Source organism: Lactuca virosa, chromosome 6 (assembly GCF_052849685.1).
Source record: "Lactuca virosa cultivar CGN04683 chromosome 6, Lactuca_virosa_CGN04683_v6, whole genome shotgun sequence".
In the NCBI taxonomy this organism is placed as follows: Eukaryota; Viridiplantae; Streptophyta; class Magnoliopsida; order Asterales; family Asteraceae; genus Lactuca; species Lactuca virosa.
The window spans coordinates 72,990,786-73,062,874 of NC_136431.1; the positions used below are offsets into that span (position 1 = coordinate 72,990,786).

The 72,089-nt window shown below is 37.9% G+C and overlaps 2 protein-coding genes across 2 annotated transcripts; both read right to left on the bottom strand.

The window, feature by feature from the left end:
- Positions 1 to 24,781: 24,781 nt before the first annotated feature.
- On the bottom strand, positions 24,782 to 25,805 carry LOC145120272 (casparian strip membrane protein 1-like). Its single transcript, XM_079056088.1, has 3 exons — positions 25,462 to 25,805; positions 25,255 to 25,378; positions 24,782 to 25,144 (listed from the first exon to the last, which is right to left on the bottom strand). The coding sequence occupies exons 1-3, from the start codon at positions 25,776 to 25,778 to the stop codon at positions 24,929 to 24,931; spliced, it is 657 nt and encodes a 218-aa protein (XP_078912214.1). The 5' UTR covers positions 25,779 to 25,805; the 3' UTR covers positions 24,782 to 24,928.
- A 565-nt stretch (positions 25,806 to 26,370) lies between these two features.
- On the bottom strand, positions 26,371 to 28,069 carry LOC145120293 (capsanthin/capsorubin synthase, chromoplastic-like). Its single transcript, XM_079056117.1, has one exon. It carries the CDS (start codon positions 27,927 to 27,929, stop codon positions 26,442 to 26,444), a length of 1,488 nt encoding a protein of 495 aa, XP_078912243.1. The 5' UTR covers positions 27,930 to 28,069; the 3' UTR covers positions 26,371 to 26,441.
- Positions 28,070 to 72,089: the final 44,020 nt, after the last annotated feature.

The following is a 72,089-nucleotide window of genomic DNA, read 5'->3' on the forward strand; positions in this document are numbered from 1 at the left end:
CAGCATCACAACAACCTCTCACTGACTGGTGAATACTATGGCTCCCTGTAGCATCACAACAACTTCTCGCTGACTGGTGAATACTACGGCTCCCCGTAGCATCACAACAACCTCTCGCTGACTGGTGAATACTACAACTCCCCGCAACATCATAACAACCTTTCACTTGTGAGTACTACGGCTCCCCGCAGCATCACAACAACCTCTCGCTGACTGGTGAATACTACGGCTCCCCGCAGCATCACAACAACCTTTCAGTAGTGAGTACTATGGCTCCCAGCAGCATCACAACAACCTCTCGCTAACTGGTGAATACTACGGCTCCCTGCAGCATCACAATAACCTTTCACTAGTGAGTACTACAGCTCCCCGCAACATCACAACAACCTCTCGCTGACTAGTGAATACTACAGCTCCCTGTAGTATCACCACACCCCTTTGCTAACTCATGGATGCTGCAGCTCCCTGCAGCCTTACAGCACCTTCTCTTACCACTCACAGTCTCATACTCAAGTCGACGCCACACACTGCATCCATTAATCCACGTTCCACGACCCACATAGATAGATGCACACATACCCATCCAAAAATAAGTGTTATTACTCCTGACGGCAACCATCATGACAAACTCCTTTTCTCACTGCAATCCTCATTCTTAATAAGGACATCATACCCGGATACCTCGGTACACTAATCCAGAATCTCACGATGTTTTGCCCAATCCACTGATCTCATACTCACGACTAGGGATGAGATTTAGAACCGGAAAACCGGACCGGAACCGGAATCGGACCAGAACCGGAACCGTTAGAACCGGAATATATAGAACCGGTTCCGGTTCCGGGTTTAAAATTTGTCTTTATCCGGGTTCCGGGTAATCCGGGTTTGGGACCATCGGGTCCGGGTAAATCGGGTCTAAAAACCGGAACCGATGTTAGGAACCGGAAACACTTTTAGGGCTAAACCAGTTTTTGTAAAACGTTTAAAAGATGCATATCTCATTCGTTTCAACTCCGATTGACATGAGGTTTTTTCCAACATGTAGTTTAGAGTTTGTACATGATTTTAGACTATAAATTTGTCATTTTTAGTTTTATATTCATCGATTTACAGTCCCCCAAAGTCGAGATATCAAAGCTGGAAGTTTTTAGTTTTTCAATTTTTTTGTATTCGGTGAAAGTTTTAAAACATGCATATCTAATTCGTTTGAAGTCGGATTGACATGTGATTTTTTCCAACTTGTATTTTACATTTGTACATGAGTTTAGACTATAATTTTGTCATTTTTGGTTAAATATTCAATGATTTACCGTCCTCCGAAGTCGGGATATCAAAACTGGAATTTTTTAACTTTTTAGCTATTTGTTTTTGTACTTTGTATTCTGTGAAAATGTTAACACATACATATCTCATTTGTTTAAATTCGGATTGACATGCGGTTTTTTCCAGAGTGTATTTTAGAGTTTGTACATGATTTTAGACTATAGTTTTGTTAATTTTGGTTTCATATTCAATGAGTTACAGTCCCCCAAAGTCGGGATATCAATATGAAAATTTTCAAAGTTCAACCCACGAAGTAGTAAGTAGTTACCAAAAAATTCCGGTTTTTCCGAGTTTTCCGGTTGTAAACCCACTTTATCCGGTTGCAAACTACCCATTTTGATGTTTCCGGGTTTTCCGGTTCTAGACCCACTTTACCCGGTACCGTACCCGGAACCAAACCGGAACCGGTTCCTATATACCGGTCCGGTTTCCGGTTCTAAAAAATCCTGTTAACCGGTTCCGGGTTTTCTGGGTCCGGGTCCATCCGGTCCGGGTTTGGACCCACTTTCATCCCTAATCACGACACCATGCTTGGATACCTCATTGCTCTTTCAGAATCTCTCACCTGATCTTCCTCTCGCACCACTTGTAACCTCATAGTATTCCATCTCCCAATTTGAAATACCGAGGCATCGTCAATGGCCCAGAGCATGTTGTCAAAAACTCGAAATTCCCCCTCTACTGGTCACTACCCTTACGGAACTACTCATATCGACCCTGAAGTTGGTTGACGAATCAACTGCTGCCCTTCCAGGGGTATAGATTACAATCTATACCCTCACTTGCAAATCTCAGCTATTGCATCCGCAATCCAGCGACCCGGTCGCACTCAAACTCGACATATGTTAACCCCGAAAATCACAGACCACAATGAATTTTCCAATCCACGGCCACCTGCCATGGATCCACTTATCTTTTCTTAAACACAAACTCATACATCTTCCCATCTGGCACCTCGCCTCCTCCTCGGGCTCATGCGTCCGCACCGTAAATTCCCATAACCATTTCTCTGACCGCACATGGATGGATTACTGGTCCCCTAACTGGAAAACCAGTCCTCCCCCACTCAGGGTTCGAACAATCACCAATTGGCACATCCACAACCTACTCAGAAGATTGTCTCACCAGTCATGACATACTTGACTCTTAAAAGTATTACGCAATCATCCTAGGGCCTTCCCAAAGGAAACCAAACACTCTCCAAATTTCCGTCCCTGACAAAATCTTGGAATCCTCCCCACATGAATGCATCTAGTCACCTTGAAGACTTAGAATGACACACCGCCAGAAACCCCACTGTTCCGAATCCAATCTGTCTCTAATCCAGAAATAGTGTCCTATCGCGCACTTCGACTCTATCTCCTCGACCCGCCTCCCAAATCGGGAATAATCATAAAAGCACAGACCTTATTCTCACTGTTGATACACAATGTAGGCCACGAGGGCCACTGCCTCGATATACTCCTTTTTAACCAACGGAAACTACTAATAACAATACCTTTTCCCCAACAAGGCACCTCTTTGTTCTTATCCGTCTTAGTCCCACTAATGACTCTTTCCTGGTATAAGAATATCTCGCAGCCAACATACTGCCCAAACATTCTGGTGAAAAGGTCACCATGCTTGCTACCCCACAAGGTTTACCTTCAACTCTGAACCAAAAACTCAGTATCTCTCCTACTTCCCGCAGAAAACTGAAGTAGCACCACTCAGGTCACAGAAAGTGACATCTCCACTATCGGTCGGTCGCTCAGCCCATACCGTATTCTCCCATAACGCACCATGTAACGCCCGTGTTTCGGGGCTAAGCATTTTTAGACGATGTAATAGTCTAGGTAAACTATTGTAACACTTTTTGAGATAATAGAGATGAAATATTTGACTATTATGTGAATTATGTGAATTTATATGCTTATTACTTATTTATAAATGTGTAATAAATAAAGAATAAAAATAAGCGTCAAAATTAAAGTGTGAGATAAACCTGATATCTTTACATAAAGTTGTAGTGGTCGAAACAGGGATTCCGGGGATATAAAGAACGCCGAAATCCGAGTTATAACGAAGAAGTTATGACCCGTCGAAGTTTCGCGACAGAACCGACACGATACCAGGAAGCGTAAATAGTGAATTTACGATAGAGCGAGTTTTAGCCTTAGCGATCTAAACGAAAGTCGTAGAATATGTTAAACCGAGAGTGTCCATAAAAAGAACGACCACATTTGGCTTCGTATGAGGAAGTTATGATTTTTCGAAGTTTCGGCTTAGCGGTGTACAACCCAAAGTTCGAGTATTAGATCGAGCGGTTTTTAGCCGACACAACCTAAACAAGAATCGAAGATCTCGTTATTAGTAGCGTAACGATAAAAAGACAGACGGAAACGGAAATCGGATGAAGAAGTTATGAGATTTTAACGGACCAATCCTGTCCCGGCCTATTAAAAATATAACTTTAAAAATAAAGTCAAAATTAGCCGACGGAGTCTAAACGAAAGTTGTAGAGTTCTTTCGACATTAGTTTAGTACAAATATCGTTAGAAAGGTATCGATGATGCGGTCATTATAAGACTAATGTTGAGTTCTTTCGACATTAGTTTAGTACAAATATCGTTAAATCTATTTAAAATAGTATTATAAAGGGGCGTTAGTTGTTTATATAACTATAAGGTCATTAAGTAATTATGGAGGATAGTTTTTGAAAATTCAATTAGTATAAATAAGAGCCTCTAGCTCTCATATTTCTTGCATCATTCTCTTGATTCAAGAGTCTTTCTCTTCTTATCCCCCGAGCATTTCGGTCCCTCGTGATTCGACTTCTCTTTCTGTAGTTTTAGTATAGTAAGGTGAGCGCTGAAGCGCTGCACGAATCTTTCTTAGAAAGATTCAGCGACGAAGTTCTGCCCCTGCAGAGCTCGGCTCCTAGCTAAAACCCCCTTGTTTTGTCAAGGGAAAAATTGTTTTGAGGTAACGAAGCGCTGTCCGAGTACCGAGTCACCACACTAACAAGTGAGTGCATAGTCCCTTTCATCTTACACATAGATATGAAGTATTTATTATAAACTACGTGCTATGTGTGCATATTATCTGAATACTTGCTGTCTATGCTGATGAAAGATTTTTTATACATGTTTTAAATGATTTAAACTGTATATGTATTTTATATCTACAAAAATGTTGGGGTAAAACATGGGTAGATGTAATAAGACGATGTGTGATAAAATGATGAGAGGCCTCGATGTTGTTGGTGATCCAGTCATCTAGCGGAGTATAGATGACGACCACAGACTCTTCTAGACAGTCCAGTGGAACGCTAGCAGGCTTGCTACCTGTAGGTGTTTGTGAACGATGTGTTCACCGGTGTACTCCATCCCTCTCATGGTTGCCTTTAGAACATTTATTGCTGAGGAACCCCCTTAGCAGTAGTGTCCATCCCGAGAATGATCCCTAGGCTAGGTCCCTTATGATAGGTGTTTTAGGGACGTAAAGTGAGGATAACGGGAAGGGGTAATCGGGTTATTGTTGGTTGATGAAATTAAATAACTTATTTATTGTGGGATGAAAACCCTATGTGCTCACCAGGCTCCCAAGCCTGACCCACTCAGTTTCATGTATTACAGGTAGTGGCGGTCGATCATAGATGTGATGTTTTGGATGAGGGATTACGGATATAGGCCTGTAGATACGAAATAATGTAGTAAGGCTAATGTTGTACTGTTTATGCTTTTGATCTATATCGAACATGACATACCGAGTCTTTTAATGAAATACATTTTTTTGGAAATGCTTTTGATAAATCTTTATCATATTTTGTTTTGGGACAAATTCCGCAACACTTTTATTTAAAACGTTACTCTGATTTTCAAACAAGCATAAACAAAATCGGTCTTTTCTGGCCGTGAAAATGGGGATGTCACACACCATCCTTATGATGGGTTTTGAGCATTCTAACACTCCTATGGTGTACATGCAACCCTAGAAACCTTGGATCTATGTTTGACTAAGATACATGCAAATAATTATTTTTCCAAGGTTCTTATCCTAACTAGCATGGCATGGGATACTTGAATCAAATAAAACTAGTAGAATTACTTACCTTGTAGTAGTAGTTGATTGCTTGGAGTTTGAGAGCCTAGCACCAATAATGTGGATGCCTCAAATGGAAGTCATAAATCACCATAAGCTTGGAAACTTGAGAGAATAGTCACAAACTTCTTGAAATCGGCCCTCTTGGTTTACACACATCAACTGGTGTAATTTCAAGAACCAAAGCCTCCTTTATATAGTGTGGTGGATTAGGGTTACATCCATGTAAACCCTAATACCCATGTCTTTTCATTTCCATGAGATGCATGGGTTAAAGCTCCATGGAGTATCCATGGACTTTCCATGCAAGCCTAGCCCATTCCAAATAAGCATTAGCCCACACTATATAAATACAAGAGCCCATATTTAATTAGTCATACTTTTGATCTCTAAATTAATTCTAGATTAATTATAGATCAATACTAATTAAATAATATGATTTTATATTAATATATTAGGACTTATAATATATTAATAAATCATAACTTATACTATTCTCAAACGATTATCCATAAATTGTTCGGGTGAAGTGCAACCCAAATGGACCATGCCGGGTCGGGTCAAGTACATACCAAATATAGTTATGGACTTAGACACTATATCCAACACCTTAATCATCCCTGAGTCTTGCGACTCCAACTGGCACCTCACCAACAATCCCTCGGAGCTAACTCGATTTCCCTCCCAAGGGATGCTCCACTAAAACTCATTCATCATGGCCCTCTGGCCCCATACTCTTTCACATCTGATCTCAGTCTAGACAAGCACCACGGAATAACCGGTAAAACCAGAAGCACTAACCGCCATGCGTCATGGTACTCAAACCATGTGACCACCTCTCGATCTGCTATGAATCATGGTACCCGAACCATGTTATCTCCTCTTAATCTGCTACAAATCATGGTACTCGAACCATGTTCTTTCTTCTCAATCCACCTTAAATCTTGGTACTCGAACCATGACATCACTTCTCGATCTGCTACTTAGATCCTCCGGAATACTCCCTGCATCAAGTATGGGTCCTCTGATTTCAGTAGTACGGGCCCATACAACCTGCCACATCTACCCATACTCTTTACACAGACCATCCCAGAGTCCCTAAGTAGCTGCTCAACCTTCTCAATTCCTAATCTCGTCACGCGTGCTTGCTTCCCAGCAAAATGCTCTACTCTGTTAGCGTACTCATCTGACTAATGTCACTTCCTAGGCTCTTCCTAGGTTCTCACACTTCTCCACCATCAGCTGTTGAGAAACTCTTTATGATGCCAGTCATCTACCTACTGAATATCGTCGCATTCACTTGGTAGCTGACTCCCATCATCGGGAGTTCCACAAAGCACGAAGCAAGCAGCATTCGGGTATTGAATAAACACGTAAAACCCACTCCAGATGGTAACTCCAATTGCTCTACTCATACTCAAAGGATATCACCGAACTCAGCAACTCTACCCCTCGCGGGTATCTAACTACTCTCTCAATAGGCTCCATAAATGATCATCTAGGTATCTCCCCTAGATTACTCCTCTACTCAATTCCTTCTTTAAAAGGATTCCTGCTGGATACTCTTACTCAGCACATACTCGGAAACAAATCACAGATAACAGCAACTCTTAGGCTAAGGCATCCAAATCAGACCACTCTAGTCCTAAAATATGAAATACCTAGCCTGCCTCTATCATGCATAATATCTCATAACATATCTCATAAATATCTCATAATACAAAAGTAAGGGTATTTTGGGAAATCACCGTTCGGGCTCTGGCTGATTGTACACACTGCTCTTCCTTGTTTTCTCTTAGAAACTCTTTCTCGCTTTAGAAAAAAAATCAATTCTCTGAATTTTTTTCACAAATCCTCTGTTTGAGTCCAGATTTACCCGAAGGTGCATCTGAATCCCTCAAACCAAGGCTCAAATACCAACTTGTAACGACGTAAATTTTTAAACAAATTTTCATTTTTCAAACACAATAAAACTCATATAATATTCTCAAAATTTCATGTGTATCAAATGTCATCACAATAAAACATATCCCAGAATCTCAAAAAAAAAACATAATCCTCTACCAGTGTGTACAAATCATGCCGGCGCCTTCCCGTGATCGTTGGTAGTACCTGAAACACATATCACATAACACGGTAAGCATAAATGCTTAGTGAGTTCCCCAAAATACCACATACAGCACAAAAGCCACTCGAGGCTATAACTCGGTAAGACCCTCTGGTCAATGTGTCTCAGCGGGACCCTCCGGTCCGGTCTAGCTCGTTGGACCCTCTGGTCCGGTCTAAATCGTTGGACCCTCCGGTCCGGTCTGGTTGAGGACCCTCTGGCCTCGTAAGTCGTTGGACCCTCCGGTCCGGTCTGAATATCACATAGCATACATAAATCACAATGCACATAATCTCAAGTAATCACATAACACATAAGACCCTACGGTCTGCACATAGATACCACTCTAGGTAATGTATAGTGAGAAGACTCACCTCGTAAGATGTCTAGTAAACTCTCGTGCTCGATACCCTCGATCTAGCCTCCGCCTAGCACAATGATAATAATTCTAATCAATACTCTCTTTACATCCTCATCTCTAGAGAAGGGGTAAGAGACCATTCTACCCCTCCCTGACCCCTCTTAATAAGTTTGACCAAACCCTAAGGTCAACTGAAGTCAACCCCGGTCAACGGTCCAATTTTGACCAGACTCGCAGAGTGCACCCTTGTGACTCGTCGAGTCCACTTATTTCCTCAGAAGTCTCGTGAAAGTCCAGCTCAGCTCGTCGAGTTGACCCCTAACTCGTCGAGCTATCGCATGATTCAGCTCTTCGGGACAAACCCTAACCAACTCGTCTAGTCGGCTCATTGACTCGGCGAGTTCATCAAGACCAAATGTTCATTCAGACGATTTCAATCAGATCTATCACTCCAAACACTAGATCTATCATCTCAAGGCTCAATAATCACGTAAAGCTTCGATCTTTACGTTCATACATGAGGTTATTGCTCCAAAATGCTAATACATGCCTTTCATGAATGATTAAGCCCAAAAACCTTCATATGGATGAATAAAGCTGGGACATCTAAACTCTAAGGACCTCACAAGGTCCAGATCTGAGGTCTAGACTTCTGGATAACACATGCTACTCAAAAACCCAACCAAAATGACAAAAACCCTAATTTTTCATAGATATGAGATCCAACTAAATAGATGAGAAAGGTGTGGGCTTTTTACCTTCCAGAGAAGCTCTTTGAGAAGAAATGCTAGATCCCACAGCCTCATCCCACTCCTTGCTTGAAGCTCACTCCTCTTCTTCCAAAAAGGTCCATCAAAACACTTGATACAAGCTCAAGGACTCTCTCTTAGCTTCCATGGCCGCCTAGGGTTTCACACAGGAGAGTTGATCAGAAGATGAGCCGCAAATGAGGCTAAAAGTGTCTTTAAATAGGTCACGAGCCTGAAAGTTTAGGGTTTCCTTCACCAGCACTGACTCGGCGAGTCGCAACACAGACTCGTCGAGTAAGCTCATTAATCCTCGTCACCCAACGCGACCGTACTCGACGAGTTGAGGCACCAACTCGTCGAGTTGCCTATGAAACTCATTATTACCCTAGAAATGTTATACCCCAGAACCAGGATGTTACAGGATGGTGTCATGTTAGCATATAGCATGATATTCACTTAGAGTACAAGTCTTACAGTAGTTGTGACATCATCCCCCGTTAGAGGGAATTTCGTCCCGAAATTCTTTCGAAAGGTAGGATCATGAATGAGAGAATAAGTGAGGGTACTTCTGCTTCATCTGGTCTTCGCGTTCCCATGTGAATTCCGGTCCACGCTTGGAGTTCCATCGAACCTTCACAATCGGAATGCGGCTCTGCTTCATACGCTTCACTTCCCTATCCATTATCTCGACTAGTTCTTCGACGAACAGGAGATTCTCGTCTATTTCGATCTCTTCTAAAGGAATGACAAGAGTTTCATCTGATAAGCACTTTTTCAAATTCGAGACGTGGAACACGGGGTGTACGTTGCTGAGCTCTAAAGGTAGCTGCAACTTATAAGCTACCGGACCAATTTGGGAAAGAATCTCGAACGGTCTGATGTATCGCGGGTTCAGTTTTCCCCGTTTACCAAAACGGATCATTCCTTTCCAGGGAGAGACTTTAAATAGCACCCGATCTCCGACTTGGAATTCCAGAGGTTTTCGCCGTTTGTCAGCATAGCTCTTTTGTCGGTCTCGCGATGCTTGAAGTTGGGCTTTGATTTGGATTATCTTTTCGGTCATTTTTCGAATGATTTCTGGCCCTGTGAGAGTGCTGTCTGGTGATTGTCCTTTTGCTAGTTGGGTATTACCCACCTCAGCCCAGCATAGAGGCGATATGCATTTGCGACCATATAAAGCCTCAAAAGGAGCAACCTTGATGCTCGTGTGATAACTGTTGTTGTATGAGAATTCAACCAAAGGCAAGTGGGTATCCCATGACTTGCCGAAATCAATCACACAGGCTCGGAGCATGTCTTCAAGTGTTTGGATGGTTCATTCGCTTTGGCCATCGTTCTGAGGGTGGTAAGCAGTGCTCATGTCTAGTTGTGTTCCCATTGCCTTCTGAAGTTACTGCCAAAATCGTGAGGTAAATCTACTATCTCGATCCGAGATAATAGACACTGGCACCCCATGAAGTCTTACGATCTCTTTGATGTAGATTCGTGTCAACCTTTCCATCTTGTAAGATTCTTTTATTGGCAGGAAATGAGCGGATTTAGTTAACCTATCGACGATTACCCAGATAGCATCCAATCCGTTTGTCATCTTAGGTAATTTGGTCATGAAGTCCATAGTAATCCTTTCCCATTTCCACTCGGGTATTACTGGTTGTTGTAATAGTCCCGCGGGCTTTTGGTATTCCACTTTCACCTTGGTGCCAGTGAGACACTTGCCTACGTAAGTGGCAATCTTTGCCTTCATATTTGGCCACCAATAATGTTGCTTAATGTCCAGGTACATCTTATCCGAACCCGGATGGATGGAATATCGCGTCTTGTGGGCTTCGTTCATAATCTTTTCTCTGAATCCCCCAAATTTAGGGACCCAGATTATGTTCATGAAATAATAAGCTCCGTCCTCTTTGGCTTCAAAATATTTATCTATCCCACATAGTGTCTCATTCGCGACGTTCTCCGGTTTCAATGCATCTGTTTGGGCTTCCTTGATTTGTGAGGTTAGGTGGGATTGGATGGTTATTGATAAGGTTTTCACCCGGCGACCTGAGTATTCTTTTCTACTCAGGGCATCGGCTACCACGTTAGCCTTGCCTTGGTGGTACTTGATCTCACACTCGTAATCATTTAGGAGCTCAACCCATCTTCGTTGCCTCATGTTTAACTCCTTTTGGTTTAGAATGTGCTGGAGGCTTTTGTGATCGGTGAAGATGGTGCACTTTGTACTGTAGAGGTAATGCCTCCAAATCTTTAGGGTGAAGATCACATCTCCCAGCTGGAGATCATGAGTGGTGTAATTTACTTCATGCGTCTTTAATTGTCTGTATGCGTAAGCTATCACCTTTCCATGCTGCATAAGGACACATCCTAACCCTTGATTTGAAGCATCGCAGTAGAATACGAAGTTTTCGGTTCCCTCCGGTAAGGATAGCACTGGTAAGGGGTTTGGCTATCTTGGAAAAATTCTGGATAAACCTTCGGTAGTAACCTGCGAGACCCTGCGAGACCCAAGAATTGACGGATTTCTGTTGGTGTTTTCGGAATCACCCAGCCTTCAATGGCTTTGATGTTGGAAGGATCTACATGAATCCCTTCCTTGCTGACTACATGACCCAAAAAGTTTACACTGCGGAGCCAGAACTCGCATTTGGAGAGCTTCGCATACAATCGTTCATCTCTCAGGGTTTCCAAGATTTGACGGAGGTGTTGACCATGCTCTTCTTTGCTTCGAGAGTAGATAAGAATATCGTCGATGAAGACAATCATGAATTTATCAAGGAATGGGCGGCAGACTCGATTCATGAGGTCTATAAATGCAGCGGGGGCATTTGTTAGACCGAAGGGCATCACAACAAATTCGTAATGACCGTATCGAGTTCGAAAGACATTTTTTGGAATGTCCTCTTCCCGAACTTGGAGTTGATGATAACCGGATCTCAGATCTATTTTTGAAAAATAACTAGCTCCTTGAAGCTGGTCAAATAGATCGTAAATCCGAGGAAGTGGGTATCGGTTTTTGACAGTGAGCTTGTTTAATTCTCTATAGTCGATGCACATTCTGAAAGATCCGTCTTTTTTCTTGACAAACAAGACCAGAGCTCCCCAGGGTGAGAAGCTTGGTCGGATGAATCCTTTGCTCAACAGCTCACTTAATTGGCTGGATAACTCCTGTATTTCGGCGGGAGCTAACCTGTAGGGTGATTTGGCAATTGATGTGGCTCCTGGTATTAGGTCGATTCAGAATTCGATCTGTCTTTCTGGGGGTATTCCCGGAAGATCTTCTGGAAATACATCCGGGAAGTCACATGCCACTGGAATGTCTTGAATGTTTACTTCTTCTTTGGCCTTATCCACAACATGAGCGATGAATGCGTAGTTCTTCTTGTGTAGGCACTTTGTGCCTTGATGCACGAGATAAGGCGAAGATTGGCGCCAAATTTATCACCATAGATTATTAGGGTTTCGTGATTGGGAAGATGAAGGCGAACGACCTTCTCGCTGTTGGATTAGGTGTCTAAGCCCATAACTATAGTTGGTATGTACTTGAATTGATAGCAGCACAGTCCTTTTGGGTTGCCCTCAAACCTAGCAACTAGACAAGGAAATTATGAAAGGGGAGATATTGATTTATTATAAGATTAATAAATTAATATAAATGATTTATTAATATGTTAAAAGATTAATATATTAATTAGAAATCATAAGGTTTAATTAATAGTTAGCCAGAAATTAATTAGAATTAATTTTGGGGTTAATTGTATTAATTATAAAGTGCAGGGACTAGTTTGCAATTATCTAATAGTTGAGTGGAAGGCTCCAGAACCTCCTTCGAAGGGGGTGGACGAAATCCATAGGGGAAACCCTAATGATTTCGTCCAAGGGGGCTTGGATAAGGCATTGGATTAACTTAGGCCCCAAGCAAAGGAGTATTAGGGTTTTCCCTAAACCCTAGATCCCTTAGCTATATAAGGAGGCTCCTGGCTCCCAAAATTGGCCAGTCTTACTTTCGTGAAACCCTAGGGCCGAAATTGCATACCCTACTTTCTCTCTCTCTTTCTCTCTCTCTCTCTCTCTCTCTCTCTCTCTCTCTCTCTTTCTAGTTTCCTTCTTGCTAGTTCTTGGGTGTGATTCCATTAGAGGCATTACATTTGTGGTGCTAGGCTTCCAAGAAGATCAAGTTCAAGAGGATTATCAATTGTTTACTATAACAATTGAAAGGTATGTAACTCTTAAACCCTAATTAGTTATTTTCGAAAATAGCCTCCTCCTCTAGGGTTCTTGTTTTGCAATTCAAAGTTATATGTTCAATAGTTAAAACATAGATCCAAAGTAGGTTGCATGTGAACTTAGGAATTGTTTTCTAGTTTATTTGTTTTACCTAAAACCCATCAGTGGTATCAGAGCCATTGTTTGTTTTAAATTGAATTGCTATAATAGTTGAATTGCAAATTAGGGTTTATAGCCATTAAACCCTAAAGGCCAAATTTTTCGATTTTTAAGGTTTTGGTTTAAAGGTTTTTCGAAAAACCCTAGCCTCCATGAACCCTAATCAAAATTAGGGTTAGGATTTTGGAAACCCTAGCCTCCTCCCTTGATTTTTGAAATATGCTAGTCTTTATAGGGTTTCTTTGTTTTGGATAATAGTTGCCTTATTGGATAATTGAGAAAAATAAGGAAATTATCCTATTCCCTAATTTTCGAAATCTAGAAGGGATATGGATTAGGATTAAGTTAATTGTTTAATTTAATTAGATAATCCTTACAAGATTTAATAAATTAATTAAAAGTTAATTAATAGATAAATATTAAATCTAGTTATTTGGTTTATTTTAAATTTAAAATTAATGGCTTAATTTTCGAAAATTATATATAAACCTCAAAGTTTTAAAAAGTTTAAAACACACCTTATATATGTATTATAATCAAAAGTTTAATATTATATATATGAAAGAATATGGTCAGTCAAATCACTAGTATGCCTCATTCACGAAGCTAGTCTATAAGGGGGGTATAAGGAAACTGCCTATAAAATGGTAGTTGAATGGGTGTCCACTCTCACCCACCGCTTCCTTGATTAGTGGAGGGTCGTTAGCAGAACGGGTTTGATAGGACAACTACATCTCATTAAAAGTATAATGTTATTAAAGAAAGTACTAGAACATTATTTTTACAAAATCCCAACTCTAGTTACTTTAGGAAAAATGTGAAAAGTATGCTAATCCATGAAATTGCACATTATGCTTTATTGGTCGTTAGTGGAGCGTGTGTGGTTAACCAGCACACTAAAAGGCACTAATAAAGAGTAGTAATGGGTATCTCATAATTGTCATTTTGATGGAGCGTGTGTGGTTTACCAGCACATCAACAGTTAATGATAAAGACAATGAGGTTACCAAGCACATTTGCATGGTTATTCACATCTTGTTTATGATCCTCGGCATCCCAGTCACAAATAGAAGAGCATATTCCGAGATTAAAACATGCCATTGAATATTTTCAATGTATCTCAAAAGAATTAGGAATTTCACTTCGTTTATTTCGTCTAATAGTGGAATTGGTGAATCGTCATTCACCTACATTTATGAATTTTACACTTGGATCTCGGCATCCCGTTTCTAAGTTGTGAATATTCATAGTTGGATCCTAACCTTGATATTATATCTTTGGGTTATTATATTGAGGTATCTTGAAATCTAACTGAAACTTTCTTTCTTTTCAGATGTCTACTCCTAGAAACACTTCTGCTTCAACATCCTCCAACCACAACTTCTCCTTGCTCAACATTTGCTCCAAAGTTGTTATGGATGGTTCTAACTATAATGATTGGATGCGTAACATCAAGATTGTGCTTCGATTTGAGGACAAAGAATATGTCCTTGAAAAGGAGCTCAAAGAGCTTGATGAGTCTAAAGCTACTCCTGAAGAATATGCTGCCTACAAGAAACACTATGATGATGCTACCAAAGTGGCATGCATCATGGTCGCAACCATGTCCCCAGAACTGAAAAGGTACTATGAGGAGTACTGGCCCTTTGAGATGAACAAGGACCTTATGGAAAAGTACCATAAGCGAGCTCGTCAAGAAAATTTTGAAGTAGTCAAGTCACTCATGGCTTGCAAGATGAAAGAATGGGAGTCGGTTGTATCTCATGTGCAAAGAATGCAACGCTACATAGAGCGTTTGGTCAAGCTCAACATTCACTTTGATGAGGAATTGGCCATTGACATGGTCGTGAACTCATTACCTAATTGTTATGGTCAGTTTATCCTAACTTACCATTTGAACAACACTGAGCAGACACTGGCCCAATTGCACAACTTGTTGCAGACAGCTGAAGCAGGGATGAAGGGTAAAAGTATAACCTCCACTCCTGCAAGTGCCTCTGTCTTGGCTATTGGACAGGGAAAGGGGAAAAAGAGGAAAGGTCCTCCTAAGCAAAACTGGAAGAACAAGGCTCAAGCTGGGTCATCTGGTAATGGCCCAAAGGCTAAGCCCAATGCTACCATTCCCCATGTTTCTGATCCAAAGGATGCCGATTGCTTTTAATGCAATGATAAAGGGCACTGGAAGAGAAGCTGCCCAAAATATCTGCAGGACATCAAAAATGGCAAAGTGAAGCCATCTTCAGCAGGTATTTACACTATTTCTTCTAATAACTCATTATCTTCTCGTTCATGGGTCCTTGATACAGGATGTGGTTTTCACATCTGTTCTGATTTGCAGGGGCTAAAAGAAAGTGAGGAGATAGAGCGAGGAAGGATAAACTTGATCATGGGAAACAAGAAGTCTTCACCAGTTACCAAGATCAGAGTTTATCAACTTTTGCTTAGTAATGATGTTAGATTAGATTTATTGAATTGTTGCTATTCGTCTGAGATGACGAGAAACATTATTTCATTTCATGCATTGTTCAGACAAGGTTTTAAATATTCTTTTAATGATTTGAATGGTTCAATTTCTGTTTATAAGAATGGTGTTTTTGTGTTTGAAGCTTTGCCTTGTGATGGTGTGTATGAAACAGTGACTTGTGTTGATAGCTTAGGAAACAGTGTGTTTAATATTGACTTGTCTAATAGTGTAGACAAGGCATGCTTGTGGCATTGTCGTCTTGGACACATTAATAAGAAACGCATAGCCCAACTTCAAAAGGATGGAGTGTTGGAATCATTTGACCTAAAATCAGATGATATGTGTGAATCTTGTCTTTTGGGAAAGATGACAAAATCACCATTCACAGGGTCTTGTGAAAGAGGTGAAGGTCTGTTGGACCTCATACATACATATGTATGTGGGCCCTTCAGATCAACTACAAGGGATGCTAATCGATTCTATGTGACTTTCACTGATGATTATAGCAGATATGGTTATATCTACTTAATCAAACATAAGTCAGTAACCTTTGAAAAGTTCAAAGAGTTTAAGCATGAGGTTGAAAATCAATTAGGCAAGAAGATAAAGGTACTCAGATCCGATAGAGGCGGGGAGTATCTTAGTATCGAGTTCAACGACTATCTGAAAGAATGTGGAATAGTCTCACAATTAACTCCTCTTAGGACACCACAGTTAAATGGTGTAGCTGAGAGGCGTAATCGAACCTTGTTAGACATGGTTCGTTCTATGATGAGTCGTGCTTCGCTTCCTATTCACTTCTGGGGGTATGCCTCAGAGACAACCGACCACATCCTTAATCTTGTCCCTACAAAGAAGGTTGCCAAAACACCTTACGAAATGTGGACGGGGAAAGTTCCCTCGTTAGCACATATTAAAGTCTGGGGTTTTGAAGCTTTCGTAAGACGAGAGACTCACGACAAGCTAGCAGCTAGAAGTGAGAAATGTGTTTTCATTGGTTACCCAAAACAATCTTTTGGATATTTGTTCTACAGACCTAGTGAAAACGTGGTCTTTGTAGCACGAAGAGGAGTCTTTCTAGAAAGAGAGCTCATATTCAAAGAGGACAGTGGGATCACCATTGACCTTGAAGAAATTCAAGAGTTAGCCAATGAAGGAACCTTAGATGACACTAGCACTCAACCAGAGGAAACAGTTCCTGTTGAACCAGTTGATAACTCATTACCTCTTCGAAGATCCACTAGGGTGGGTGTGCCACCTGAGTTGTATGGTTTTCATATTACTTCATATGGTGACACATTCATCAGTGATAGGACACTGGTAAATTTAGATGAACCGGTTACTTACAAGGAAGCAATGGCAGGCCCAGAGGCTTCCAAGTGGAAAGAGGCAATGGACAACGAGATTAAGTCCATGTATGACAACCAAGTTTGGAATTTGGTTGATAGTGCACCAGGTCGTAAGACAGTTGGGTGCAAATGGATCTTCAAGAAGAAGACAGACATGGATGGAAACGTGCACACATTCAAGGCTCGACTGGTTGCAAAAGGTTTCACTCAAAACCCAGGGGTTGATTATGATGAGACCTTCTCTCCAATAGCTAAGATTAAATCTATTAGGATATTGCTCGCCATAGCTGCCTTTCATGACTATGAAATCTGGCAGATGGATGTCAAGACTGTCTTCCTTAACGGGAAGTTGGCTGAGGATGTTTACATGAATCAGCCAGAGGGTTTTGTTGATGCAAAGTTTCCCAATAGAGTGTGCAAGCTTGAGAAATCCATTTATTGATTGAAACAAGCATCTCGCAGCTGGAATCTTTGCTTCCATGAGAAAGTCAAAGAGTTTGGTTTCTCTAGAAGTGAAGATGAGTTTTGTGTGTATATCAAGAAGTGAAGTCTTGGCTTGGAAAGTGTTTTGCCATGAAAGACCTTGGAGAAGCTGCCTATATTCTTGGGATTAGAATATTGAGAGATAGAAATAAGAGACTGATTGATCTCAGTCAAAGTACATACTTGGATAAGGTACTAAAGAGGTTTAGTATGGAAAATTCCAAGAATGGAGAGCTACCTATCCAAAGCAATATCAAATTGAGTAAGACTCAATGCCCGAGTACAGATGAGGAAATAGCTGACATGAGTCGTGTACCTTATGCTTCCACTGTCGGATCGATCATGTACGCTATGACATGTACTCGCCATGACGTAGCCTTTGCTTTGAGCATGGTTAGTCGCTATCAGGGAAACCCGGGTAGAGCTCATTGGATAGCAGTTAAGAATATACTCAAGTATTTGCGAAGGAGAAAGGACTGGGTCCTTGTACTTGGTGGCAAAGATACTTTGAGAATAGATGGTTACATTGATGCCAACTTTCAAACGGATAGAGATAACTTTCGTTCTCAATCAGGCTGGGTATTTTTACTGAATGGAGGAGCAGTTACTTGGAAAATTTCCAAGCAAGATACGGTGGCTGATTCTACTTGTGAATCAGAGTACATAGCAGCGAGTGAAGCGTCGAAAGAATCAGCTTGGTTGAGGAACTTCATCAGAGATCTCGGAGTTGTTCCAACCATCCAGGAGCCTATGGAACTGTTCTGCGATAATGAAGGAGCGGTTGCCTTGACAAAGGAACCAAGAGATCATGGTAAAACCAGACATATCGACAGAAAGTACCATTTTATCAGACATAGAGTAGAAGAAGGCCATCTTGTAGTAAAGAGGGTGTCATCTGAAGATAATCCAGCATACCCCCTCACAAAGGGTCTGAGTAGGGCTAAGCATATTGAGCATGCTCGGAGCATAGGACTGAAAGATGATATTAGTTTTAGTAGTTAAATTAGTTTTGTTCTGAAACTTGTAACAAAGTAAATGTAATTAACTTTTGGTGATTAAATAATAAAGTATTATTTATAAGTTTGGTTACTGCCTTTTGTCGATTGTTTGTTATTGTGTTTCATATTTTGCATGTTTTACTTCCCTAATAATTTAATTATTCAAACTCCACAGTCGCTCGTACTTTTGGAAGTAAGTAGTGAATTAAGACTGTCATGAATTGGATTGCAGATTGTCTAAGGATAGACATGGCAATATAATTGCTGCAATGTTCATGAGTACTCAGAAATTGAGATTTGAGTATTGGATAAACCCTCGCTCAGAGTATCACTTCATGGAATTCATCACGAGTAATACTGAGACGATAATATCTTATAATCTTGAAACGAAGATATATGAGTTGTAATTTACAAAGTCGGTTATACATTGGTGATACGAAAACGCATCAGTAACTTGGTGTTATAAAACGTATTGTCATGTATAATTTGATGAGTAAAAGATACAAGCATATGATTCAACGTTTATTCGTTCCTTTTGCCCTAACCGGAAAAGCGATATTTGTGGGCCCCTCGATGATTTGGTGTTAACTTATGTGCTGGGCCCAGCCAGGACTAAATTGATGTGTTCAATTAGAAGTCCTATATCATCACAAATCAGAAATTGGGAAACATAGATTCTGGACAAAGAGATTGATTACATTCCATGTCTTATGTCTGGGGATATCTTGCAGAACGATGGATTATATGATCACTTATCTTAGGACATGTAACTGACTGGGTCAGAGTTCAGCAACGACTTTTGGAAGCTACAATTTGCTGGTCAAATTTATAAGTCATACTAGCAATTATAGTTACAGACTTATCCAAGTGGGAGACTGTTGGATTAGGTGTCTAAGCCCATAAATATAATTGGTATGTACTTGAATTGATAGCAGCACAGTCCTTTTGGGTTGCCCTCAAACCTAGGAACTGGACAAGGAAATTATGAAAGGAGAGATATTGATTTATTATAAGATTAATAAATTAATATAAATGATTTATTAATATGTTAAAAGATTAATATATTAATTAGAAATCATAAGGTTTAATTAATAGTTAGCCAGAAATTAATTAGAACTAATTTTGGGGTTAATTGTATTAATTATAAAGTGCAGGGACTAGTTTGCAATTATCTAATAGTTGAGTGGAAGGCTCCAAAACCTCCTTGGAAGGGGGTGGATGAAATCTATAGGGGAAACCCTAATGATTTCGTCCAAGGGGGCTTGGATAAGGCATTGGATTAACTTAGGCCCCAAGCAAAGGAGTATTAGGGTTTTCCCTAAACCCTAGATCCCTTAGCTATATAAGGAGGCTCCTGGCTCCCAAAATTGGCCAGTCTTACTTTGGTGAAACCCTAGGGCCGAAATTGCATACCCTACTCTCTTTCTCTCCTTCTAGTTTCTTCTTGCTACTTCTTGGGTGTGATTCCATTAGAGGCATTACATTTGTGGTGCTAGACTTCCAAGAAGATCAAGTTCAAGAGGATTATCAATTGTTTACTATAACAATTGAAAGGTATGTAACTCTTAAACCCTAATTAGTTATTTTCGAAAATAGCCTCCTCCTCTAGGGTTCTTGTTTTGCAATTCAAAGTTATATGTTCAATAGTTAAAACATAGATCCAAAGTAGGTTGCATGTGAACTTAGGAATTGTTTTCTAGTTTATTTGTTTTACCTAAAACCCATCACTCGCGACACATAATATTAGCATAATGGGGGCTTAACCAATCCATGCCGATTATCACATCAAAACTCCTAATATTTACTGACATCAAATCTATTTGAAAAGAGTGATTGTTTAGTGTTAATGTGCACCCTACATAGACATCTTTGGTTGTTTCAGTTTTCCCATTAGCCATTTCCACTGTGAAGGCTTCGTTGAGCTGTTGGGGTTGTTGATTTAGTAAATGTTTGAATTTGTTACTAACGAAGCTTCGCTCGGCTCCGCTATCGAATAAAATGCATGCGTATGTGTTTTTAAGTAGGAACGTACCAGTAACAACTGTTGGGTCCTGAACCGCTTCACCTTGACCCAATGCCAATACCCTTCCCGATGTTCCTGCCCCCTGGTTGTTGGCTTTGGGGCAATCGCGCTTGAAATGACCGGTTCCTCCACACCCATAGCAGGTGTAACTGGCCCCAACATTGTTGTTGTTGTTCCTGTTGTTGCGATTGTTGTTGTTGTTGTTGTGGTTTGACTGTTGGTTCTGTTGAGGCTGAGTTCTACAGTATCTTGCAGTGTGACCCTTTCGGTTGCAACTTGTGCAATGCATCTCCCTACATTCCCCGTGATGGTGGAAATTGCATTTGTTGCACTTAGGTAGGGTCCCTGAGTATTGTTTGGGAGCATTTGGTGTGGATGAGGCTGGAGCATGTGGTGTTGTGGTAGATTGAGTAGTAGCATGAACATCCACTGTTTGTTGCTTCTTTGATGACTCTGTGTTTTGTCGCCCCTTTCGCTTGTTGTTCTTACCCTTCTTGTTATCACCTTCCTTTTTAACTTCCGCTTCCCCTACTTTGGCACCCTTTTTGTTGCCATGGTCGTATAATTTCTTTGCTAGTCTTTTTGCACTATCATACGTGGTCGGGTTTGCTGCTATCACATTCCCTTGGATTGGCGTGGTCAATCACCAAATAAATCTTTCAATCTTCTTCCTTTCAGATGTGATCATTCCTAGACACAAGAGAGACAGCTCACTAAACCTTGATATGTAAGCATCGATGTCAGAGTTTTGAACTGTGAGGTTCCACAACTCTTGCTCCAATTTTTGGATTTCTCCCCTTGGACAGTACTCGGCCAAAAACATTTCCTTAAGCTCCTCCCATGGCATAGCGTTCGCCACTGGGAGTGTCATGGCCTCCACGTGACCATTCCACCAAGAGAGAGCTTGATCGACGGATGTGCAGACCGCAAACTTGACCTTGCACCCCTCCAGACATCCGCAGATCTCAAACACTGATTCCACTTTTTCTATCCATCTTTTCAGGGTTATTATGCCTCCTGTCCCGTTGAAGGTTTGAGGCTTGGCTTTTGTGAAGTCCTTGTAGGTACAGGTTCTTGTGGGTCCGTGATTTGTTCCCTGATTTGTGCTTCCGGTTCCCTGCCCGCTACCTCCACCGTTGTTTCCGTTGTGAATCTGTGCCAGTGCTGCAGTGACCGCAGCTGACACTGCCGCTTGGAATGTGGCTGAGTTTATTTCTGGTGGCGTCGGTGCCGTGTTGTTTCCGCGGTTTGGTCTTTGAGGCATCTTTCTGTCATGGAACGGAAAGATGTTGAGTATCCAATGTATTTAGTTTCACGATTTCTTGGTTATAGCACAATGTCAGTGATTCGGTTGTGTATGCATATAATCAACATGTAGTAAAAGTAATAGAACACATAGCAGATAACAACATCATGATAAAATATATAGCCGTTTTCATTAATGATAATCTTTTGAGTACATGAAAATTTTCCTACATAAGGCATACAATAAACGTAGTGGAATAAAATTCGACAGAGTAACGACTCCATGAGTAGTGTAGTCACTTAATCATGTAGTCGATATACATAAGGTAATACATAAAAGAAAACCATAACGGTGGTACGTGAATGGGTACTAGTTGAGACGGGATGAGTCTGGTAGTGCTGACGAGGTAGATGCGCCCTGAAGTCTAGCCAGGTGGTGCTCGGCGGCCCGAAGTCGGGCTTCCAATGCTGTCTGGCGTGCCTGGTAGTCCCTGACTACTTCATGTGTCATCCTCTCCGCGCGCTCAACTGCGACTCTCATGGCGACCATCTTACCAGCGGTTGCCTGCGCCTGCTCGCCGATATCGCGGGTCCTCCTTACTATCACAGGCAAGGCTCGGTCGGCGGGTTCACCGTGACTCAAGTCGTAGTAGTCCCGGTTCATACCAAATGGGGGTCGCACCCCTTGCTGACGGCTCTATCTCCAGATGTCGTGTGCCCATGGGGGTGTAGGACCATTGGGGCCCATCCTGTATGGGGGCACCCTGGCCATATACGGCGGATTGATGACTTCGGACCCCGTGTCCGAGTCATCAGCGTCGCTGCCATCAACCTCCTGCTCGTCCGAGTCAGCTACCGGTTCTGTCGGTCCTCCTATAGGCTCTTCCTCAGGCTCTTCCTCTGGTTCTTCCTCTGGTTCTTCCTCTGGTTCTTCCTCTGGCTCCAACCATCCAGGATGATGAAATCCGGCCATAGTGTCTGCACGAGGGGTGGGAGACTTAGTACATATATAGCATTTTAAAATACTCCTATAGTACTTTAATTATTTAAGTTTGATTTCCTTAAAAGTTTTGGATACGAGGTAAGCTTCTAGATCCATTTCCCGCCATGATTACTCCCATGCACATGTCGGTCATATTTTGAATAAATATAGTTGATCAGGCTATATTTATCTCCAATATAACTACATAACTGTCCGGGTTTAATCACAGTGTTCAATTTCCTCCAGAGACTTTTAGTGTTATTGTTTTATGCCAGAGTGTTTTAGTCTCATTGTATTTATAGTTGCATATCAAGTATGATTAGATATGCCAGTTCACTATAAACAATGCTCTGATACCAATCTGTCACACCCCCGAACCAGATGGCGGAAACGTCCGAGGGCTTGGGTGACTTCATCTTGTAATATCATCACAATGTATATAATTGAAACAAGACAACACCATCATCATACATATCAAAATACAACCAACATTCTTTACATCAAGTATAGTATCATAATTTACATGCCATAATATTCAATATATGATGGTAACAAAATACGACAAATTCCACATGTTCTTGTTGACCTTTCTGCTTAACGATTCCATGAGAATACAAGTTATTTTGAAAATGTCAACATATATAATGTTGGTGAGTTCATAAGCATGTTTGAATGAAAAGTTTTGTATTGTTCGTAAAACACCAGAAAATCCGATATTTTCTGAAAAATGGTTTAAAAGTGATGTGTCAAAATCAAGTACTAATGCATGTGTGTTTTCTGTTTTTGGAATGTATATAAAAATGTAATCCGAAAAAAAAAAGATCATGTATTTTCTGTTGTAAGTAGAAGGTATTGTTTAACTGTATATTTCCCCAGAAAATCTGATATTTTCTGTTTATAAAAGTGTCGTGGTCTCAAAACCTTAAGACCGATTATCAGTGTATGTATGATTTCGTATCAACAAGATTTTATATGTATTCCGTAAAATTATGATGGAGAGAATTTCTATATGAGCCGTTTTAACCATACTTGATTATGACGAATTCGTCTGTCATGGCGTTTTCAGGCGCCGACTTGTTTAAGGTAAGGTTTGTCACCCTAGACTGGCCTAGTCTAACTGTAGCGAACAACTCAGGTGTGGGGTGTCACCCTGTATAGATCTATACACAAACTCTCGCTCTCCCTCCAGGAGACTCTGGTTATAACTACAGGCTATGATTGTACACTCGAGAGGTGTCAACCGACATGTCTCACTAGAATCCTTAACTGAGTTTACGCGAATATTGTATTATGTTGTATATATTGTTTCCGTGTACGTTTTATGTTTGAAAGGTCCAACGAGTATGTATGTGAATGTACGAGGCCCAACAGACATGTAGAAGGACCACTAAGACCCAATAAACATGTAATGTATAGTCCAGACCTAATAAGCATGTAAATGGACCACTAAGGCCCAATAAACATGTAATGTATAATCCAGGCCTAATAAACATGTAAATGGGCTACTAAGGCCCAATAACATGGATTGTAAGTATTAGGCCTAATAAACATGTAATCGATGAATTTAGTTCGTTTGTTATTACATTGTTTGTTTTAGCTTGATTGTTTTCTAAAATGGCATAAAAAGCCCACTTTTTGTCATGATGACATTTTTGGCCCATTAAGCCGAAAATTTACAATTTAGACGTATTTTTGATAAAATTGACACTTTAGGTCCTTAAGACCAAAAGTTTACATTTATGGGCTTATTTCAAATGAAAGGACATTTTTAGCCCACTATTGTTAAAAATAGCATTTTCGACCCAAAAGTTTACATTTATGAAAATTGACATTTTTAGCCCACCAAAAGTTTACATTTATCTGCTTCCTTCGACGCCCTTTTAACTCTATACCGAGGACATGTCGTTGGTATAGATGACACAGTGCCGCCGACGACTTAAGTCGTCTGTACAGATGTCGACTTAATTCTTGTAGTGATGGTTTTTTAATATTTTTTTTCTATTTTATTTACATTTTTATAAGTTTTTTGGGTCCGAAATATTTGACCGGAATCGCAACTCCATGTCTTATAAAAGTAGCAACCGTTGTTATATGATCATAGTTAAACATGTTTATTAAATTATTGATCATGTTGAATTTCAAAGTCTTCTTTAAATGAATAGAAACAATCACCACTAATGTAAATTTACGATGGCAATTTACGAAAGAATAAATATTTGTAGAGGTGATCATGACAACTTAAATTAAACAGATTCATATACTGTACCAAACATCAAATTACAGAACCACCCTTTCAATTATTGATCACAAGAACACAACATAAAGAAACACAATCAAAGTACGTATGTAACTATGTAAGTAGTCCACACAGTCTTCACTTACTTCCTCCTTAGAGCCACCGCAGAAACAATCACCAAAAATATGAAAATCAATGCTGCAATGTAAGAAGCCACCACAGCTCCGCTGACTCGCTGACAGAAATCATCAAATTGTTGACAAATCGCCACCCAGTTTGCATCCGAGTTACCATTGTGTGCCAAGTAGACTATGGAAGCAGCCGCAGATGCAGCAGCAGTGACCAAAGACACCGCTATCTGACAATTTTGACAAATTGAAAACGTTCAAAGAAAAACAAACCCAACAATTTTAGAACATTTAGAGGATTTATCTAGAACTGAATAAGAAAAAAAGACTGTTTTAATACCGTGTCAAAAACGAGGAGCATCAACCTGGCTCCTATAATATGTGGACGAACGATGCAGACTATAGAGAATGGCAATGAGAGAACTAAGTAGGCGCCAGCCATGGCGTTTCCAATCACAAAAAACCTGTGAATCACACAAGATGATTGTCAAGAGATAAGAAACAAGACGTGAAATTACTGAATTACCCATTGGATAAAAAAGGTTACGTGAAAGCGGGGAGGTCAGTGTAGTCGGCTTTGAACTGGAAGAATTGGGTGAAAAACGGAAGCTGTTGGTTGGTGGTGCCCATGGCGGTTGCCGCCGCTAGAGTGGTGGCAATGGCACATATCCTTAGAATGAAGTCAAGAATGCCAAGAGCTCTTTTCCACCTTGACACCGGCGGCTGGTGGGCGGTTTTCTTGGCCGCAAAAGCTCTTTTCCACCTTGACACTGCCGCCACCGGAGGGGTTTTCTTTGATGACTTTGACTCGGTGATTGGGATTGGGATATCGCCGGTTTCTTTGGTTGAATGACTTGAATCCATAGTGAAAGGTTTTTTGGAAATTGGGTAATGGAGTTGGGGTGTATATATATGCATATAAAGAGATGATGGATTTGTTAAAGATTCAATGAGTAGTTGTTGCCAACTTGCTCCACTTCAATCTGATGACTAATAAGTTTGGAAATTAAAATAGTAAGTGTTTGGATGTGTTTTAAAATTGTTATTTCAAGAGTCATTAATCAAAATAAGATAATTAGTTGTAAGAAAATGGTTTAGTTGTGTAACTTTGAAGTAAAAACACAATGTTTAATATATGTCATGGGTGAAATTAGTAATCTTATTCAAAGTCTTTGAAACTTACAAGAAAAGATGTTTGGTAACTTATAATCATTTGCAATTAGAAAGTTTTCATGATTATATGCAAATAGATTTATGTTATAATTTTTGGCTCATAAGATTCTTTTATTTCTTTTTTCTTTGCTGAATGATTTAACCATCTTCATATACAAAACATATCAAGGTTAGGCTTATGGAGTATGAAACTTGTACAATCTAAATCAAGAAAGAACAAAAGGTATCAATTTGAGGTGCTCTCGAGCCCATTCATGGCTCCAGTCAATAAAGATAAAAAGTATTATTTTGAAAACATAAAACCCACTTTTCTAGCAATTTTATTATAATCATTTGATTAACAATGGTCCCAAATCAAATGGAATCAAGTACTACATTGCCCATCATTTTGACCAAAGGAGCCGGACACTTTGTAACAATATCAAATTTCGATGAATTCGATGAGTGTCCAAACAATGACAAACTTAACATAGCAAGTTCCGTAATCGACAATCTTGATGACAAAAACCCATGCCAATATTCCGGATTCATATCGAAAAAAGCATCAAAAAAGCTTCTTGTCCCTTCCAAATCAAGTTTCAAAAGTGTCTCCATTCCAAATGTATAAAACTCCCTTGTTAATCTCCTCTCAATAGGCCACAACCCATTCCACACTCTATGATAAAGCGGTTGACCTCTAATCATCCGTGTCGAACCAAGACACTCAACAATGGACTCAGCCAGAATTGGGGCCAGAGCCAGCGTCCTGGCCACCATATATCCTGTAGATGGATGGGCCAGTCCAGCAGTTCCCCCAATCCCCATCACAGATTGGGGAATCTTTGGAAGTGGCCCACCCATTGGAATCAAACATTTTTCACTCTCGATCACTCTTTTTACTCTAATACCCATATGCCTTAACCTTGCCGCCATTCTTGTTTTGACCTCTTTGTAAGATAAAACCGGCCGGCTAACCAAGGAAGTTTCTTCTAGAAAGACTAGATTCGAATCGAATGGCATCGCGTATAAAAATGTGGGGAATCTAGAATTGCTTACGCGTAAATTAGGCTCATTTCCTAAGTGAGAATCTCTCCAATCCATGAGTAACATCTTGTCTAAATCAAACGGGTGTTCTTCAACTTCTGCTAAAATCCCATGAGCAATTTGGTAACCATGGTTTCTTGGCTTATCGTATTCCACAAAAGAACTTGCAAAACCACTTGCGTCCACAATCAAACTTGCTTTCAACTCACTACCATCATCACAAACAATGGAGGATTCAAATTCTTGATGATTAACTTTCCATGCTTTAGCTTTATGGAATTTAACCCCATTTGATAAACACCCTGAAAGCAACTTCATCTTCAACGTCTTTCTGTTAATTCTACCATAAGGCCGATCGAGATACTTGGTTTTATGATCGTCGATATGAACAGAAGCCATGGGCCATGTTTTATCAAAACAATCGTCAAGTCCTAAGCTTGATAGCTCATCGACCCAAGCCCCGTAATTGTTAGGCCACATGGAAAGTGGGTCCGGGTCAACACAACAAACCCGGATCCCATATCGAGCGACACGTTCAGCCAAACAAAGCCCAGCTGGACCAGCTCCGATTACGATGAGGTCGAGTCGTAGTTTTTGAGATGGATCGAGCCAATTGATGTCGAATTTAATCGGGTCGGATTTGTTTTCCGGGATTAAATCAAGGAAGTTGCCGTACTTGCTGTTTTGGATTCTGTGACGGAGATGTTTGTGGGGTTTAGGGAAGAAGAGAGGGGAGGTTGTTAATGGCGAGAATGAAGAAGAAGGTTTTTGGTAAAGTGAAAGCGGAGGGGATGATAATGGAGTGATGAGAGCTTCCATGGGAGATCGGAGATGACTGTGAATGGGTTAATTCTTGTTGCGGAAAGAGAGAGATGGGTTAGAATGTTTATAAAGAAATTAAACATGGATCTTGTTGAATACTAAAAAATGATGCTCTTTTAACCTTATGCTATGTTGGGTTTATTAAATTCAGGGAAAGATAGGATTGTTCCTTGTCATAAGAATCGAAAATAGTTAAATATACAACAGAAACCAACACTAACAACAAGAGCACTCATGCTTCCGTAGATAAAAGAGCATTCCTCAAATATATGAAAAACACAAATCTAAAATAGCATTCATATATAGTATAAAAATTGAAATGTTTTAAATAAAAGAGAAATCTTAAAAAAAAGTACTAAAATTTTGGATTAACGATTAAGTTCCATTTTTTTTAATTAGAAAAATCCAAGAAACTTGCAATTATAACCTTTAAAAAATGACCATATTTTTCAGAAAAAAAGGGATAAACGGCTCGAACTCGTGATCTCTATCTCTCCAAACACACCTTTTACCATATAGAGGTCGTGAGTTCGGGCCCTCTATCACTCTTTTATTTGAAAAATGTGTTTTTTTAAAGATTAAAAATTGGTCTGACATGACATCCTACATCAACTGCTATGTCATGACACACCAACATCCCTTCCAGCTTGGCACACCACATGAGCAGATAACCTGCTGAACATGTTAACAAAGACTAAATTAAATTGATATATTATGTGGATTCCCACGTGTTGCACATGTTAATATTATATAGTTACAATTTTAAAAATTGTATGTTGAAAATGATTATGTTATTAATATTAATTATGAGATAATATTTCTTATATTAAGTTGGCATGAAATTATAAATATTTTTAAAAATAGTGTTACTTTTAACTATTTTATAATTAATCAATTTAAAAATTATTTATTTGACCATCTTTTAGTTTCCATGATCATGATAATAATATAAAATATCAACCATTGTTTTTAAGGTAATCTAGTATAATTTAGAATTAGAATTTTATGTTGTTTTATATTAATATTGTTAATTACTTTCAAAAATCACTTATGATGATTAAAGAGTTACATAATACTTTTAAAACCATTTATTCTTTGCATTTTCTTTTTATTAAATTGAAATAATATGCTTCGTCATATTATCATATTCTTTCACTCATATATATTTGAGTAAAATATTTATTAATAATATAATTATATTATTCTAATTATATTAACCAAATACCCAACGAGGGAACCTAATCAAACAATCATAAAACATATTGAAAACTAAGAGTATGCATCTCCGACAAATTATTGGTTAATTAATTCTATTGGATTTTTATTTTAATATTATAACTCTTCGAATTCAAACTAAGAGTTACTAACACTAAACAACTACAACTTAAGAGTTTTTTTCTTTTATAATATTTAATTGATATTTATGGTACTTAATTAAATATGATTTAGGTTTTTAAAATGTGGTTAATTAATTAAATGAATAACATGAACATTTAATGTGTACAATTATATTATAATGAAACCGATTCTTACATTAATAAATAAGTATTATGTTATTTATATAATTTTGAATTTTTCTTCATAACTTATTTTTGTATATTTTTTTTCCATATATACTCTATGTATTCTAGAAAACAAATTTTAATGAATCGATTAAAAATTATTTGACAATACGCAATTGATGAATGTTTAAGGTATTTCATTATAGGAAATGTATTTATGTTTTGTTTATTAGTATAACAAATCAACTATTTCTTTCTAAAATATTATATAATTTTAAATAAGAATAAAATTAAAATATTACATAAAAAACTACAAACCTACTATTATAAAATTAGTTATAATATTTATAAGTGTATATTTATTTATTATTGATTTAAATTAACATATTCATGAAGAGTTTGCATCTGTTTATCAAAATACTTGAGATATACAATTTGTAAGTTCGTATATATATATATATATATATATATATATATATATATATATATATATATATATATATATATATATATATATATATATATATATCCATTGTGTTATTTTGTTGTACACTATTTTTTAAGTTTAATATTTTGTTATTTTTTTATTATATGATTTTTAGCATTGCAGTTAGCTTGCATCTTCTCTTATTTACATGACCATCTTATATCGTATGAATGTCTCATATGTATCTATTATTAACAAATGCTTATAACATATGAAAAAGTCAAATTTTCTAATCATATATATTTGTGTAAAATATTCATCAATAATATAATTATATTAACTACACATCCAACGATAGAATCATATAAGAAACATTTTATAGGATTTTACAAACTAAGAGAATATATCTTTAATTAGTTGTAACAGATAAATTTAAATAGTCACGTTTTTCTTGTGCCTCCAAATATACAACTATAAATGTTTTCTTGAAATCTAAGGAAAGTAGAAAGAAAAAATATATTAATATAAATCGAAATTGACAAACCACCCAAATACCTTTTAGGCTTCCAAAAACTTGATTATCATATCCGCCTCTAGTTCTCCCAAATATATTTCATCATTCAAATAGTTTCTTTCATTGTGAGTAACTAAACATGAAATAATCTTATTATATAGGAAAAATATTTCAATTAATTACATACTTAATTATCATAAGATTAAAATGTAAGAGTTTCAAATGAATATGGTTAAAGATAAATGATTTATCTTGAACCATACTGATTTGAATGATCTCCTTTATAAGAGTTATATATATATATATATATATATATATATATATATATATATATATATATATATATATATATATATATATAGAGAGAGAGAGAGAGAGATATGGAGGTTCAAAATATAACCAAATAAAACTATCTAACCACATAACCATTTTATGACCTTAAGATTTTTATATCAACGATTTACATTAAGAGGGTACACAATAAGATTTTACATTATTGTCTACGGAGACAAATAGATATAAGGTTATAATGGGGATTTTGCATGCCACCATGTGATCACCATTTTCAACCATAGCTACCCAAATTGATTTCACTTTACAATCAAAAGGTGATTGAAATCCCAAAAACTTTTTTTGAATATGATCTTATTTTGTAAGCATCGCAAAAGGAGATACTAATTTGATCTTGAGTGTATCGAATGGAAGAACAGATCATCATGAGCTCTACAACTGCACTCGATGTGAGCTTTGGCGCTTTCTACAATCATCACAGCTAAACACCACTATGTCGAGTTCTACACCACCATAACTCACCATCATGTCTTTCTTCTTCACATCTACAGCTATGTAACATCCCAAAATTCAAGGCCGCAAATTTCATTTTTAAATAAGTTATTATAAAACCATAAGTGTAAAAACATCCATGATAACCTCTCATGTCAAAACCAAAGTGTCAATAGTCAAACATGTTATCATAAAATAATATAAGTGTGTAATCCCAAAGATCTCATGTGCTGAAACATAGTGTGATGCGCTGCGATCGAGCCGACTCCTTTCCTTTGAAACAATGTACCTGAAACAAAAACTGTAAACCGTAAGCACGAAACTTAGTGAGTTCCCTCATCATACCACATACCATACAACATACATACTGCCGGACAATTCTGGGGTGCCCGACCTACCCTGCCAGGCATTTCTGGGGTGCCCGACCTACCCATGTCAAGCAATTATGGGGTGCTTGACCTACCCTGCCAGGCCATTATGGGGTGCCTGACCTACCCATGTCAAGCAGTTCTAGGGTGCTTGACCTACCCTGCCGGTTAGTCACAACCAGGCCCAGGGACTAGTCCCCCAACTACCACTATCACATAATAACATAACATAATCATACTGCTAGGCATGCAAGGGTACTGACTACCCTTCGGTATCTTTCAACCGGTAACCGGGGAATATTTCACCCCTACTACTACTAACATATATAACAGAGCACCCTAGCACACAGAGTATATCAGATAGCAGCAAACCAGACAATTATCAAAAAGATAATTATCTAACACACATCTCCTACTAGTGGGCCGACATTGTGGCCTTAGACCCACTTCTACTGGAAGGTAACTCACCTCACACTGCTGAAGTCCCGCGGACCCAACCCCAGCTGCTGGATGATAGATTCCTGAACTATCAACATCAAAACATCACCCAATTAACAATTGGGTTCCAATACGTAAGCATAAGTCCATGCTTGGGGGTAAAAGACTACTCTACCCCTAACTTGGCTTGATTTAAGCCCACGGCTCAATCCAAAGGCCCAAAAGTCCAAGTATGGCTCAAAGCCCAACATATGGCCCAATTTTCCAAATTGGGCCCAAACCTTTACATGGTCTTACCCTAAGACCCAACCATTATTCCAGTCCAACATGTGACATTCTAATGGCCTAATATCATATAATCATTAATGCCCAAACTATGGCCTAATTTTCCAAATTGGGCCCAAACCTTCATATGGGCCTTACCCTAAAGCCCATCTAGATATTCTAGTCCATTTGATTGTTCTTGGATGGCCCATTATTAGCCTAAGAGAAAGGCCCAACACAAAGCCCAAGTGAAATTAGGGTTTCACATAAAATGACAATTAGGGTCAAGTGTTTCTCACTTAACCCATTAAGTCCATCACTCTACTAGATAAGTCATATGGTGTGATTGGGTGTAATTCATAATTCCATTCCAATGGCCAAAATGTGGGTCCCGATAAGTCCAAGGCCCATATATCTAAAATTAGGGTTTTCTAAACCCTAATAAGGGTTTCCAACCCACTTCCAACCCAATAGGCCTAATAGCTAGGTCCTTAGATCCATTAGGGTTTCATTAGCCCATTAGGGTTTCACTAGGCCCATTAGGGTTTCGCTAGTCGGGCACCACCCACTACCACCTCGGGTAGTGGTTGTCACACCCGATCCTTGTCGGAATCGATCGAGGCGTGATATATTGTTCAAAGTCTCATGACAACTATGTTATAATATGATTAGATTCAATTAAGTACTAAGTATGCAAACAAGATCCACAACATACAAATACAAATCCAAATATGAACAACATTTATTACATCAAATTTAAATAGTCTTGTGGATTTCTAAGGCACAACCTATTTTTCATCAACTTCATTCTTCAAATCTGCATCATGGGTAAAAACAGGTCAACTACGAGAGTTGGTGAGTAATCTAATTTTAGTAGAGAAAATTGTGAAGTTGAAACCTTTATAATTGGAAATTTGTTTTCTTTTGAAGTCGGCAAACAATTGTATTTGAGATAATGGTTTATAAATCAAAAATTGATTAACAAATGATAACAACAACAATAAGTCCTCACCCTATATATACATATGTATATATATATATATATATATATATATATATATATATATATATATATATAAATATATATAGGATGGAGCATCTAATCATCATACACACTCAACCACGTGCGATCAATCACCTTAGCGTCCCAAGGCGGGGTGGTTAACCCAATAGCGCTATTATTGTCCATAACGTACCTCAAGAATACGGGCATAGTCATGGAGATTAGACTAAAAATGGTAATGCACTACAAGTACATGTAGCGTAAACAAACAATAGTTATACAATTAATGACTCACGTATAAATGTCCCAACAATGTCTCAATTGTGTTAAAACAATAAAATGAAGTTGGAATATATTAGAACCACATGATACACCCCAAAAGTATTGAAAATTATAAAGTATGGGGTAGATTACTCACTTTAGTCCCAAAACGAAATGCGTGTGTCGTACGATAGACGGTTCGGGTCAAAATGACGTAGAACCTAATATAATTAATAGTTTTGGTTTAGGAACTGCTAAACGAGAATGGAGTATTAATACAAATAATTAGACACATATTATTATATTAGATGAATTAACAATAATTCATTTCGATTATAATATTAAGGTATTTATTTGTTAAATAAATTTTAAATTGGATTACTTACTTTGCATAATTAATTTATATTTTTAATTTAGGTCAGATTTTAATAATTTCTTATTAAAATAATAACTTGCCCAATTATAATTATTTACAGATTTTAACAATTATTTATATGAAATAATCATTAAAATGCATTTTTACATGCTTAAATACTTAGAAAAATAGTTTTAAATAGTAAACAGTATTGAAAAATTATGAAATTATTAGGAAATCATTATTTCATACAATATGAATTACTGTAAAATTTGTATATTTTTCTGAACTGTTTTAGTATTTATTTAATATTTTAATGATTAAACAACACAAAATTCGGGAAAAATAGTAAATGATTCTCAAAAAATCTGTAAAATTAACCATAGTTTTATAACATGATGTAGATCTCAGTGTATAAGTTTCAGATATTTGTGACTATGGGAAGTATTTTTTATATATTTCATTATTAATTAATCAATAAAATCATAAATAATAGTAAACAGTAATATAAATGCATGAAACTTCATATATCATGTTTAATCAGTATACATGTCATCCCAGAATTTTCTCAGAATTTATTGAATGCAACAAGTATTTTATGTGAATTATTGCCCTACTTTATTGAAATAATTATGATAATTCAATAAAAATAAGTTATTTTCTGAAAATTTCCAGAACTTCTTATTTTATTGATGGTATTCTGAGAAAAATCAGGTTTATGAAAAAAATGAGTTTTAGATATTTTGGTGGATTTAATTTGTTTCTTGTATGAATTTGAAACTTTTTCACAACATACCTTGATGAATGCTTCAAGAGGGATGAAGATTTGAGTATAATAGATTGTTCTTGGATGGAATATGAGTATTCTTGGAGGAAATTTCGAGATTGAGAGTGAGAGAAAGAATAGACAATGTTTAAGTGGTGAAGAGAATAATGTGTTGGGAGAAAAATGAAAGGAAAGTGGATGGGAGGTGTGAGTGGGAGACCATGGGAATAATCTTTTTGCTTTTGGTGGTCTTCATAATTTCCCACTAACACAAACATCTTTTACATAATTAATATAAGAGTTTTATAAAATTTAAAGTAAAGTTTATAAAAATAGAGTTTTATAAAATTTAATGTAAAGTTTATAAAAATGGAGTTTTATAAAAGATAGGTTATGATTTGATTATAACAATCTACTTTGATTTGAAGTTTAATTATAGCATTCAAGTTTGATTCTTTTAATTTAATTAGAGCATTATACTTTGATTTGATTTTAATATGATATCATAATTTAATTTGATTATAGTTATAACGTTGTACTATACTATGTTGCTATTAACGTCAATTTATATCGTAGTGTATGGGTTTTGATCCTATTAGCGTCAAGTAATCTTGAGTAGGGTTTGAATGAGATTGAGAGAGGTTTCGTTTGTGATCTTTTTGAGTGTCCGGCTTCGCAACGCAAGGTCCATAGACCCCGTTAAGCCATGATTTAGTGTCCTACACAATCCCGATGATTGTGCAATAGTGTTTTATCGCTTTGGTTCATTGTTTAGCACTGTTAAGGCTAAGGAAAATCAAACACATGAACTTTCCAAATGATGTTTTCTCATTAAAATAGCGAATTGTACAGTGATTACATAACGTAAACCCTATCATACAAGGGTTAATGGAGTTGACCGGTTTGACTAGTTGACTTTGTTTGACTTTGACTTGACCGAAATTTGATGGTTGTCACATCATCCCCCCGTTAGAGGGAATTTCGTCCCGAAATTTGCATTTTGATTGGGACTTCAAGAGTTTGGAAAAAGATGTGGAAAACTTTTCGTAGTACAAGAAATTGATTATGGTGAGGAACAACCCTCCTGATGTCACATGATGACCTTGGAAATTTCTTATTGTAACTTGAACTGAGTCAATTTAAAAGGAGTTTATTGTTTTGGGATGATAGAGTATTCTATGTGTGCTTTTATACTCCCTGTTTTATCATTGATATTACCACTATGAATATTTTATAACGTAGTTAGCGAGTTCCATCATTACGAATGTTTCAACAAATTTTGACGAAATTTGCATTATAAGTCCTACAAGTTCTTTTATAGTCGATTGACGTAAACTAGTCATATATCATTAAGATTGCAAGGGCATTTTGGATGGGTGACCCCGCCTTAAGCCCATAACCAAACAAGGAACAGGGAATGAGGCGGAATCACACATTCTAAGTCCATAGAATCTTAATGATATATGACCATAATGTTTACACTAGCCCTCATAGATTCCAGGGGCGTAGTATTATTGGGGCCAGGAGTAGGAATTGTAGTTCAAAATAAAATTGTTATAAGCCTGCTATCTTCAAACTTGGGCTTTGGCCCCTCCCGATTCCTAATCAGAATGGTCCAATACTCTTGCCCGATCCAAGTCGAGAGTTGATTCATGTGGCTTGAGCTTAGGCTTGGGTCTTAGAGAAAGAGGCAATGCGTCAGGCTGGCTTCACAGAGCTGCAAAAACTCTTCTCTCTCGACAGTGGATAGATAACATGCCTCGGCTCTTCAGGCCCACATTGCCTACTGGGCCAACTCAAATGAACATCCACTTTGTTACCCCACTTGGGTTATAGGCAAGTGTTACCAAGCCCGGTATCAAGAAATCAAAATCGATTCATCCCTATTTGCCCAATTCGCTGCCTATCTCGCCTGTTGTTCGTTTCTCGGTGTCTCGCCAAGTCAGTCGCCTGGTCTCACTCTCGCCAATCGCCATCGCCTAATGCCCAAATCCCTATTCACACTTCACAGAAATCAGGTATGTAATCCCGAGACCCATATCCTGTTCAGCTGTTCTTTCTTTTCTGATTGTAAGATTGTTGATTGTTGGTGTTGGCGTATTGCACTGCTGCTGCTGTTTTCAGTCAATCCGTTGCCTATTTATGCGTTACTACTGTCTTACTGAGTTTCTTTTTAATTTGGCTGTCATTTGTGATTTGGCGATTTTCCAATTTGATTTATAAGTGATGAACTTATAGATTTGGTTATTGTTAAATGAGTTATTGGTTATTGTTCAAATTTTGATTTTGATTTTTTTTTTGTTAATTTCAGTTTATAATATTTTCGGCCCCCCTCCCCCAAGTTAATTGTTCAAGCTCCGCTACTGATAGATTCACTGGTAAAAACCCTGAGTTTTTACATAGATGATAAGACTTATTTGGGTTTTGCCGTGTTCCCAAGATTCATGGTTTATAGACTTGAATAGATGCTAGTTTTAGTAATAAAAAGAAATTTAGAATTTAAATGTCGATGTTAGATGCTTGTACTGATATTTAAGGGGTTAAAAAAAATAAAGTTTTATTAGTTAAGAATATGTAGCTTCAAAGTCAAGAATATGCAGTAGGCATGTGATGCATTAAATGCATGAGGCACAAAAGTCCTAATTTGCAGCAACATATACGTATATGTGTGTGAATTGAAGAAGAAGGTTACGGCTCAAAGACCATTCATTTCCTCTTTATTTTTTATTTATTACTTCTCCCACTTCCCTTATATAAATCAGCACATTCTTACCGCGACTCTTTAACTTCTCCCTCACAAATGGATCCGCCTGCAGATCATCAAAACCCCATAGATGACCTCGATCGGTTTCAGTACTTTGATCATCAGGATCTGTTCAGGTATATATAAATGTCACTCATTACACCATCTTTCGCACAGAAAAGTGATTTTGTTTATATTGATCAAAACATGGTTTGATTTTTTGCAGTGGTGACCTGCTCAACCATCAGGATTTCGAGTTGTCGGAAAAATCGCATGAAGTGCTCGATCAGAATGTTTCCACAGTACTTAACAAAGATCAAAACATCATTTCTAGAAATGAGTTTCATGATCTTGATCCCCTTGAAGACCCCCTTGAAGATATCAGCTTATGGGATTGTTGGGAGGATGGTAATTTACCATTGGTTAGTTTCAGTGAAGATTGTAAATCCGGTGGTGAGGCTATAGGTAGTTCTAGTGCTCCCACCACTGATCACGGTGACCGGAAGGTGGCAAATAGATTGAGACCATTGGAGTTTGAAGAGATAGCGAAGTACTTTGAGATGCCGATAATCATGGCAGCAAAGGAACTAGGGATAGGGTCAACATTGTTGAAGAAAAGATGCAGAGAGCTAAACATAAACAGATGGCCTCATAGAAAACTTAAGAGCCTTCAATCCCTCATTCAAAATGCCAAGGTAAACTACGATAATAACCTTCTATACATTACTCATGCATGTATGCATGCACTTGGTAACCAAAGTAGTTTTGGTATTTTCTAAAATTTTAATTATTAGTTTCTTTATAACATAAACATAGGCCCTAGGCATATGCCACATCGAATCAATTGTTTTACTATGATTTCTGATTTATATTTACATAAACTTAACTCATTGTAAATTTTATGAACTCACACGAAAAATATATTGCATCTACCTAAAAAAAATAGGAGTTGGGATTAAAGGAGGAGGTAGAGACGTTAGCAGGGCACAAGAAGATGATGGAGAAATTGTCAGGTATGGAATTGACAGAAAGAACAAAGAAGCTTAGGCAAGCTTGCTTCAAAGCTATTTATAAGAAGAGAGGACTTAACAATCCTTAGTCCTTACCTTTTCTTTTAACCATTTTGTTATAATTAGTGGATTTTAATCTACATTGTATGTGTTTTTCTCTTGATAGATTGATACCCTTTTTAGTTTCATTGTGTTTGTCTATTGATTTTTAATGCAGAAAAGTTTGTATAATTTGGGTATTATAGTTTGTATTATGTATTTAGCTATATTCTAGATTGCCGACTCGACTACGCTGACGACTCTATACCAGAGGTATATATAAATAGACTTATGAATTTAGTAGGAATAACTTGATTATAATATTGTGATTTGTTCCATGTCTGATCCACTCCTAAGATTCACTCGACATGCCCCCAGTTATGTGTAATTAAAATTTTATTAGACTGTTGATCCTAATGAGTCTACCCTAAGTCCACAACCAAACAAGGAACATGTCAACTATGAGAAACACGCATATGGACTTGTGAGTTATTTGTAAATTGATTAGGGAAATAAAGTTTTTTTTTTTAGACATTGTTGGGTAAAATAATTGTAAAACACTTGTTGGGCCATGGTTAGGAGTGTTGGGCACCTTTTGGGCTTTCCATGGTTACTAAATGTGAAACATGTAGCACTTGTGTGGGCCCCCACAAAACTAAGTTTTCACATTTCTTTCCCACTTCTAGGCCCATTAGGGAACTTAATAGTCCAATGAGTTGGCCATTTTGGAGTGTATCCTTTCGGATACGTTTGATAAGGTCGGGTATTTTGATGGCTCAAAAGTAATGTGAATGACGCGCTTTGGCCTATAGGTTTGGGAACTCTCGCCTTTGGTCCCCAGATAAGCAAACTGGTCCCTCGGTTGATTGGGATGTATACGAATGCTTACCTAGTCAGGACTTTCGGGCTACCGGCACCTCCCCCTTCCAGTTACTACGCGTCCATTACTATGATCCTACCCAACTAGAGTGGATGACTTTGAATTTCCTATGAGCTCTAAGGAATACATATATGTATATACATTTTGTTAAACAACTTGAGTATGTGTGTGATTTTCAGAGAAAGTGGAGAATATTCACAAGTGTATGCACATATATAAGTGTCAGGAGTAATACGTATGCACATAAGGGAGCAATTAACACACAAAGGTATTCCTAGGATTTTCTAAGTGTGAATTGCATGCAGTTGTGTGTGCATTTTATAAACTAGCATACGAGAGGACCCTAGAGGCTATAGACTAGGTCAAGGCAATTAACCTAATTCCCTATAGTCAAGGGCTCTGATACCAATCTGTCACACCCGATCCTTGTCGGAATCGATCGAGGCGTGATATATTGTTCAAAGTCTCATGACAACTATGTTATAATATGATTAGATTCAATTAAGTACTAAGTATGCAAACAAGATCCACAACATACAAATACAAATCCAAATATGAACAACATTTATTACATCAAATTTAAATAGTCTTGTGGATTTCTAAGGCACAACCTATTTTTCATCAACTTCATTCTTCAAATCTGCATCATGGGTAAAAACAGGTCAACTACGAGAGTTGGTGAGTAATCTAATTTTAGTAGAGAAAATTGTGAAGTTGAAACCTTTATAATTGGAAATTTGTTTTCTTTTAAAGTCGGCAAACAATTGTATTTGAGATAATGGTTTATAAATCAAAAATTGATTAACAAATGATAACAACAACAATAAGTCCTCACCCTATATATACATATGTATATATATATATATATATATATATATATATATATATATATATATATATATATATATATATAGGATGGAGCATCTAATCATCATACACACTCAACCACGTGCGATCAATCACCTTAGCGTCCCAAGGCGGGGTGGTTAACCCAATAGCGCTATTATTGTCCATAACGTACCTCAAGAATACGGGCATAGTCATGGAGATTAGACTAAAAATGGTAATGCACTACAAGTACATGTAGCGTAAACAAACAATAGTTATACAATTAATGACTCACGTATAAATGTCCCAACAATGTCTCAATTGTGTTAAAACAATAAAATGAAGTTGGAATATATTAGAACCACATGATACACCCCAAAAGTATTGAAAATTATAAAGTATGGGGTAGATTACTCACTTTAGTCCCAAAACGAAATGCGTGTGTCGTACGATAGACGGTTCGGGTCAAAATGACGTAGAACCTAATATAATTAATAGTTTTGGTTTAGGAACTGCTAAACGAGAATGGAGTATTAATACAAATAATTAGACACATATTATTATATTAGATGAATTAACAATAATTCATTTCGATTATAATATTAAGGTATTTATTTGTTAAATAAATTTTAAATTGGATTACTTACTTTGCATAATTAATTTATATTTTTAATTTAGGCCAGATTTTAATAATTTCTTATTAAAATAATAACTTGCCCAATTATAATTATTTACAGATTTTAACAATTATTTATATGAAATAATCATTAAAATGCATTTTTACATGCTTAAATACTTAGAAAAATAGTTTTAAATAGTAAACAGTATTGAAAAATTATGAAATTATTAGGAAATCATTATTTCATACAATATGAATTACTGTAAAATTTGTATATTTTTCTGAACTGTTTTAGTATTTATTTAATATTTTAATGATTAAACAACACAAAATTCGGGAAAAATAGTAAATGATTCTCAAAAAATCTGTAAAATTAACCATAGTTTTATAACATGATGTAGATCTCAGTGTATAAGTTTCAGATATTTGTGACTATGGGAAGTATTTTTTATATATTTCATTATTAATTAATCAATAAAATCATAAATAATAGTAAACAGTAATATAAATGCATGAAACTTCATATATCATGTTTAATCAGTATACATGTCATCCCAGAATTTTCTCAGAATTTATTGAATGCAACAAGTATTTTATGTGAATTATTGCCCTACTTTATTGAAATAATTATGATAATTCAATAAAAATAATTTATTTTCTGAAAATTTCCAGAACTTTTTATTTTATTGATGGTATTCTGATAAAAATCAGGTTTATGAAAAAAATGAGTTTTAGATATTTTGGTGGATTTAATTTGTTTCTTGTATGAATTTGAAACTTTTAACAACATACCTTGATGAATGCTTCAAGAGGGATGAAGATTTGAGTATAATAGATTGTTCTTGGATGGAATATGAGTATTCTTGGAGGAAATTTCGAGATTGAGAGTGAGAGAAAGAATAGACAATGTTTAAGTGGTGAAGAGAATAATGTGTTGGGAGAAAAATGAAAGGAAAGTGGATGGGAGGTGTGAGTGGGAGACCATGGGAATAATCTTTTTGCTTTTGGTGGTCTTCATAATTTCCCACTAACACAAGCATCTTTTACATAATTAATATAATAGTTTTATAAAATTTAAAGTAAAGTTTATAAAAATAGAGTTTTATAAAATTTAATGTAAAGTTTATAAAAATGGAGTTTTATAAAAGATAGGTTATGATTTGATTATAACAATCTACTTTGATTTGAAGTTTAATTATAGCATTCAAGTTTGATTCTTTTAATTTAATTAGAGCATTATACTTTGATTTGATTTTAATATGGTATCATAATTTAATTTGATTATAGTTATAACGTTGTACTATACTATGTTGCTATTAACGTCAATTTATATCGTAGTGTATGGGTTTTGATCCTATTAGCGTCAAGTAATCTTGAGTAGGGTTTGAATGAGATTGAGAGAGGTTTTGTTTGTGATCTTTTTGAGTGTCCGGCTTCGCAACGCAAGGTCCATAGACCCCGTTAAGCCATGATTTAGTGTCCTACACAATCCCGATGATTGTGCAATAGTGTTTTATCGCTTTGGTTCATTGTTTAGCACTGTTAAGGCTAAGGAAAATCAAACACATGAACTTTCCAAATGATGTTTTCTCATTAAAATAGCGAATTGTACAGTGATTACATAACGTAAACCCTATCATACAAGGGTTAATGGAGTTGACCGGTTTGACTAGTTGACTTTGTTTGACTTTGACTTGACCGAAATTTGATGGTTGTCACAGTGGTGGTCAATGGCAGCTCACAGCGGAGGCTACCACCTCACGGTGGTGGTTGTGGTTCTAGTCCAATCGTGTCCAAGCACTCCAAAAGCAATCCAAACAAAACTAAGCACACCGCCACCTAACACGAAGGCTGGTGGCGGCAGCCACCACCCTACGGTGGTGGTTTGAGTTTTCTTTTCATTATTCCGAAACTATTACAGTTTACAACACAAATCCTAGAAACACACACACTCAATAACATAAACACACACACACACATCCACTCTAGTGGTGGCCGACGGTGGTACATGGCGGCAGTCACCACCTCACGGTGGTGGTGATGCCTTTTCCGAGAATTCCAGCCAAACACACACGCCCACAAACTGAAACACGCACACCTACACGTCTTTTGCTCGGAAAGAGAAGCCAACCACCCACCTGGTGGCGTATGGAGGCGGCACCAACGGTTTTGGGATGGCAGCCACCACCTCACGGTGGTGGCGGCGGTTCCTTTTGGTTCCCAATCACGCAACAACACACACCAGCAAACAGAAAACCCACGAACCAGTGACACTCGTCTTCAAACGAGATAGCAGCAGCGGCGCCATTGGCCGGACATAGCGGCGGCAGCTTTTCGTCAATGGAAATGGATGCTCCGATTGTGAGGTAGCGGTGGTGGATGATACCTCTCGTGGCAGCGACTGAAGAAGGAGAAGGAGAAGAAGAACGGAATTCTGGAGGTATTGTCATTAGATGTTGATCGGAGACGACATAACGGCGGCGCCGACAAGGAGGCATAAGGGTGGAGAGGTGGCGGATGTAGATGATTCATTAGGGTTAGGGTTTGTACCGGGGGTGACGGTTTTACATGTTGGATAAGGTGTCTAAGTCCATAACTATTTCTGGTATGTACTTGACCCGACCCGGCATGGTCCATTTGGGTTGCATGATATCATGTATTTAGATAGACTAAATGAGAGAAATAACACTTGTGGTTTATTAATATATTATAAGTTCTAGTATATTAATAATATTATTTAATTAGTATTGATCAAGAATTAATCTAGAATTAATTAAGTGATCAAAAGGAGACTAATTAAATATATGGGTTGGTTGTGTAAATCATCCATACTTGTATAGTGGGCTAGATGCTCCATGGATTATCAAGTTGGGCTAAGGTCCATAGGATGCTCCATGGGAGTTACAAACCCATGTGTCATGGAAATGAAGAGCCATGTTACATTAGGGTTTACATGGTGTAACCCTAAGTGTAACACACTATATAAAGAACTTAACATCCACCAAAATCGGCTACACTAAGAAATAGAGAGGGCAAGCCGAATTTAGAAATGTTCTACATTCTCTAAAAGTCATTCCAAAGCACTTGGTGTTGTGTGAAACATTTGAGGCATCACACTTGGGGTGCTAGGCTCTCAAGGCTTTTCAAGGAATCAAATCAACTACAAGGTATGTAATTCTAGCCATCTTTTATGTTTAAAGTTCCCCATGTATGCTAGATAGGATTATGAACTTTGGAAAAAGTATTTTGCATGTATTTTAGACAAACATAGATCCAAGGTTTTCTAGGGTTGCATGTACACTTAGGAGTGTTAGAGTGCTCAAAACCCATCATTAAATACCCCGATCCCCACAACTTGTTTCCATAATGACCAAAATGGTCCCTCCTTCCCCCATTTCTTTCAAAATAAATCCATATTTTACCTTTTTAACCCTCAACATTAAAATTCATTACAAATCAAGTACAATACTTACAAATTACACCCCTTCTTCCATAATTCCTCTCAAATTCGATCCCCAATTTACCAAACAACCCCTTAGCCTCCAAAATCTCTTCAAATGAAGTCCCAGAAGTTACCATTTAGTCCATGCCTTCATAAATACTTACAAAACCAATCCAAAACTTACACTTTTAACCCCCAACTTCTAAATTATGCCAGTTAACTCCTCGAATCCAACACCCTGCTATATAGTTATTGATTTTAGGGATATTATACAATCATTTATTCATTTATTTATTTAATAAACTGGGTGTTACAAGCTGCCTCTAGTCATCAATCCTCCATCGTAAATAATGAGATATTATCACTAAGTTTCTTCGTTCGCTTCATGTACTTGACCTTGTCTTGTCAGATTGGGCTTTTCCTTGTCAAAATCCAAAGATCCATATCCTACCCAAACTTAATTGTGGAGAAGCAAATATTTTTAATTTTTCGGAGGATCATGATTTTGCGGAAGTTATCAAATTCATCACACAAACAGGCTGTTTTGAACTCATCAACCATGGAATTGCCTATTGACTTTTGTCTTCTATGATTAATTTTGGAGCCGGAGTGTTTCAAGTGCCATTGGAGAAGAAATATGTTATTTTGAGTTCTGCTGAACGGTTAAAATATTTGTGGTGTTCCATGGATGATAAGGACGTAAACGAAGATTTCGTCTGGTGTAGAGAGGATTCGCTGAAAACGAAGATGGAGGAAATTTGGCAAATTCAATATTCGATTTTTAGGTAATTTCATTGTTTATTATGTTTATTCATCGTAACATTACATTATGAAACAAATGTTGAAATTGGATTTTTTTTAGTTCAAATAAAAACCATACATTCATCAAATATTGATAGGAGAATAAGGTGTGAATTGCACTTGATCAAAAAATGAGGAAAGCAGGAGGTGATGAAGATAATTGGGTGGTGTTTGATTTATTATGAAGCTAGGATTTACAGACAAATGCTATGTAAATCTGAACTTATATTCATATATGAACATATGTTCATATATGAATACTATGAACATTTATATAGGAACATAGGTTTATAGCACTTGATTTTACATCCAATCTTCATATCATTCTCCATCCAAACTTCATCTCATTCTCCATATTTTCTCATTTTCATTAGTTATTATAAAGATTCACTTATGAACATATGTTCATTGATGAAAAAGGTCCCTTTAAACATTTATATGACATATGAAATTGAGGTTCTTATGGTGTTTCTAAAATCATTGGCTATTAGGCCCCACTGTATTTCATTCTAACTTTCATTTGTTGTTTTAGTATAAAATAATTGGTAATTTGTTTGGTTTTGAGGTTCATGTTCATATATGAAAATATGTTCATATATAAACATGGATTGAAGAATTGGATAGTGGGTAGATTTCAAAAATTCTGTTGAAGCAATATTAGATAGTGGATGGATTTCATATTTGATTTTATGGACTGAATTTAGTAGTGTTGGATTTCAAAAACACCATACTATTGATTTTTAATTTTTATTTTGATTTTGCATAAACGACAGTAAATTTTTTCAGTTACAATGGTTTTGACCACCATACCCTTTTGTTCTAAATCTAATCTAATGGTCACTAAGTGGTTATGTGGTTAGGTGATGTTATTTGGTTATATATTGAACTCACATATATATATATATATATATATATATATATATATATATATATATATATATATATATATATATATATATAGTAAGTATAAGACCCATGTATTACATGAGTTCACTTAAAAGAAAAATTAAATATGAAATTTTTAACATTTGAGAAATTTGAATTTATAAGAAAAAATAGGAAAATATTGAATTATTAAAATTAAAGTGTTTTTTTTTTCTTTTTTTAAATTTAAACCAATAATTTAGATAAATAAACATAGAAAACTAACGAGATTTTAATTTAGAAATTTTAAAATTAGAAGAAATATCAATTAATGATATTGATATGCATTTATTATTACAATTAATACATTTAAATATTATATAGAATTTAATAAAATGGAAAATACCACAAAATGTAATGTGGAAAAAATTTAATTGAAAATAATAACAAAATGACATGTGGCCAAATCAATGAGAGTGTGACATGTGACAAAAAGATATTCATTTATTAGAGTATATAGATAACCAGTGTTTGGGATTACTTATTTAATGTGCGTATTATTTTAGTATGGTTTGACACCGCTAATAAGCAAATGTTAGTGTTTTGATAAATTAAAATTAAAAATGATTATTTATTTAAATAAGAAGTTTTTGATAAGTTAGTGGGTTTGAACTTATCTAAAATAGCTCATGACTTATATATATATATATATATATATATATATATATATATATATATATATATATATATATATATATATATATATATATATATATATATATATATATTCGACCATTATTTGTGTTAGGGTGCAAAATTCTCCTTAGATGTGGCTTACCCTCTTGTGATGTGTAACAGGTTTAGCCTTTTCTATAAAAAGGAAGTGAGTGGCTCCTATGTTATGAAAGAACCATTTTGAGAGATTTGTCTAGTGAGAGAATTATTACATAACCCACTTTGTAATAGCCTACTAGATCTAATGAGAGCTTAAAACGAGATTATTTACATTGGGTGTTCTTCAATATTGATTTAGATTCACTTGATCATTACAATTCCGCATAAGTCATCATAATCGGATCACTACAATTGGTATCAGAGCGGGTGTTCTTGAAGTGTGCTTGAAGTTTTCAAGAATTTGATCAATGATGACAAAATGATTTGGTGAATCTTAAATTGTTGTATTTTCTTCATTTTAGAGAGTGTTTTGATTCTAGAAATCGAATTATTCTTCATTCTTCATTCAAATTCGACTTTCTCTCTCTAAAATTCATGTGATTTTCACTTTCTCTTTCTAGAATTCATGTGATTTTGCTTTCTCTCTCTAGAAATTCCTTTGAAATCACTTTCTCTTTCTAGAGATTTCATTCATAATCACTTTCTCTCTAGAAACATCCAAGTTCTTGTGATCTTTTTTGTTAATTGATCAAAGATGGTGTGTTTAGATTATGATTCTTGGATCATGATAATTGAAGATGTAAAATACAAAGTCAATGAGAAGCAATTTAATGTATTGTTGTTGAAAGGCGGTTTTATTACATGGAATTCTTTAATCTCTTATGGAAATAAGAAAGATGATTTTGGAAAATTGATATTTCAACCTCTTTGTAAGATTGAAAGTTTGGTTGAAATTTCCATGAATATGTTATCTTGGTGTGGTAACCAAAAGGAAGGAAAAGAAAGAGAATTATTCTAAAAGGAATATGTTTCTCTTATTGAAGACCCAAATGATCTTCATGCGCTTGAGTTTGTTGAAGATGTTCTTGAAGAAGTTCATCATGTTCATGATGTCTTGATGTTCAAGACAAGGGAATTCAATGTACTTTTCATGAAGTTGTGAAAGTTTTTTGTTCAATTGGAGTCCAAACTGATGATTGCTTGAATTCATGTGATTCGTTTGAAGGATTGATGCAATATAGAAAGCCTTCAATCCAAGAAGTTCAAATGTATCAAATTCCAAAAGATTTGATTAAAGAATGCAAAGTTGAAGTTGTCAAGAATGATGTTGTTCTTGAATTCAAAACTTTAAGATCCAAAAAGATGAAGAAGAAAAAGATAAAAAACAAGAACATTTGAGTTTCTAAACAAAATTCTTCAAATGTTGTCTTGAAGCCGAAATCAATGAAGTAAATTTGGGTTCCAAAGCAACAATCATCAAATGTTGCAATGATTTCGAATTCCAAACCAAAAAATGTTGAAGATTCTCAAAATCGTTATGAAGATGAAGTTAGATCTTGGAGAAATGAGAAGTTCCATGGATTATACAATGTGCATCATGGGTGGTATAATGTGCAATTGGGTAATTTTTTAATTCCAACCAAGGAACCGAGATCTTCCATGATCGATTCGATTATTGCAAATAGAAAAAAGATTATCAAGAAGATTTCTCAAATTCTCAAATGGATTCCGAAAAATTCATGTTGAGATCGATACCTTGTTTTTGAAGATCCGATGATGAACGATCCAGGTTTTCTTAAAATTCAAATTGAATCATATTTTCAGTTAGTGCTTTCGTTATTGATTTTTGATCGTTTTGACTCGTTGGATCAAATTTGTTTCAACCCGATTGCTATGATCCAATATTTTTTTTAGATCAAGTCCAAAACTCAATCACATTTTAATCAACTGTTAATCTGAAACAATTTTGAGCCCAATCTAATTTGTTTTGATCCAATTTCTTTTGATCTAGTTCCAAACATGTGAATCGGTACTGTTTAAAGACCAAATCTCAATCTTATTTTTGATCGATTCGATAATGTTCATTATCCAAGTTCGAGCCCAAATCCTTGATGAAAAATCTCAAATTACAATCTGATTTGTCATTGAGTTAACATCGATTCGTCTAATATTTCATTCGTATATCTCGATTGATGCTTGACTGATTCTTATTTCTTCTCATCGAATCTGTTTTATTAATTAATCTCATCAAAGTTGTTTTTGATTCACAATAATGTATCAGTTAATTGTTCTTGGTTTACCTGTTATCAGTCATATTTCAAGCTTCATCTCATAAATTGATTTTCTATGATTGTCTCATCAATTGATTTCATGAGTTGTTTGAACTTGAGTAGAGAATACTTCTCAATGATTTTTGTTGCTCAATTTATCGATTTTGGTATATCGAAGGGATGGTTACGAGTTTCAATTTTGATAGTAGCAGTGTTAGGTTGGAATCGAAATCAAGAACTCTGGAATCGAATCGAGTTGAACTTTGACTGATGATGATTTCGATTTCGAAAGTTAGTATTGCTTGGGTTAATTTTGATTGATGATTCGAGTTGTGCACCGCGATTTCAACTGTTGAAGTCAAAACAAATTGGAAACAAGTTGTCATCGAAAGATAATTGGATTCACCCAAAGCTTATAAGTTGTAACATACACGTTCAATTTTCGTGTTATGTAATTTTAAAAGTGAAAAATATAATGAAATATTATATGAATTTGAGCGTTGAGTTCTAACAGATAGTTTTTACTAGAAATGATGTAAAACTATGTTTAGAATAACTCGGAAAATATTGGAATTCTTATGAGATTCCAATCAAAAGTCAAATATTGAAATTTAACGAAAATATAAAGTTTGAAATAAGTAAAATTTTATTATTGAATGTTGTAGATAATTTCGTTAGAAACATTTATGCGAAAACCTCATCGAAATTCGAGTTATAACGAAGAAGTTATGACTTCTTAAAGTTTCGCGACAGAACCGACATGACTCCATAAGACGTAAAAAGTGATTTTCCGATAAACTACTTTTTAGCTTTAGTGATCTAAACGAAAGTCGTAGTATTCGTTAAACCGAGAATTTTCATAAAAAGAATGTCCAAATCTGACTTCGTATGAGGAAGTTATGATTTTTCTAAATTTCGGAATAGCAGTAGACAACTAAAAACTCGAAATAAAGATCGAGTGATTTTTAGCCGACACAACCTAAACGAGAATCGAAGGTCTCGTCAATAGTAGTACAACGATAAAAAGACACACGAAAATGGACATCAGATGAAGAAGTTATGAATTTTTAACGGACTTTTTCTGTCTCGGCCCGTTAAAAATATAATATTAAAAATAAAATCAAAATTAGCCGATGGAGTCTAAACAAAAGTTATAGAGCATAATTTCACCTACGCGTGGATATAAAGAACGTCAAAAATGGAGCTCGTATGCGAAAGATATGGATTTTTGAAGTTCAGAGCACAAACTCCGAGACCTAACTGCGTTCACGACGTGAACTAGTTGAACGACACCTTTTGACCCTAGAAGACACACGGCAAGCCTAGGGGATGACCAGGATCAAAGTCACGACGTGAACATACATGGTTCACGACGTGAATGTCGAACTTTCAGCCTATAAATAGAAAGCGAAGGCTTCCGGATTTTTGTTGAGAATTCTCACATCTTTCACCTTCTACTCTCTCTCAAAATCTCCTAACCCCCCCCCCCCCCGAAGTCCCGGTATCATCCCCGATGCTCGAAGCAAGTCCCGATGCTCCGAAATTCCTGAGAAAATCATGTTTTCAAGTCGAAACTCTGCCCGAGTAAGGCCGGTTTTCAACTAAAATCTCCGGTTTCGTCACAGAAAGTCATTTTTAGAGTCGAAGTGCTGCCCAAATTATCATTTATTCCTTCGGTTATTTCACGGTGAGTTCAATATATAGGAACAATTGTATGTTATGTGTTATATGTGCTATGTGCTTTTTCGTGTTATCATCTTGTGTTATTATTTATGCTATTTTGATAGCAAAGCTGTACCTTTGGCCATGTGATCAGTGAAAGGACTTAGATTCACAGTGGTATTGGTATGTAGCCTCTGGCCGTGTAGAGCATGTCTCGTAAGAGAATGACTTCTACCACTATGGCATTGGCAGAAGGTTAGATAGGGCTGAAAGCCTGAAATCTACCAAAATGTTTAATCAGAAATTGTATGTCATCTGTGCCATTTGGGCCGAAGCGTTATTGATATATATCAAGTATCGAAATTGTTATGTCTCATTGATTGTTATGGAAAGCCTGTCGCATGATTCATATATGCCTTTTTTGTTCCTTTTTCCCTTTGTTTCTGTCATATTGAAGTATATATATGGCATAATGTTATATTGTATCTATTATTGAACTCACTAAGCGTCACCGCTTACCCCTCTTAGTGTTTAACAATTGCAGGTAATGAGAATCCAGTATAGTCATATACTGTTGGAAGATTTAGAATAGTTTATACTATTACTTTTGTACTTGGGTTTACGTATGTATAAAGCCTAAATATCCTGGGTAGTTATGTAATATACTAAAACTTAGTCGGTTTGTATTCAGTCTTTTGTAATCAAATTATCAATGTAAAATATTGTTTATAAATATGCATGTAGCATGTTTTGGAGTAACTTGGAGTGATAATAATGTTATATATGAAAGTTAGGGTCTTTCATGAGTCGAAATAGAAAATGGGTTAGACATCGAACTTGAGTTACTTGGGGTCAAAATTGATTTTGATTGGTATTGTACTCGTTTAGCATCCAGAACCAAGTAGGGAAGAAGAAGATTAAATGTTTCACTTGGGATGATGCATGTTCGCATAAGGAACATGGAACATGTTTTTGGGATGAATAGTCGAAAATCAATTAATTGGAGTCGAAAGATAGAATTCGAGTCTACATTGCAAGAACTTGGAGTCGAAACACATTGCTTGAAGTCGAAATTGATTTCGATAGTGTTCGTTGTTTTGTCCGAGTCGAAATTGATTCGGGTTTAATAGTCGAAACCAGTTTTGAGATACATAAGTCGAAAGAAATTTTGGAATCGAAACAGTTTTCGATGGTATGACTTGGGTTCGTTCGAGTCGAGAGTGAAATTGTTTTCGATGGTAGTGTTGGTTTTTAGTTCGATTCGAGAGGATTGATTTCGAATTAGTGTTGCTCGGGTTAAGTGTCGAATTCGACTGATATTGCTGTTCATTTGCGTATTGGAAACAAACTTGGGGAAGAACACATTATATTTTGCATATAGTCCTTGCAGTTTAAGAGTTTTAACAGAAAATACCCACTTTCGAATTGGGGGTATAATTTTTTGAAGTGGGAAGGAGTTTCGAACTGGTCCCTGAAGCTTATGCAAATTGACACTTGGTGCCCAGTTTCGCATTTGGGATAAAGTTTCCAATTTGAAGCTCATTTGTCGCAACGGGTCCCTGCAGTATTTGCGAAATTGTTAATTTGTACCCAGTTTTCGAAAACCTTGCAACTTTCACCCAAAAGTCAAAATTTTCACAAAATTTGAAAATTTTCCTTGAATTTTCGTGATTGTTTTTGGTGCAAGTTTTTTTTTGTTGTGGTATATGAACATTGAGTGTTCATTTTCAAGTCTGGGAGGTCAAAGATTTGAAGCCATCGACTTATTTTTTAGATTTTCTCGGATTGAAGAGTTTCATTTTTGTCACAAATCGAGAGGGAGTTTCATCAAGTTTATTCCTCGAGCACTTCTCATACCCTTATGGATTTTATAGTCATTTGTTGATTATAAAAAGGGGGAGAATGTTGAAATGGGTATTCGAAGATTGTGATGTGTAATACATGCAAACATCAATCATATAGATCACTACTGCCTACTAGTCCTATCATAGCACACTGTCCCGCTACCAGCTAACCTCCATGAAATGCATAACCATAAGTAACCAGAGGTGAGATAGCCACCCAAACAGATGATCCTACTCTAGAGCCACAACCAAACAAAGAACATGCAAGAAAGCCTATATCAAGAGTTCTCAGGCTATCCTACATGACTACATACAACCCCTAGAGCACTCCACTAGATGATAACCAATATACCACTACTACAACATCCTATCATATAAGGATATATACACAGATCTAGCATATCACTATAACACAACAACATCCTATATACAAGGATACAAATCTAACATATCACCACAGCATAACAACATCCTATATACCAGGATACATAACCTAATGGGCCAGAATTGGTGCCTTCAACCGACAAGTACAGTGAGGAAAACTCACCTGAATTGAAGAACTCTAAAACACTACGATACGATCCTTTTTCTGCACTGCTTGCACCCGCGAATCCACTCCAGAAGAAAGATCAAGGTGAATATGGTCTGGATCTACAAGCTCCAATGCAAACAACACTTATCTAATGAGCTCATTCTTCTCCAAGATGCACCAAGAACACTCAAAAACACTTTATTTTGCTCACAAGGATCAAGCTAGGCTTAGGGTTTCAAGGGAGGACGTTGGAGAGGTGGAGGCTAAGAATAGAAAGGGTTTGGGGAAGTTAAGGAGCTTAAATAGGGCTCAAAATCCTGAAATTAGGGTTTGGGTTCTGTTCGTGTACGCCTAGCATACTCCTGGTACGTCCAATGTACTAGACTAAACCCAAAACCTTCTTAACTTTTAACGATCATAACTTCTTCATTCCAACTCCGTTTTTGACGATCTTTATATCCACGAAAAGGTATTGTAGAGCTCCACAATATTATCTAGATATCTTGGACTAAAAACTTCTCGAACAAAAATCCATATTTCATGCAAGAACCCAGCCTATAACTTTCCCCTTTCTACCCTTCGACCCAAAACACAATTCAAAGGTTAAGATCTCACAACCATCATTGCCTCCTTCCAAAAGGTCTAAAAATTAGCCCTTTAAGGCCCAAAGCCATTACACGACCGACTTCCGGCCCACGGCCCTGAAATAAGAAATGACAGGAAACAGGATGCTACAATTCTCCCCCACTTAAATTAGATATTGTCCTCGAAATCAGCTCTTGCTTCCACTTCATGATGAAACCCCTCGCATCAACCAAGTTGTCCGGAAATCCTCAGATTATATCGGCTCAAGACCTTCTCGGACAAACTTCAACATGCTAATCCCGTACATAAGTTCACTATCGCGACGAAAACTAACTAGACACATACTAAACTAGTCCACACTCCTACTCGGCTTCGACAACCCAGCTTAGCTATTCACTGACAACACTCAGGCTTACCCCTAATCTACTAACCGAAAATAGCACTCGGTTTTACCCCCGATCCACTAACCAAGAATAGGACTCGGGCCTATCCCCGATGCACTAACCAACAACAAAACTCGAACCTACAAGATTTAACCGATCCTACTAGGCCTTTGGGACGTGACACAGACCTCCAAGCCCCAATCAAACAAGAACAAACAAGGAAGCCCTCATCACACCGCTCAACCTGGACTCTTAACACCCTAAAGTCTAAAGCACAAACACGCCGTACATATTCTATCACAACTAAAACTAATATGACATGAAGGGAAATCCAACAAGTGACGATGATCCTAACACGAAATCAGAAGATTCAACAGTTGGACAGAAGTCTTGAACTTGGAGAAACCCGACTGAGAACCAAACCTTGGCACAAGATCTTCCTGCTGTGAGGTTCCACTCTCCCCGCCTTGAAATATGCTAGAATCTGACAACTTCATAATCCTTTGATACTCAGACTAACTTGAACTATACCACTTGATCCCAACCATTGATATCTTGATACACAGGAGCATTTGAATCTACACAACATTCATAAATTTCCAACACACATGCATTCCGAGAACAATTATAATTAATCCATTCATAACAAGAAATCAATTTAAATAGAGCAAAATAAGATAATTCCATTCAACTGATCATCCAGATTACAACTGAACTTTGAAACCAAAAAAAGAATTACAGATGAATACTAATACTACATCAATTTCTAAATAGAAGAACTGCTAACTCAAACCTCGGTCTCTGGGAGTCTGACCATCCCAGGACGACCGCCGGGTAACTGCCAAGCTAGGGGTGCAGGGTCCAGCACCTCACCAAAAAAGAGAAAAGGGACAACGAGCTCTGATGTGGCCCTCCTGGCCACAATAGAAACAAGCTTGCTAACTCCGCCTGCAATCCCTACCAAAATAACCCTCTTCGCCACACCTGCGACATACAAATGATCGACACCTCCCATCATGATACATCCCACACCTGCCACACTCAGAAATCCTCCCCTCAGCTGATCCTAAACCTGGGTCAGCGAACTTGACCTGCTTGGCTGCCAGCAGATATTATCCTGAAGCTGTTCCCTCCTCATTCTGCTGGATCTCCAACTCAATCTCCTTCCTCCTGGCGCTTGATTTCATCCTGGTCAAGGTTTGGTACTGCTGAGTAGATACAAACTATCGAATCTACATCTTAAGCATACTCAAGTATCGCGAAATCTGCTCTCACTCTGAAGCGGCATAATCAGGGCAGAAAAGAGCTCTCTTCGTAAACTTCTTGGTGATCTCCGTTACCGGCTCAGTCGTCTGCGTGAGTGACAGGTACTCATGTGCCAGTCGCTCCCGCTCCACTAGAGTAACATACTCCTCTAAGAACATATCCAAAAACTGCTCCTAATTCATTGCGGCTTGCTCAACCTGCGAAAAGCCCTGGGTCACAAAGTCCCACCAATCCTTAACGCCCCAACGAAGAAGATTCAACACAAACTTCACCTTATGGCCCGCGGGACATGAACACGTGAAGAAACATCCCTCTATGTCAGAAATCCATCTCGAAGCGATGATCAGGTCCCTGTCTCCTCTGAACTCCGGAGGCTTCGTATAACTGAACTCTCTTTGCTGCATCGCCCCGCATCTCTGAGATCCTACAATGCCGACGACTGTTGTGGTTGTTGCAGCAACTACCTGCATGACGGCGACATAGCGCCGGTCCAACTCCTCAATCAACGTGGTCTTGACCGACCCAAACAATTTCGGAATTGCCTCCATAATCGCCTCGGCCACACTACAATGATCCCACATATCTCCTTCTCACTCAGACCTACTCCCCCAATGCCACCAGCTTCTGATCGTGAACCTTCAAAAGCCTCCATACTGAAAAATACACCATGGAAAGATCAGACATCAAACACAGTGCTTAACACACCAGGCTACCCTCATATTAGTTCCTTAGTATCCTCGGGGTTCCTCCTGAATCTCATACAAATCATGTGTTTTTAGTAGTACGAGCCCATACTGATGGGTTTTGAGCATAACAACATCCTATGTGTTTATGCAACCCTAATTGCTTTGGATCTAAGTTTTTAACTAATTGAACATGCAAAAGAAATTCCAAAGCAATAACCCTAGATCTGGCATATACAATTCAAAATTCACATACGAAAAGGGTTAAGAAGATTACCTTGTTTGTTATATTATAAGAACAAGAATTCCAAGCTTTATCTTGACCTTTGAAAGCTTTAGTGCCCCAAATGTTGCACCTCTAATGGCTCACAAACACTTGTAGCAAGAGGATGAGAAGGAGATAGGAGAAGACACTAAGAATTTCGGCTAGGGTTTCTTCAAGGAAGCAGTGGCCGAAAATCCTTGGTGGAGGGGTCCTTAAATAGCTGCTAGGGTTTTCATGTGGAAACCCTAACCTCTTGCTTAGGCCCTAAGCAGTCCATGGACTTCCCCTTCTAGAGGCCATGGACGAATTCTATAGGGACTCCCTATAGAAATTCGTCCACCCCATCCAAAAGGAGTCCAGCAGCCCAGTTTTGCAACTATCAATGATTTGCAAAAATAGTCCTCGTTATTTTAATAAGTTCCTTTGATCCCAAAATTAATACCATATTAATTTATGATCAAATATAATTAAATATTATGATTTCTAATTAATATATTATTCTCATAATATATTAATAAATCATTTGATAACCTCTCTCTCCACAAGTCATCCTGTCAAGTTGCTAAAGTGAAGGCAACCCAAAAGGACTATGCTACTATCAAATCAAATTCATACCAATTATAGTTATGGGCTTAGACACCTAATCAAACTGTCTCCCACTTGGATAAGTCTAATAACTATAATTGCAAGTACGACTTCAAAATCTGATTAGCAATTGTAGCTCTCAAAAGTCGTTGTCGAACTCTGACCCAGTCAGTCGTGTACTTAAGATATCATGTGGAGAAAGACATGGAATAGAATCATTCTCATTGTCAAACAATTTGTTTCCTGATTTTTGATTTGTATGACAAGAAACTTAATTTACATATCAATTCAGTCATGACCGGGCTCGACACATAAGTCAACACCAAATCATCGAGGGTCCCAAGATATCGCTTTTACCCCTTGAGATAAAAGGAACAGATAAACTTTGAATTATATGCTTGTACTATTTACTCATCAAATCATACACAACAATTCGTTTTATAACATCAAGTTACTGATGCATTTACGCATTATCAATGAACAACCAACTCATAAACAACAACTCATATATCTCGGTTTAAAGACTATACGGTATTATCGTCTCATAATTACTCATGATAAATTCCATGAAGTAATTCAAATGAGCGTGGGTTTAATCCAATACTCAAATCTCCATTTCAGGAGTACGCATGAACGTTGCAGAAACTATTTCTATGTCTAAACACTTAGACAATCTACAAGCCAATTCATGACAGTATTAATTCACTACTTACTCCCAAAGTATGATCGACTGTGGATAATTTGAATAATCCAATTATTCTGGAAGTAAAACATGCAAAGTTGAAACACAAAATAAATAATTGACAAAAGATAGTAAACAATACTTATATATAAATCTCCATTATATAATCACCAAAAATGTTAATTACATTTATCTATTACAAGTTTCTAAAATTATCTATCTAAGCACTAAAACTAATATCTGTTGGATTAGGTGTATAAGTTCATAACTATCTCTGGAATGTACTTGACCCGGTTAGCATGGTCCATTTGGGTTGCATGGCATTGCAACACTTGGATAGACTAAATGAGAGAAAGGACACTTAAGGTTTATTAATATATTATAAGTTCTAATATATTAATAATATTATTTAATTACTATTGATCAAGAATTAATTTAGAATTAATTTAGTGATCAAAATTGAGACTAATTAAATATACGGGGTTGATTGTGTAAATCATCCATTCTTATATAGTGGGCTAATTATCCATGGTTTATTAAGTTGGGCTAAAACCCATAAGGTGCTCCATGGATAGTCCATGGAGGTTATAAACCCATGGATCATGGAATATGGAAAGCCATGCCAATTAGGGTTTACATGGTGTAACCCTACTTGTGACACAACTATAAAAGGACCCCATGGGCTACCAAAAACGGTACTATGTTTAGAACAAGAGGGCTAGCTGATTTTGAGTGAGTGTGGACTTCTCTCAAAGTTATTCCAGGTGTTGTGGTGTTGTGTGAAACATTTGAGGCATCACACTTGAGGTGCTAGGCTCACAAAGTTCTCAAGGAATCCAAGCAACAAAAAGGTATGTTCTTCTACTAGTTTTTGTGTTTCAAAGTTCCCCATGCCATGCTAGTTAGGTTAAGAACCTTGGAAAATCAAATTTACATGTATCTTAGTAAAACATAGATCCAAGGTTTCTAGGGTTGCATGTACATATTAGGAGTGTTAGAATGCTCAAAACCCTTCAGTGGTATCAGAGCATAGGCTTGTTTTCTTGATACTTGATGCAATTTTTTGAAAAAACTCAAGATTTCTACATTCTGCTGAGTGAACTCGCCGAGTCCATGGGGGGACTCGACGAGTCCATGTGTTATTTCATCCTACTCGTCGAGTAGGTTCTTGCACTAGATGAGTAGGAGGCCCTGAATGCAGATTTTCGAGTTTTGCTGCTGGAAATGGACTAGAAACATTACCCTAAACTGTTTTGGTCTTATAAAACTTGTTTTAGATGGTGTAATGGTTATGCTAATCCATTTACAATGGCTATTATCAAAATTTCAAGTTTTGTATGTGTTATTTATGATTCTTGAAATTGTTGATATGCATACACTTATGAGTTTAGAAGATCATAGGAATTATTTGCAAATAGTTTGTTAGTTTAATTCTTGATCTTGATGTGTTTTAATGGAATCCATAATTTGTCCTCAAGTTATGGATTACCAAAAGTCATTCTTTTAAAGTCCATTAATTAAACACATAAATTACATAAAATGAAGAGTCTTCATTTTAATAAATCATTAACTCATAAGTTATGAAAGTTGAAAAGTTTTGAAAGTTACAAAACTTGCCCTCAAATTTTGGAACATGTAAAGTCACTTTAGAAAACTTTAGTTCCAACCCCTAGAATTTTAAAAGTTAAAATTCAACCCTTATACTTTATAATATTATACGTTAATAATATATATATATATATATATATATATATATATATATATATATATATATATATATATATATATATATATATATATATATAAGAACAAGTCGTTTTACCGTTAGTAGGCCTCATTCACGAAGTCGGTCTATAAGGGGGGTATAAGGTTGTTGCCTATAAAATGGCAGCTTAATGGGTGTCCACTCTCACCCACCACTTCCTTGACTGGTGGAGGGATCGTTAGCCGAACGGGTAGGACAATGACTTTAAATCCTCATTAAAAGTATGATGGTTATAAAGTAACTAAATGTTTTTATAAATTCCCAATCTTAGTTACTTTAGGAAAATGTGAATATGGTGCTAACCCATGAAATTACACTTTGCACTTTGCTTAAGTCGTTAATCGAGCGTGTGTTGTTAACCGGCACACTAACCTGGAGTTAACAAGGTAGGCAAAGGGTGGCTTAAGGTTTATCATAGATCGGTGGAGCGTGTGTGGTTAACCGGCACATCGATTAGGTGATAAACATTAAGAGTACCAAGTAATTTGCATGGTTAATTCACACCTTGTTTTGTGATCCTCGGCATCCCAATCACAAAACCTGAAGGGCACAATCGAGACTGAAACATGCCATTGAAAATTTCAATGAATCTCAAAAGAATCTAGGAGTTTGAAAACCAATTAAAAACCTAATAATTTATTTCGTTTTTCATGGTGGAAATTGGTGAATCGTCATTCACCTACCTTCAAATATTTTATAGCTTGGGTTACGGCATCCCTCTTCTAAGTTATAAAATATTGTGTTGGGTCCTAGCCTTAATATTACATTTGGGTGTCTTATTAAGGACTATCTTTATATCTAATCTAAACTTGTTCTTCTTTCTTTTCAGATGTCTTCCAACAATGCTGCTTCTGGCTCAAACCTTACCGACTCCTTCTCTCTCATGAACCTTTGTGGGAGAGTCATCTTCGATGGTTCCAACTTTATAGATTGGATCCGGAACATCAGGATGGTCACTCGTTACGAGGACAAGGAATATGTCCTCGACAAGGAGCTTAAGGAACTTGATGAGTCGTTTGCTACTCCTGAGGAGATCGCTGAATATCGGACTCATGAGAGAGATGCCACCAAAGTGGCATGTATCATGTTGGCCACGATGACAGCCGAGCTCCAAAAGTCCTATGAGGACTATTACCTTTTTGAGATGCATCAGGACTTGATGGACCGCTACCATCAAAGTGCTCGTCAAGAGAGGTATGAAATCATCTCCTCCATGATAACAACCCGGATGAAGGATGGTGAACCCATCACGGTCCACATGCAAAAAATGCAAAGGTATGTGGACCGTTTGCTGAAATTGAATGTGAACTTCCCCAAGGAGTTGGCAATTTACATCATTTTGCACTCCTTACCTTCGTGCTATGATCAATTTCGGATGACATATCTCATGAACAAGGAGGAAGTTACACTCAGCAAACTTCAAGGACTTTTGAAGACCCTGGAAAGTGGTCTTAAAGGTAAGACAGTTGTTACTACTCCTACTCCTACCGCGACCCCTGTCTTGGCAATCAGGCAAGGTAAATGGAAGAAGAGGAAGAGCCCTTCGAAGGGTACCAAGGGAAAGACCCTTGATGACTCCTCTTTGAGTGGAACCAAAAGAGGTTCTGTCACTCCTTCTGCCAACCCTAAAGAGGCTGAATGCTTCTATTTCCATGAAAAGTCGCACTGGAAGCGAAACTGCCCAAAGTACCTGCAAGATGTTAAGGATGGGAAAGTAAAACCCAACCATGCAGGTATTTACACTATATTGACTAATAACTCGCCCCATTCTAATTCTTGGGTCCTTGATACAGGTTATGGTATTCACACATGTTCTGATTTGCAGGGACTAAGAAGAAGTGAGAATATGGAGCATGGGAAGATAAACTTGATCATGGGAAATAGGAAAGTTACACCTGTCACCAAGATTGGAGTTTATTCTTTGTTTCTAAGTAGTGGGTTAACTTTAGATTTGAATAAATGTTGTTACTCGTCTGAAATGGCGAGAAATATTATTTCCTTTCATGGTTTGTACAAACAAGGGTTTACCTGTTTCGTTTGATAATGAATGTGGTGGTATTAATGCTTTCTTTAATAATGTTCTTTATTTTAAAGCATTACCTTGTGATAGTGTATATGAAACTGTGTCGGTTGTAGATAACCTAGGAAATAATATGTTGTGTATTGATTCTTCCACTAGCTTGGATAAAGCATCATTATGGCATTGTCGTCTTGGACATGTAAGCAAAAAACGCATAGGCCAACTCCAAAAGGATGGAGTATTGGATTCATTTGACCTAAAGTCGGATGATAGTTGTGAATCTTGTTTGCTTGGGAAAATGAGAAAGTCACCCTTCACTGGTACTTGTGCTAGGGGTGAGGGTTTGTTGGATCTCATACATACTGATGTGTGTGGACCCTTTAGAACCGCCACAAGGGATGCTAACCGCTTATATGTGATTTTTACTGATGATTATAGTAGATATGGATATGTCTACATATCAAGCATAAGTCAGAAACCTTTGAAAAGTTCAAAGAGTTTAAACAGGAAGTGGAAAATCAGCTGGGCAGGAACATTAAGATGCTTCGATCCGATCGAGGTGGTGAGTATCTTAGTACAGAGTTCCTTGACTATCTTAAGGAATGTGAGATTGTCTCACAATTGACACCTCCCAGGACACTGCAGTTGAATGGTGTGGCTGAGAGGCATAATCGGACCTTTTTGGACATGGTTCGTTCCATGATGAGTCGAGCTTTGCTACCAATCTCATTTTGGGGGTATGCCTTAGAGACTGCCGCCCATATCCATAATCTAGTCCCTACAAAGAAGGTTGCCAAAACACCTCACGAGATATGGACTGGAAAAGTTCCCAATCTAGATCACATCAAGATTTGGTGTTGCGAGGCTTTCGTGAGGCGCGAGACTCACGATAAGCTCGAACCTCGAAGTGAGAGGTGTATTTTCATCGGCTACCCACAGAAATCCTTTGGTTACCTCTTCTACAGACCCGGTGATAATGTGGTCTTTGTAGCAAGGTGTGACAACCCGAAATTTTTTGCCTTGTAGCGTCAGTACAATCAAACTTAAATCAGACTCACTCCTGCTATCATTCAGCACTGTTTAGAGTCTGTTTGGGTGTTTTAAGCCTAGTTCATTCAAGGAAGGAGTGTTAGGATATAGCTGTTGAAGTTCAAACCATCAAACAAAGCTATAAACTCCATCATGTGGAGTTTACGGCCGTAAACAAGGAGTTTACGGCCGTAAACTCAACCATGGCCGTTAACCCCTCCTATATATATGAGAGCAATTCATTCTTCTCATTCGTTTCCTTCATTGGCTGAAATCTCCCCATTCTCTCTCAAGTATCATCGAGACTTCACTCCCGATCTTCATCAAAGGGCCTCCAAAGTGTGAGTACTCTTCCTCTAACTAAGTTGTATGCTAGAAACATTGATCTACACTTTGAAATCATCCAATTCTCAAGAACAAAAGGAGTTTACGGCCAAGAGCATCTCCCTTGGCCGTAAACCCCTATAAAGGTGCCATTTGACCCTTAAACTCTTCCTAAGGCTTGGATTTGAGGCTAGAACACTCCCTTGTGCTTTGCAAGACCTTGAATCATCACCAAACTCATCATCAAAGAGAGTTTACGGCCAGGAGTTTACACCTTGGCCGTAAACCCTTGTAGTTGTCATGATTTGGACCTTAAACACATCTAGACCTTTACTAATCATTGGAACACTTGAGCCTTTGAAACTCCCTGCCTTTAAGACCCAATAAGACACCATTTGGTGAGTTTACAGCCATATGGTTTATGGTATGGCCATAAACAGCTCAACACCCTCCATTAAGTTGGTATGTCTCATCCTTGTGTAGAGCAATGGTCCCTCAAGATTCCCTAGCCTTCAAACACCCACTTATGCATGCTTGACCATGAGTTTACGGCCGTAAACACATGGCCGTAAACACCAAACCATGGCCTTAAACACCTTTTAGATGAATCACATGTAATTCCAACACTTGGTCAAAGTGTTTCCTAGTCCCGGAAGGTGTTTCCTTGCATTTGGTTGCTTCTAGACACTATATTTATGTCAATATATGCCATTATATGTCATTTAGGACTCGTTAAGTCTTGGGACTTCATTCGTGGAACTTCTCATCCTTACGCGCATATTCTTTGAATCACCCACATCAGGTGAGTTCATACCCCTACGCTTTTTATGAATTTTCCATGTTTTCAGGGGGGGGGGGAATACAAGCAAAAGTACAGGAAAACTTGTGCTCAAAACATATTATTTTGCTTAAGATAACTATATGTTTAGAATGCTTTTAACACAAAAAATAGTTTTTACCAAACGATTAAGAAATCAACTCGTAGAAATAGTTTTCAAAACTAGGGTAACGAACTTGTGAATCATGTCGTAAAATGTATCATTTTATAAAGGATTTCTGCAAATCATAAAACAAAAGGATTTTCCATATTATTACCTGTAAATTTGTTAGTCTAGTTGGAGACACGTCCTTGGTAATACTCACCACCGAAACAGAGTGTAGGACTAGCACTTGTGACCAGAATCTCTTGTAGGGAGAGCGTGACTGTTGTGTATAGATCTATACGGGACTGACTATCTCGCACCTCGCTGCTAGCTACAGTGGGACTGACAGGTCTACGGGTGACAAAGTCATAAAGGATATTGGCTCCAGTACATGCCATATCAAGTTAATGTATGGTCATGACCCTCACAACGTAGATAACAGAGATTTACTTTTGTAATAATGAATCAAGTGAACTAACCTCAAAGTAATAACCGATTTAATTACTGGAGCGTATTAATAATAATATCTTCAGGACTTAGTTCATCAAAGTTTCCTTTTATTTAGTTTTTTTAAAGCTAATGTACCCCTCTGGGTGTAACCAGGGTTTTTAAAAGAAAGATGCTTTTATTAATATGAGTATGGTAGATACTTGCATACCTCAGTTTAAAACGAATTATCAACCATCAACCTTTAGGGAAAATATAGAATTTTCCCGGGATAAACCGGCTATTCAAAACAGATTTTTTTATCATGTAATCAACGGATATTCATATTCATTCCACGACACCTTGGGTTGTACGTATATTGGTACGAATCTGGAAGTCATGGAAGGAATGGGTTTTCAAACGGGCTTTTATTAAGAAAATATAGGATTTTCTTGAGGAACACTTTTCAAAAGGATCAAAGAACATTTTCCACCAAAAACTAAACGCTTATGAACTCACCAGCTTTATGCTGATATTCTTTCAAAACTGCTTGTATTCTCAGGAAATCAGTAGACAGGTACTTCCAGGCTTTTGGAGAAGTCGGCGCGTTAGAGTCACGTCTTTTGATTTTACTTTTGTTATGAATAAAACCTTGTATTAAAACAATGTAAACCTTTTTCAGATATGTATTCAATGTTTGGTTGTGTTTACTATGCTTGCTATGATACAACTGTTGTGACACTACACATGACGTCAACCACCCCCGAACGTTTCCGCCTTTCCGGTTTGGGGGTGTGACAGATTGGTATCAGAGCTATTGTTTATAGTGAACTAAGTTTACCGAACCTTACATGGTATACAACTATAAACACTAAGGGGCCTAAGTGCTCTAAACTAAAAGTATACTTTCAAAAATATAAGAATTTTTATAACAAAGTATATAAAAATACCCGAGTACTAGAATTTGTGTCATAAGTAGAACAAAACAAAAGTATTTGGATGTTGGACATCGCGGTTAAACCTGGGCAGTTATGTAATCATGTCTAGGGTCAATATAGCCTGATCAACTATATTCATTCGAGACATGACCAACATGTGCCTGGGAGCGACTGTAGTGTTGCAGCAAGCCTAAAACTTACCTAGATACCAGAGGAGTTCTAGAACCAAACATAAGGATTAAAATACTATAGGAGTATTTTAGGATGCTATAAGGACTAAGCCGGAAACTTACCCAAAAAAAATCCATTCTTCAAGAATCAATCATTTAACTATAATACATTGGAGGTATTATAGATTCGAAGCCTATTAACTATCCCTTTACCATTACCACGCGTAGATAGCATGGCTGGATTCCATCTTCCTGGTGACCCGTACTTTCCCAACCAAGGAGATGATGGATGGATCGAGCCAGAGCCAGAAGGGAACCATGAAATTCCTTTGGACGATGATTTTGCCGAACCATTTCCTGAAGAGACTGAATCGGAACCCAAAGTCGAAAACCTACCTCAAGTGACCCCAATACCAAATCCTAACCCTTAAGTTGGATTCCAAGGTCCAACGCCTATGTGGGTCGAGAGTTTTAATAGGTGGAGCCATGAGCAAGACCAACCCCTCCCATACGACGGAAACCACAACTTCTACAATCTAAACGAAGGAGGCCCCGCGGACAGAGCTCTTCCAATCCTGATACGCCGGGTGACTCGCAATGAGGAACTGGGTATGGCAACCCTTCAGCGAACTATGGAACTCGAAGCGGATTTAACGCCAACACGGACCGCATTCGTCGCCTCGAGATTTCTCACGCGAGAGCTGTAAGGAACAATGAGACTCTGCAACGAGAGTTAGCTACAACCCGAGCCGAAGTCATAGAGCTCCGAGCACGTCAGTCAGAGTACGAGAGACGCCTGCTTGGTGTGGAGCGTCAACTGACCGAATTAAGGTTTCACTTGAGGAGTACCCATCTCCGATAGGGGGATACTCTACTCATCCTTCCTTTTTGGTCTAAGGAATAACTTTCATATCTATGTTATGAGTAGTTCTTTTCCGTAAACATCTCTGTCCTTCATGTTTCCAAGATTCTTTCTCTGTTAGAATGACTTAGACTTATTTTTAGGTCAAGGATTCTGAAAAAATGTGTAATCTCAGTTTCAGTTATGATGGCAACAATCATATTTCAGTTAAAGATTATCATTGTCAAAAGTATACCTTAGATCGATAGCATGCAAATTAAGCAACTTTATCAAAGCCCTATCACCGTTTCGTCTTAAAAGCATGTGTCATAGGAAGTACTCTTACCTTAAGAACAATCATTCCTCTTCCCTATCGATTTCATATCAGTCTCCATAAAAAGCTACGAGGTCATAATCGGCATGAGATGGTTGAGCCCCAAATCGTGATGATGTCCCTTGCTTCGAAAGGGCGTTTCGCCTCAATCTTTCCCTCTGACGAAGTCCTCACTGGTTATAGTGATAAGATTTGTTCGAACCTTCGTATCATTTCCTGTGCCAAAGCCCAGAAGTATTTGCGAAAGGGATGTCATGCATTCCTGGCTCATGTTGTCGATGAGATGTAAAAAGTTAAAGGCCTCGAGAGCATCTCCGAAGTCTGCAACTTTCCTGATGTCTTCCCTAAAGACATTCCAGGGATTTCTTCCGAGTGTCAAAGTTGAATCCCGTATCGACTTAATCCCCGGAACTACCCTTATAGCTAAATCTCCATATCGTCTAGAGCCGACGAAAATATGAGAGTTATCCAGCCAGCACAATGAGCTGAACAACAAAGAGTTCGTAAGTTTATTGTATGTGAGCTTTATTGCGTTCAAATCTTTTTCTATTCTTGCTAGGACCACATCATGGGGATGTGGATCGAGTCAATGAAAGTCAGATAGCAAAACGGGAAACCTTAATGCATAGATAAACATTTAGGATACATTCAGAGGCAACCATTGTTGCTCACAAGCTTCTTTTCTTGACATGTAGCAGATCATGCCTCCGAAGAAACGTAACCAACCCACCGGTAAGACACCAATCCTCCAGATGGACTCAGCTACGTTCCAAGCTACTGTCACAGCAGCTGTAGTAGCCGCCCTAGCTGTTCTTAACGCTAACAACATAAATGTGGGTGGAAGTGTTAATGGCAATCCAAATCTTGGTGTTAACCAATCTCAACAACAAGTGCCTACTAGAAAGGACACACCTGATCTCCAACTAACATCCTAAAACGAAAGTTCAAAGGGAGTTGTTCGACCCAAAAACCTACTGAGAGGCAACGAATTGGGATAGTCAGTACCCCAGTCATCCCTGCTGTTCCAACACCAACCATACCTTACTATGGAAACCTCCCGCACTGCAACAAATGCAACTACCATCATCATGGAGCCTGTCGAGTGCTGCATTGCACCAGATGCAACAGGAAGGGGCACACCTCCAGCAGTTGTAGGACCCTAGTCAAGTTTATCACTCCGACTACCAATGTTGGGACAAGTCCAACCTGTTACCTCTATGGTAGTGTAGGACATTTCAAAAGAAATTGTCCTAAGGCTAAGGATGGCAAGGAAGCTCGCTTCGCAAAGACCCCGACCCAACACATCACTTCCACTACCGATGTTAGCTTAGTTCAAGTGTGCGGTACATGTGGAGAAATGGGACATTTCAAAAGAGACTGCCCAACAGAGAAGAACAATGAGGAAACGAGAGGAGTCTGACCTCAGGGAATGAGGAAGCATCAAAGAACCCTGCTATGTTTTGGTATGTTTTCGCAAACCCCAATAACTGCTCATAATCGTGATTAACTCCCACGTCCAAATTGAATCACGATGTTGTTATAAGATTTAAAGCACTAATGAGTAAATTATGATAGCTTAGTGAATACGTTAGGTTCGGTTGTAGTTATACCTGGCTTGTGTACACCAAACAATAATAGAGAGATCTAGTAAGAACCATTTCATGAAAGTTCATAGCTTCAAAACATCAGAACCCTCATGTTAGTAGTAGCTGTTAACTTCGAGTCAAACACAGAAAACACCAGAGACATTCACTCAGGGGCATCAATGTTCTAACAAAGCGATCCTTCCAAACCAACTTAACGTGCGATTCTACGACGTCATCCTGTTTAGTCCGACTGAGTCCATGTTATACCAAACCCTGTTGTCTTAAATCATTTCATCGCAAAACTCTCGTCGCTCGTAACAGCAAACTAGATGAGAACTTCGAAAATTCATCTCTATTCGAAAACCGAAGGTATCCATGCGAAGAGTATGAATCAGAACCAGTGGGTACAATAGTGAAGATCCGCTGAAGCATTTGGCGAGAGCCCGAATACAAGAAGGAGAGACTCACCTGTGTCTACCTTCGAGAAGTAATCCGTTTTCATGGTATACCTGTAATCATTACCTCCGACCGGGTTAGCTAGTTCACTTAGAGGACTTAGCAACATACATTCCGTCTTTCACGTGTCGAACCTAGATAAGTGCCTGTCCGATGAGACACTTGTGATTCCCCTCGATAATATCGATTTAAACGAGAGTCTACACTTCGTGTAGGAATCATTTGAACTCATGGACCAGAAAGTTCAAGAGCACGAAACGAACGTTGTATCCAGATAGTGAAGGTTCATTGGGATACCAAACGAGAACTTGAATTCACTTGGGAGCACGAGAATCCAAGGAAACAGAAGTACCCCCATCTCTTTTAGGTCCACGAGTCGTATCGTTATTCTTGAATTTCGGGACGAAATTCCATCTAACGGGGGGATGATGTGACAACCCAAAATTTTTTGCCTTGTAACGCCAGTATAATCAACCTTAAGTCAGACTCACTCCAGCTATCATTCATCACTGTTTAGAGTCTGTTTAGGCGTTTTAAGCCTAGTTCATTCAAGGAAGGAGTGTTAGGATATAGCTGTTGAAGTTCAAACCATCAAACAAAGCCGTAAACTCCATCATGTGGAGTTTACGGCCGTAAACATGGAGTTTACGGCCGTAAACTCAACCATGGCCGTTAACCCCTCCTATATATATCAGAGCACTTCATTCTTCTCATTCGTTTCCTTCCTTGGCTGAAATCTCCCCATTCTCTCTCAAGTATCAGCGAGACTTCACTCCCGATCTTCATCAAAGGGCCTCCAAAGTGTGAGTACTCTTCCTCTAACTAAGTTGTATGCTAGAAACACTTGATCTACACTTTGAAATCATCCAATTCTCAAGAACAAAAGGAGTTTACGGCCAAGAGCATCTCCCTTGGCCGTAAACCCCTATAAAGGTGCCATTTGAGCCTTAAACTCTTCCTAAGGCTTGGAATTGAGGCTAGAATACTCCCTTTGTTCTTTGCAAGACCTTGAATCATCACCAAACTCATCATCAAAGAGAGTTTACGGCCAGGAGTTTACACCTTGGCCGTAAACCCTTGTAGTTGTCATGATTTGGACCTTAAACACATCTAGACCTTTACTAACCATTGGAACACTTGAGCCTTTGAAACTCCCTGCCTTTAAGACCCAATAAGACACCATTTGGTGAGTTTACAGCCATAGGGTTTATGGTATGGCCGTAAACACATCAACACCCTCCATTAAGTTGGTCTTTCTCATCCTTGTGTAGAGAAATGGTCCCTCAAGATTCCCCAGCCTTCAAACACCCACTTATGCATCTTTGACCATGAGTTTATGGCCGTAAACACCCTTGGCCGTAAACACCAACCATACCCTACTGTGGAAACCTCCCGCACTGCAACAAATGCAACTACCATCATCATGGAGTCTGTCGAGTGCTGCATTGCACCAGATGCAACAGGAAGGGGCACACCTCCAGCAGTTGTAGGACCCTAGTCAAGTTCATCACTCCGACTACCAATGTTGGGACAAGTCCAACCTGTTACCTCTATGGTAGTGTAGGATATTTCAAAAGAAATTATCCTAAGGCTAAGGATAGCAAGGAAGCTCGCTTCGCAAAGACCCCGACCCAACACATCACTTCCACTACCGATGTTAGCTTAGTTCAAGTGTGCGGTACATGTGGAGAAATGGGACATTTCAAAAGAGACTGCCCAACAGAGAAGAACAATGAGGAAACGGGAGGAGTCTGACCTCAGGGAATGAGGAAGCATCAAAGAACCCTGCTATGTTTTGGGATGTTTTCGCAAACCCCAATAACTGCTCATAATCGTGACTAAATCCCTCGTCCAAATTGAATCACGATGTTCTTATAAGATTTAAAGCACTAATGAGTAAATTATGATAGCTTAGTGAATACGTTAGGTTCAGTTGTAGTTATACCTGGCTTGTCTACACCAAACAATAATAGAGAGATCTAGTAAGAACCATTTCATGAAAGTTCATAGCTTCAAAACATCAGAACCCTCGTGTTAGTAGTACCTGTTAACTTCGAGTCAAACACAGAAAACACCAGAGACATTCACCCAGGGGCATCAATGTTCTAACAAAGCGATCCTTCCAAACCAACTTAACGCGCGATTCTACGATGTCATCCTGTTTAGTCCGACTGAGTCCATGTTATACCAAACCCCGTTGTCTTAAATCGTTTCATCGCAAAACTCTCGTCGCTCGTAACAGCAAACTAGATGAGAACTTCGAAAATTCATCTCTATTCGAAAACCGAAGGTATCCATGCGAAGAGTATGAATCAGAACCAGTGGGTACAATAGTGAAGATCCGCTGAAGCATTTGGCGAGACCCGAATACAAGAAGGAGAGACTCACTTGTGTCTACCTTCGAGAAGTAATCCGTTTTCATGGTATACCTGTAATCATTACCTCCGACCGGGTTAGCTAGTTCACTTAGAGGACGTAGCAACATACATTCCGTCTTTCACGTGTCGAACCTAGATAAGTGCCTGTCCGATGAGACACTTGCGATTCCCCTCGATAATATCGATTTAAACGAGAGTCTACACTTCGTGTAGGAATCATTTGAACTCATGGACCAGAATGTTCAAGAGCACGAAACGAACGTCGTATCCGGATAGTGAAGGTTCATTGGGATACCAAACGAGAACTTGAATTCACTTGGGAGCACGAGAATCCAAGGAAACAGAAGTACCCCCATCTCTTTTAGGTCAACGAGTCGTATCGTTATTCTTGAATTTCGGGACTAAATTCCATCTAATAGGGGGATGATGTGACAACCCAAATTTTTTTTCCTTGCAACGCCAGTATAATCAACCTTAAGTCAGACTCACTCCTGCTATCATTCAACACTGTTTAGAGTCTGTTTAGGCGTTTTAAGCCTAGTTCATTCAAGGAAGGAGTGTTACGATATAGCTGTTGAAGTTCAAACCATCAAACAAAGCCATAAACTCCATCATGTGGAGTTTACGGCCGTAAACTCAACCATGGCCGTTAACCCCTCCTATATATATGAGAGCACTTCATTCTTCTCATTCGTTTCCTTCCTTGGCTGAAATCTCCCGATTCTCCCTCAAATATCAGCGAGACTTCACTCCCGATCTTCATCAAAGGGCCTCCAAAGTGTGAGTACTCTTCCTCTAACTAAGTTGTATGCTAGAAACACTTGATCTACACTTTGAAATCATCCAATTCTCAAGAACAAAAGGAGTTTATGGCCAAGAGCATCTCCCTTGGCCGTAAACCCCTATAAAGGTGCCATTTGAGCTTTAAACTATTCCTAAGGCTTGGAATTGAGGCTAGAATACTCCCTTTGTTCCTTGCAAGACCTTGAATCATCACCAAACTCATCATCAAAGAGAGTTTACGGCCAGGAGTTTACACCTTGGCCGTAAACCCTTGTAGTTGTCATGATTTGGACCTTAAAGACATCTAGACCTTTACTAACCATTGGAACACTTGAGCCTTTGAAACTCCCTGCCTTTAAGACCCAATAAGACACCATTTGGTGAGTTTACAGCCATAGGGTTTATGGTATGGCCGTAAACACCTCAACACCCTCCATTAAGTTGGTCTTTCTCATCCTTGTGTAGAGAAATGGTCCCTCAAGATTCCCCAGCCTTCAAACACCCACTCATGCATCTTTGACCATGAGTTTATGGTCGTAAACACCAACCATACCCTACTATGGAAACCTCCCGCACTGCAACAAATGCAACTACTATCATCATGGAGTCTGTCGAGTGCTGCATTGCACCAGATGCAACAGGAAGGGGCACACCTCCAGTAGTTGTAGGACCCTAGTCAAGTTCATCACTCGGACTACCAATGTTGGGACAAGTCCAACCTGTTACCTCTATGGTAGTGTAGGATATTTCAAAAGAAATTATCCTAAGGCTAAGGATAGCAAGGAAGCTCGCTTCGCAAAGACCCCGACCCAACACATCACTTCCACTACCGATGTTAGCTTAGT

What these genes read in the sequence shown, in the direction of transcription:
- LOC145120272 (XM_079056088.1), bottom strand. Translation starts at nt 25,778, where the DNA reads ATGGATTCAAGTCATTCAACCAAAGAAACCGGCGATATCCCAATCCCA. An exon ending in ACTGACCTCCCCGCTTTCAC is followed by an intron (nt 25,379 to 25,461) that starts GTAACCTTTTTT and finishes TGTGATTCACAG; the next exon opens with GTTTTTTGTGATTGGAAACG. An exon ending in TGCTCCTCGTTTTTGACACG is followed by an intron (nt 25,145 to 25,254) that starts GTATTAAAACAG and finishes CAAAATTGTCAG; the next exon opens with ATAGCGGTGTCTTTGGTCAC.
- LOC145120293 (XM_079056117.1), bottom strand. Translation starts at nt 27,929, where the DNA reads ATGGAAGCTCTCATCACTCCATTATCATCCCCTCCGCTTTCACTTTAC.